Source organism: Helianthus annuus, chromosome 10 (genome assembly GCF_002127325.2).
Source record: "Helianthus annuus cultivar XRQ/B chromosome 10, HanXRQr2.0-SUNRISE, whole genome shotgun sequence".
In the NCBI taxonomy this organism is placed as follows: domain Eukaryota; kingdom Viridiplantae; phylum Streptophyta; class Magnoliopsida; order Asterales; family Asteraceae; genus Helianthus; species Helianthus annuus.
The window spans coordinates 172735349-172807437 of record NC_035442.2 but is presented as its reverse complement, the minus strand read 5'-3'; the positions used below and the strand labels follow the sequence as shown (position 1 = coordinate 172807437).

Below are 72089 nucleotides of genomic sequence, written 5' to 3'. Positions count from 1 at the left end.
ATACAAGGTGTAAACATGTGCAGGTTAGTTACTCAGGGTGCAAAGTGTAAATATCCAGGGACTATTGCGTAACATTGTTTCTTGTTGTGGATAAAAGGAAGAGAGAGAGTATGAGCAGTGTGGCTCTTTACTTCTTCAAGATAGTTCTCCCCAAAAATTCACTCTCACAATATCTATCAAGTCTCAGGCGATTTTAGGGTTACTGGTGGTTCCCTGTTGTTCACACCATAAGTCTATCGGCGATCAGTATCAATATCATCTATGGAGTTCTGTTTGTCTCTCGGCCTGCACATCGATCTCGTGAAGATCAGTCCGTCTAGTTGTTAATCTCATCTGAGAGATTTGTTTGTCTTACTGTATCTTGCTGTGTAAATCAGGTCGTATACTTTCTTGTTTTTTTTTCTGTCTTTGTATTTAGTAGACCAACTGATTAATCAGTTGATCTAAATGTTTGTACATCAGATCTTGCATAAGTAAGATCTAGGGTTTTGGGGGGGTGTTTTTCGGTTTGGGTTAAACAATAAAGTTTTCCGTCACTGTTTTGTCGCTATGGCTGTGTTGATTGTTCTATTTTCGTTCTTGTTTCGGTTCATACCATAGTTTTTTACATGGTATCAGAGCTATAATGCTCCGATTTATGGTTTTTCCGCTGTGAATTTAGTAGATTCGGATTTAGGATTAGAGGTTTCATCTCTAACTGATTCTGGTATTGATAAATGTTCTGGGTGATTAAATCAAGATTGTGTGTGTATTTGTTAAAATCTGGTGGAGTCCTGTTCGGACCTATTAGTTCTTGGTCTCTCTTTATGTTATTCTCAAATGATTCCACAGTTTCTTTCGTTAGGGTTTCTAAACATTTTTTGTTTGATAGTTTTTCACTAATTCTTTTGTTTGCTAAATCTGTTTTTTAATTGTGATTTCTATGTGATGAAGAACCCTTTGTCATATATATTTGGTTAGTGTGGTGTTACATATCTTTGTATTGATGGTCTGGGAGTGTTTTGTGTTGTTCTTTGTAATAGCCCTTGAGTTTGTTCTTTGGGATTTTCCGCTGTGAAATAAGTTTTTTAGACCTGTTTCTTTGATTGTTTTTTTTTTGTATGTTTTCGTTTTTTGATTGTTTCTTGAAGTGTGTGCAGGAACAAGTTGGTGGATCTATTGTCTGTTGTTCTTTCTGGTGTTACATAAATCCTAATTAGGGTTTCGTGGAGGTCAAGAAGAAGGTCTGTTGTCTGCTGTGAGGTCTGTTATCTGCTGGTTCTGAAAACCATGTGTTGTTTGGTTGTGGCTTAATCAGTTCCTGTAGTTCTTGAAAACTACAGTTCTGATCTTCTTTTGAAGCATATTGCACCCTCTGTAAGATCTTTCCAGTCTGCTCTTATTTTTTATTACTTTGTTGTTGGTTAGTTGAAGTCGGGGTAGTGAGGACCGGCACCTTTGATTGTTGTTATAGTTAATTCTTGTATATTCTGTGGTTACTTGTGTGTTGTTTATTTGTGCTCTTGTTGCTTCTAGTGTTTGCTGCTGTTGTTGTCATTTGTTAGATTGTGGCTCCTGAGTAAAGGCATGTCCAGGCACCATAGAGTGATGAACCTGGAATCTTGTCTCTGACTCAGCTTCGCCTTAGAGCTGTTTATTCTTTTTTGTCTGTTGCTTCGGTAATTAGTTATTTGTCTGATAACTTGTGGTCTCCTGATTATATTGTGTTTGTTTGTCTGATTTTTATTGCCTTGTTTTTTAAATGCTATTTTTTTTAAAGATGGTCCATAAAAGCCTTAGTAGAGATCTTATGTTTCTAAACTCTATGTTAAGGTTTTTTTATTGGTGTTTGTGCGATTGTTATTTGTTATGAGAAAATTCTTATGGTTTGACTGCTCAATGTCTCTTGTTGAGAACAATCGAAATGTCTATCTGTCATATGAGTTGTGGTTGTTTTTCAAATGTTTTGTGATTTATGGTAAAGGGGTTAGTTTTGTTCTTTACACTGATCATGTTATTCTGTTGGTGATATGTGTTAGTCTAGTGCTTGTTGGTCTTGGTTGCATTACATAATAAATTTGTCATTGTTCTTATGTTAGTCTGTTGTTGCTAGTTGCAATAGTGTTTGAAGCTGATCGACTTAGTGATTCACTACATGCATGTTCTTGAGTCTCGAGTCCTTTGCTAGGTTATATTTTGAGTAGAGTTCCTTAAAAATGTTTTTGTTTATTTGGTCGTTGTTTTCACTCGTTTGAAAGAAGATATATGTACTAATTGACTATATGGCTCTAAAAGTGTTGATGCTTTGGTATGTTTGGTCAAGATTTTTTTGTTCAAAGGGACAAGTTGATTGAAAAATATAAGTTTCTCTTGTTGTTTTGTATTCTGTTTTTTGTGGTAACAATAAACTTGGATTTGTCTTGTTCGGTGTGTTTTAAAAATCTCCAAATTTGGTTAAACCGGAAAACATTCTTTGAGTTTATGAGATCCGACACACTATGTTTTAATATTGTTCTTGATACTCGTGTGAGTAGTTGGAGGAATTTTTTGTTGTTTGGTTTAGTCGATGTTTGTTTTGTCCATTATTGTGTTTGATCGTTTTACCATGCGTTGTTTTAGTCAAAATTGTTTTTGATTGGACGTTTGTTTCTGACTAATGTGTTTTCTCTTGTGTAAGAGATAGTTTTCCTTGTCTTATAATCAAGTGATTATTCATTTTTGTCTTGAACAATGTATAAATGTCTTGTGGCCATGATCAGTGTATGTCTTATTGTTTGGTTAGTCGAACTATATGGTTTGAGTGTTTCTAACCGCTTGTTCTGTCAAGATTGTTCTTGATGTCTGTGTCTGCCTTGCTATGAGATCCATATGTTGAGGATCTTTGTCTTATATGTTGTTAAATGTCTTTTATTCGCAGTCTTAATGTCTGCTTGTCTATGATCTTGTTTGTATGGTTAGTTTGAGCTGTATGGTTCATGTTTAACCGTTGGTGTTGTCAAGATTATTCTGTATTTCTGACAGCCTTGTATGTTATTTCTTGTGAAGATGTATTCTCTGGTTGAAATTTGTGTAATTTTGTGTTAAATCAGGATTTGTTTGGCTGTGTCTTACTGTCTTGTGTATGTCTCATTATTCTTAGCCTTGTGTGTGAGATATTAAATCATGTGATATTGTATTTCATTATTTGTTTAGGCTGTGTTTTTTGTCTGGTATGATTGGTTATGGTATTCTCATTTCTATCAGACTTGTGTCTTGAATCTTGTGATTCGTTGTTTGTTGTGAAGGTTTAAAGTTTTTTGCTTGGTTCAAATGAGTCTTTATGTTCTTTACAAACTTTCTCTTGATATGTTCTTGTAAAGTTGTAAAAGTTATTGATCATGTCATATAAGTCTTTATTCAAGTTCTTCACATGTATTGTCTTTCAGACTTGGTTCTGAATTCTTAAAGTCGTGTGACCTTATATGTTATCAGATGTGTGTCTGATTTTTTTTTGCAATCATATGATTCTATGTTGTTTAGACTTGTATAGCTCTAGATTTTTCTTAGGGTTTCATTGTCATTCTCTCTGTATGTTCATCTTGTTGATCTCAGTGTTGAGATCTTGTTGTTTCAAAGATCTTGTGATCTCGATGCTGGTATTATTGTATCGTGTTGTTGATCATTCAACAGATTGTGTCAATCAGTTGAATCTGATCATTGTGTGTTACAGATATCAAAGGCATGATGTGCTTTGTGCTTTGTGTTTTTTTTTTTTTTTATCATGATAGGTTTTGTTTGGTTTGGTTTGGTTCTGGAATTAGGTGATTCTTTGTTGGTTTATAAGATAGTTTCTGGTTTTGTTTACTTGGGTTGCTTTTTTTGGGCATATGTGGTTGTGATATTATCTAAGAATCATGTGGTTCTTGTTGTTTTGTTAGTTCTCGTATTTCTGCTCTACTGATTAATCTTGTGTTTTTCATTTGATCAAAATATGAGTGCTCTCCAGTGTGGTTTTTATGTGTTAATTGAGAGTTGTATTCATATGTTCATGTTTAGGACTGTGATTGTAGTGTCTTTAAACAAAGTCTTAAACAGTTGTGTTGGTTCAACATAACTTTGTATTGTTGTCAAAGAGTTGTAATTTTTTGTCTAATTGATATAGGGTGAAATATTGATTAAACCATGGTGACTTGTGTATAATTCTGCGTGTTTTTTCTAGCTTGATTATAGTAGGGAATTGTAATTCCATTCTCTTTTGTCCGTGTCTGTGTTTCTTGAGATTTCAATCTTGTTATCTACTTGCTCTCAGGTTTGTAATAAAGGCAAATTAAATTGATAGTTGGTTTCCTAGAGGAACATAAATCTTGTTGGCTGGTATCAGTTACCTAGTGTTTCTCATGGAAATTACTATATATCTTTGTTCCTTCAATCTAGGGGATAAACATGCTTGCTTCAAGTTGTGTTAAAAAAAGGGAACATCAATTTTTTGAGGACATGTTGTTCTTCGTTTGTTCAGCTCCAAGATTGAGGGGGGATGTTGAGAATGCTAGATTATATCATTATATCAATCTTGGGTTGACAAAATTGTTGTAAGCTGTTAACATTTGAGGGGCTAGAGTGAAAACTATCTGGATGTGGAATGCATATGTAACTGTTAAATGGGTATGGGTATGGTTATGGTTAACATATATAGTATATGAATGATGGGGGAATGTTGAGAATAACAGGTTAATTCATATACTATGTAGTTGTTATTGGGTTGTTAATATTACTAACTGTTGATATACGTCATGACCTTGTTATTATTGTTGGGCTTGTTTTGTTACATATTGTTATAGTAATTACTAACTATTGGGCCATACAAGGTGTAAACATGTGCAGGTTAGTTACTCAGGGTGCAAAGTCTAAATATCCAGGGACTATTGCGTAACATTGTTTCTTGCTGTGGATAAAAGGAAGAGAGAGAGTATGAGCAGTGTGGCTCTTTACTTCTTCAAGATAGTTCTCCCCAAAAATTCACTCTCACAATATCTATCAAGTCTCAAGCGATTTTAGGGTTACTGGTGGTTCCCTGTTGTTCACACCATAAGTGTATCGACGATCAGTATCAATATCATCTATGGAGTTCTGTTTGTCTCTCGGCCTGCACATCGATCTCGTGAAGATCAGTCCGTCTAGTTGTTAATCTCATCTAAGAGATTTGTTTGTCTTACTGTATCTTGCTGTGTAAATCAGGTCGTATACTTTCTTGTTTTTTTTTTCTGGCTTTGTATTTAGTAGATCAACTGATTAATCAGTTGATCTAAATGTTTGTACATCAGATCTTGCATAAGTAAGATCTAGGGTTTTGGGGGTGTTTTTCGGTTTGGGTTAAACAATAAAGTTTTCCGTCACTGTTTTGTCGCTATGGCTATGTTGATTGTTCTATTTTCGTTCTTGTTTCGGTTCATACCATAGTTTTTTACATATAAGCTAATAGATATCATGAAATCTCTCTTATAGACTTGTTTCATCGAACAAATAAATACTTGTAAACTTTTACTAACGAAATTAACGGTAATAATATAGCATCTCAAATCTTCATTCCTCACAAAAACTTATTAATTCTCAAGTTCATAATAATTAAATGTGTTGTCTCACTTTTAACTTTAGTCATGTCACTTAAATCATATAATAAAAACAATGTTTCTATTAATTGTGGGACTTGAATGATCCTAATTTTAGAGTTAGTTATGTATATGATATTGTATATTTGTTATATCTTTTAGTAGTCGTTCGAGAATAATTAGGGGCGGCAATTCTTCACACCGTCTGTCAACTTGATACGAAAAAAAACAGGTTTGGGTCGACTAATACGACCCGCTTAAAAACTGGCCGGGTTCGGTTGACACGTATTAAAAACGGTCGGGTTTGGGTTGGCATGTATAAAAATGAGTTGTCCCACTTAACCCGTTGAACTATTTAGAAAAAAAACTTTTATATTTTTGTTTTGAGAAAAATGCAATTTGCGTCCCTGTGGTATGTCCCAAACATCAACTTGAGCCCCTAAAAACAATTTTTTGCATTCTGAGCCCCTGTGGTATTCATTTCATAACAGTATGAATCCCTGCCGTCAGTCTTCCGTCAGTTTGACCGTTTGCCAGTTGTGAAAAGTCCATAATACCCCCCACCCTTTAATATCTACCCTTATAGCAGACCAGTTTCATTATCATCGTCATAAAACAGCTCTCAACTCCCAATATCATCATAATCAACAGCTCTCCTCTCCCAAGATCATCATCATCATCTTCATCGAAGAGATCAACAGATCATCTTCATCATCTTCATCCAACATCGAACAGATCAGGTTCATCTTCATCCTCATATTGGTCATTCGATGTGTTTATGTGTTTATATTGTGAAAAAACAGAGCGATGATTCTGGGTTTGATTTTGGGTTCCATTCGATGATTTTGGGTTGATTTTGGGTTACATTCGATGATTTGGGTTGATTTTGAAAAAACAGAGGTTTGATTTCATTCGATGTGTTTATGTGTTTATATTGTGAAAAAACAGAGCGTTGATTTTGGGTTCCATTCGATGTTTTTGGGTTTGATTTTGGGTTCCATTCGATGATTTTGGGTTGATTTTGAAAAACAGAGGGTTGATTCTGGGTTCCTCATTTTGAATGTGTTTGAATGTGTTATTTGGGTTCCTCATTTTGAATGTGTTTGAATGTGTTATTTGGGTTCCTCGATGTGTTCCTCATTTTGATTGAATGTGTTCCTCATTTTGATTCGATGATAACAGTTATTTGGGTATGGATTTTTGGGTATGATTTGAATGTGTTATTTGGGGTTAGGGTTTAGGGTTGAATGGATTTTTGGTTTGATTCTTGTGGGTTTAAGGTTGAATGGATTTTTTGGTTTGATTCTTGTTCAAAATGCATCAAAACAGAGTGTTGGTTTGAATGGATTAGGGTTTAGGGTAGCAATGTGTTTTGTTTTGTTGTACAGAATGTGTTTTGGTTTGAATGTGTTTAGAGTTTAGGGTATCAACTGAGTATTAAGAACTGATCGGATTCTTGTGGGTTTGTAAAGATTCTTGTGGGTTTAGGGTTGAATGGATTTTTGGTTTGATTTTTGTTGTACAGAATGTGTTTGGGTTTAGGGTTGAATGGATTTTTGGTTTGATTTTTGTTGTACAGAATGTGTTTTGGTTTGAATGTGTTTTGTTGTACAGAATGGCTGCGGATGTAAAGATACGCAAAACACCAACTACGAAGGCGAGAACACTTGCCAACCTCCTAGAAGATGGCGCGGTGCACATAAGGAAGTGATTGATATAAATGAATACAACCCCAGCGGCAGATACGTAATTAGCGAGCTCTGGAATTTCATATCTACCGCTAGGGTTATATTCATTCATATGGGTTATATTCATTCATATGAATGAATATAACCTCAGCGGTAGATATGAAATTCCAGAGCTCGCTAATTACGTATCTGCCACTGGGGTTATATTCATTCATATGAATGAATATAACCCCAGCGGTAGATATGAAATTCCAGAGCTCGCTGATTACATATCTGCCACTGAGGTTATATTCATTCATATGAATGAATATAACCCCAGTGGCAGATATGTAATCAGCGAGCTCTGGAATTTCATATCTACCACTTGGGTTATATTCATTCATATCTGCTACATTCCGAAGTGCACCCGTCAGTAAAGATCCACAATTGCTTGTGGATCTTTGACGTTTTGTCTCTGTATTGTATGTTTCGGTCTTTTGTTATCGAGTCGGATCTTTGACGTTTTGTCTCTGTATTGTATGTTTCGGTCTTTTGTTATCGAGTCTGTAAGTTACGGTCTTTTGTTATCGAGAATTTTATTATGAATGAATATAACCCAATTGCTTGTGGATCTAACCCAATTATTATGAATGAATATAGGATACATTTAATTATTATATTGCATTTATTTAAAAAGAGTTGATTATTAGATTGCATTTTTAAAAAAATAAAAGAGTTAATTTAATTTGAATTATTAGATTTCTTAAGAAAAAAAGCAAAAAATGAATTTAGGGGCTCAGGTTGATATTTCACTCATACCATAGGGACACAAAGTGTTATTAATATATGTCAAAAGACGGTCTTACCCCTGCCTCAAACAGTCAAACTGACGGCAGGGACTCAAAGTGTTATGAATTTATAAGGTCAGGGGCTCAAACATCCAAAATTTTAATTTAGGGGCTCAGGTTGATGTTTAGGACATACCACAGGGACGCAAATTGCATTTTTCTCTTTTGTTTTTGTTTTTTTTTTTTTCTGATTCTATTTTACATGGTTAGTTATAAAAACACATATTTTTTATTTGTTACACTCATACTCATCATTAAATTTATTATCGATAACCCGCTTAAAACCCAACAACTCGTTTATAAATCGTAAACTTGTATGACTCGTTTAAAAATACGAGTTACACGGGTCAGGTTCGGGTTGACCCGAAGTTAATGTGGGTCGGGTTAGGGTTGAAATCTTTGACCCGAATAAAAATATAGGTCGGGTTCGGGTTGAACATTTCAACTCACCAACCCATCAACCCACCAACCCACAACCGTCAACCCGTCAATCCATCAACCCGACACGATTGACACCCCTAAAAATAATAAACAATGACATTTATAAACACGATTGAAACCCCTAGAAATAATAAAAGGCGTAGCATACTACCATTTATATCTGATAGTTCTTTACCCTTTAATGACAACACTGACATGTGGCATACTACCGTTTAACGACCACCACAACTTTAACGCGTGCCAACATAAATGGCGCGAGCTACGGCCCAAGCTCGAGCGTTTCAAGGCTTACTACGAAGCGGTTCCCGGTGGCGAGTTAAGCCACGAGGACCGGGTGGCGATGGCGAACATAGAGTTTCGAGGCAAGGAAAACAAGGCGTTCGACAAGATCAACCTTTTTGAAATTTTTTTAACGCTCTAGGTTTTTTTGTTTTGTAATTTTTAGAAATTATGTAATTTTTAGGATTATGTAATTTTTAAAATTTTAATGAAGTTGTAGGTTTTTTTATAAATGTTGTGTGATTTTTTATAAATTTTTTGTATTTTTTTTTAAAACATTTATGCCACGCGGTGCACCCAACCCAAGCCCAACCCACGCCCCGCCATACCCCGCGGACACGTAACCTGGCAGTGGGCTGGCTCCCTTTACACGTGTCACCAAATGCCCAACCCAAGCCCCAACCCAAGCCCCAACCCAAGCCCCAACATACCTCACGGTCTAATAGGTGGGTTTCTTATAACTGAGGTTTTATTTTGAATTCTTGAATACTAAATAACTAATTGTTTTAGGTAATTCTTAACTCTTAAATATAATGACGTTTACATAAAAGGTGTACCATACTACCATTTAACATTTTTAAATTGGTCACTAATTAAGTCTTAATTAATTAGTGTACTTTCTAATAAAGCTTCAATGATATTTTTAAGAAAGGTTATTATTTGATTATCAACCCAACAAAGCTTCAATGATATTTCCAAAGAAAGGTTATTTGATTATCAACCTAGATATTAGTTATTACGAATCATTAAGACAAGAAAACAAGAACAAAACAAAACATATAGAATGAAGTAAAGCCGTTATGGGTTAAAGTAAATGTTAAATAGTAGACTTTGTTAAACATTTTGGTGGATCTTTTTTACTGTAACACCATGTGTACGGTTTCACTAAAACTGGTGTGACGTCAAAGCCACGTAGGTGGAGTGGTTCCACTTTTTACACACACTAAATATGTGTAATGGTCTCATTATAATTGCTATATTAAAATAATGCGAGTTGGGGTGTCTTGTTTAGTTAAAAAATTAAGTCTGCCCTAAACCTCCACGGCTCCACCCCATGCCCTATGCTTCGCGTCATGCTAGGGCCCCTCAACGCCCACTCACACCCATGTGTGGCGGTATTTTACGCCCAATTTGGGTGATGTGGTGATGGATGTTGGCCTATTACAAATGGTGTAATTAGTGGCGGACCCAGAAATTTTTCCATAGGGGTGCGGAACATTTTTAAAAATTTTAGGCCCCTAGGTATATAAGTAAAAAAATCGGTTCGTATCAGGTCGGGTCGGGTTATGTAAAACAAACGAACATCAAACTAAATTTATATAATCATCAAAAACATGTCAAACCTTGTTACAAACATAATTAAAACGTCGACGGGTTTTCATTTTTTGAAATCTATCCAAAACATCATCTAAAGCTAATTTCTTAAGCAATTCTTTCTCTATATATAACATAAGTTCATCACTCCATAACATAATGTTTCAATTTTAATTTTAATTTTCAGATATTCAAGCCCTAGAAATCATAACATAAGTTGTAATCACCCTAAAAATATATAAACAACATAATCACCCTAAAAATTATCTAAACAACCATAAACAACGTCAAAACACACAAAATTTCAAACCTATTTAACAACTTTATTACTCTTTTTTCTCCTATAATATCAACCAAAATCATCAAATAACAAAGAAACTTACCCGTGTTCGGATTCCGGTTAGATTTGGTGTCAAACAATGGTGGTATGGTGGCTGATTACGGTGGTCGCCGGCTGCTGGACTGTTGTCGCTAGGTGATGTTGTTCGTTGGCAGTGCAGGGACGCAAGAGAGAGAGAGAGAGAGAGAGAGCGGGAGGGAATTTCTAAAGGTTTTGGGCTTTAATTATTTTATTATGGTTTGAAATATTGTAGGGTTTGGTTAATGGGCTAAGACTTAGTGGGCTAGCTAGTTAGGAATTATAAGTGGGTAAAGGTATGGGTATTTGGGTTTAGTTAGGTATTAAAAGTTATATAATTTAGGTAGTATTTTTTTAAAAAATAAGAGTTTACTAAAAAAATTAAAATATAAATTGATAACACTTTTTACCTAAGGGGTGCGGACGAAAAATTTCAAGTGTGCGGTCGAAAATTTCCATAGGGTGCGGACGAAAAATTTCATGGGGTGCGGACGGGATTTTCGACGGAAGTTAGCACTAAATTTTTTTTTCCCCGGGGGTGCGCCCGCCCACCTTGAAATGTGCTTGGGTCCGCCCTTGGGTGTAATAAGCTTAGACCCTCACTCTACATCTCCATCTATAAGACATATTCTATTGTCCAGGCTCTTTTACTACTTATTTAATTATCAAATCATTGTTATTGCTTCGATCTCATTGCCTTATTTCTGTTTCCCCATTATTTTACTTCGTCTTCATAGCCTTATTACCTTACTATCACATTGTTATTGGCTCACTATGATAGTGTAGTTGTTGCTACTTTATTATTGTTTATCAACTTAATTATCGTCTTATTACTTCAACCCTATTGTAATTGTTATATAGCCATTATAATGAACTTTTTAATTTGGGTGTGTTAGTAGATTTGCCATCGTGTTACTTCTATAGCGGTGTGATTAGTCTGACATTTTCTTATTATCGAGTGATAAATGAATTCAGAAAGCGTTTGGCTAGTGTGAATGGTGATTTGGTGCCCAACGCCCCATGAACAACTTTTTGACACAATTTGGGTTTGCAATGTGTTGTTTTGTGGTAGTCTGACGACTAATTGCTTTGAACATGTATGATCTATTTGTAACCTGGTGGTGTGGTACATGTAGCAACGACAATGGGTTATGGTGTATGCCACCGCTGGGTGTCCCTCACCGACCGATCCCACGGCCAATAAGAGGGAGTTAAATCACATGTCCAGGAGTAAATGATAATGGGTTGATGTAGAATACGTTTTGGTAATCACAATCTCATATTTGATTGTAAAATTGTGTCTTAACACTAGATCACATACCCATTACGTTTGCATGTATTTCCACACATATAGGGTATTTTTAATGAATTAATGTTTTTATAACTTCGTCATACTAGCTGCTATACTAGTATTTAGTTTTAATGCAAGTAACGGTATGGGGCTTTAATCAAACATGTATCACTTAATACCATACCTGTTCAAACTCGGGTAAAAAAAACTTCGATTAATCGTATACCAGGCCACACACTTGAACACATATCGGGTTTCTAGTTTTTTCTTCTGGTACGTTAAGGTTTTTCTACCATCCATAGATAGATAAGTAATATTGAGCTCGAATTTTCGTACCCCATTGTTTCATTCTTCTTAATATTATCGAGTATATTTGTTATTGAATTTGGTTTCTCATTGTTAAAAATATATATTTCTACCATATCAATTATCATACATGCCTTTGATGTATCGGTACAAAGAGTAATTGGAATCTTCATATCGAGTTGTAGTTTGGGCTTGAAATCGGCCTGTTCGAGTCAGCTTGTAGCTCAACAAAGTAACTCATTTAAGAAACACATAATCAACCAAATAAATGAGTCTAAAGTGTCAATATACAAAAGTTTACTAAAGATGAGTAGCTCTCGTAACTTAGGTCTTTTCACGGGTCCTAGCAGTTTGAGAATAGTGTGGCGTGGATCGGTTCTCGTGGTGTTTCCATGAATTTTGATGGTTGCGACAGGGGCGGACCCACATATGGTGGGTCGGGGTGTTTTCTAAAAATTTAGTAGAATCGGTGTGTTAATTTTCTTAAGGACCCCATAAAAATAATTTGTTGGACCCCATAATAAAAAAAAGCAAGACTGATGTAGTGGAAAATCCCTTGTTTTCCAACTAAAAGGTACCAGGTTCAATCTTTAACTCTTTCGATTTTTAATTTTTCTAAGCAACCCCTCATCACATTGAAGGTTTCGTATTTTTCAATACTCCTACGAGATTTAATTCTGCTATTATTGTTTATTCTTATTGGGAACCCACATTATTTATTGGAAAAGTTTACACCTTTACTGTAAAAAAAATATCTTTTTCTAGTTTACACCTTTGTTGGAAAAGTAAGGCAACAGTGCACACATCAAGGTGGTAATTCTAGTTTGAAGATGATGTATCTTTTTCTATAAAAAAAAAGTTTGAAATTTTTGAGAAGAAAGTTAGACGAAAAAAGACTAACATTATCAAGCATCATTTTGTTAGATATGCAAATACAAGAGGTTGGCCAAACATTTTAGTGAGGTAACCATCGAATTACTTAAGTATAGTAGTTTGAGCCTAGATGATAACTTTAGTGCATCTAACGTTCAAAAGGTCTTAAGGTTGACAGAGTTGTATCTGTTTGATTTTCGTGGGGAACAACTTTAAATATTAGTAATGTTTTTTTTCGTTTCCAATGACATCGTGTATTTTTATTGTAGGTATTCTAATGAGTAATGATCATATAGTTTTATTTGATATCTTATTTTATTAATGAGTAATAATGATCACATAGTTTTCTTTGATATCGTAGTTTTTTATGTTTCTTATCCCGCCCCGCCCAAACTAAACGGCGACCGACCCGAAATTGCTTGTGAAAATTCTTAACACAAAAAAGCGGACCCCAGTGGGAAAAAATCCTGAGTCCGCCACTAGTCAATGAAATGGCGGAAATTCGAGTGAGGGTGAATATCGATCTATATGTGAGAAGGGCAATGAACTTTCAATTGTTGATTTGCATGCTAATCGATATACAAAAGATACATACCATCAAACAACACTTAAATTAAGTAATTTTTTATACGAACGAACTTTAAATAATACGTGTCAGCATACACGAGTTAATTGAATAACCCTACAAGAAATAATTACACGGTGCAAGTAACATGGAGATTGATTGTTGGCTCTCCAAGTGTAGTGATATATATTAAAGTTTAACTCCATTTTATTTGGATTAAATTTAATTTAAAAAACTTCTAGATCTTTTTTTTAACGTCAAATTAGGATCACTAACGGATCATTGTAGTATCATCGTGTTATGCCACCATCAGAATCACTCGATCATATTCATCTCCACTAGGCTATAATGCATATACACCAATTCAAAATAAATCTGGGAAAAAACCCCTTTGTAAAAATCGAACTCATAACCTAATGGTCCTAAAACTTTATCACACCCCCAATATACCACTAGGTTATAATGTCATGGGCTTTTAACTTTTAAGTACTATAACCTTACTTTTAATTGGTTTAAAACTTTGTATAAGTTTTAATCTTTTAATGTAACGGCTGTTTATTTTAGGTTTTATCTATATCTTACAGTTTGCTTAATTTTAAGACACTTATTAAAGGCTATTTTGGTATTTAATAGTTGTAGTATTTATAACATAATTTTGGTACTTGTAACATAAGTTTGTTATTATTATTATTTTTTTTTTTGAAACGCTACTTTCATTAAAAAAAACCTAGCAAGACGCTAGGAACCAACAACACAAGAAGAAACAAAGCATTACAACGGACATCTAGTCCACTCCGTCCAAACTAACTCCTTACACGGTGATCTATTCTTAATCCAAAGGAAGCTACACGATTTTATGTCTTCCACCGCTTTGGTAACGTTCAAGATTCCGGAAGAAAAAACACACTCGTTCCTCGTCTTCCATATAATCCAGCAAGTCGTGAGAATGATACCATAAAAGATGTTGCTTTTGATTTTCGGCAGATTGACATTCTTGTATACATTAAGAAGCTCAGGGACCGAAAACGCGTACATGGGGGAGACCTTGCACCAAGAAGAGACTGCGGACCAAATATGAGCAGCAAATGCACACTCATTCAGCAAAGCAAATGATCACATGATTTTTCACCTTCTGAATAAAGAGAACAAATTGCCTACCCAACGTGATCTCGATTCCCACAAGAGGGGGTTTTCCGTTTTCCCATATATATTGGGTTTCCTTCTGAATTAGTGTATACACATTATGCCTAGTGGAGATGGATATGATCAGGTGATTCCGCTGGTGACACGATAATACTCCAGTGGTTTGTCAGTGATCCAATTTTGCCGTTCAAAAAAAAAGTTGTACTCAAGCAAAAAAATTAACCCAAAAAATAAGTATAGCTCATGTTGTTACTAACTATATTAAGTAATTTAGAACCTACAAAAAACCAGAACAATTGATAACCAAACATAAACTAGTACAACGCTGTAATACGCGAGTTCCCTACTTATATATACCTTTTATACTTTTCAGTGTAAATTTCTGTTTTTGTCCCTGAGGTTTGTCCATTTTAACTATTTTAGTCCAAAAAACTAATTTATAACAAAACCATCCCTAAGGTTTGCATTTCTTAACGCTTTTCATCCCTAAGGTTTGCATTTCTTAACGCTTTTCATCCCTAAGGTTTGCATTTCTTAACGCTTTTCATTCCTAAGAATTAAATGAAAAAGCACCCTTAGGGATGAAAAGCGTTAAGAAATGCAAACTTCAGGGCTGGATTTGTTATAAATTAGATTTTTGGACTAAACTAGTTAAAATTGATAAACCTTAGGGACGAAAACAGAAATTTACTCTACTTTTTATATATCGATATTATTGATATTGATTGTTATTATTTTAGTTAAATAGTTAGGGTATGCGGAGTGGATGCGGTAAACCTCGGCAAAGTGAGTTTACCGATTGGTAAACACCGCCGCCAACATAGTTTACCACTCTCAAGTTTACCAATTCGGTGGTTGAATGCCGATGCGGTGAAGTGAGTTTGTGTGTGTGGTGGGGTGGGGTCCATCCATCTCTCAACCAATCACAGTTTTTCCTTTTTTTTTTTCTAAAAAAGTTTACCACTTTATCAAATGTCTAAACCATTGCCAACACTTTTCACCAAAGTTTAAACACTTTTGCCTGATTGACATGGCGCGCTCTGATTGGTCGGTTTTTTAGTTTACCACTCCAAAGTGTTTAACCACTCCCTATACCCTTACTAGAAAGGCGAGAAAAAACATCAGAAAACAATAAATAAACAATGGGGTAAACCGCAAATGTGTGATATATATTTAGCCTGCGGCTTCATTGTCGGTGAACAAGCCATCCAATTGGCAACCAAATATGCCAGCTTGCAATTTTACCTTCTACCTTTTTTTTCTGATTATAAAAACTTAAATAATGTCCTTCACGTTTTTATTATATTCATATCTTACACCAAATTACGCATAGAAGAATGATATTTTGATTTTTATGTTTATTTTAATTTTTGAGTTATTAACATAACTTTGTGATTCAATGAGCTACGTGGCAGGATCAAATCATCAAACGCAAGAATTTGGTCGGTGTCTACTCAAACAAACACCTTAACATGTGTCTCTAATATTTCCTTGTAAAATCTTTCTTCATTCACCTCCTCTTCACACAATTGATATAAAGATGAACATTTGGTACAATATCACTACCATCCCAATACATTATCAAACCAGTATCATACCGATACATTCAACACCCATTTTTAGAAATTCAGTATTGGTATTTTCAATACCACACCAATACTAATACCATATAAAGATTGACATTGTGTAGCAAGTACCAGTACTATACCAATAGATTCGATATAATATTCGATATTCGATACCCATTTTTCCATATGTTACCGTCTTGTACCGATACCGTACTGATCTCCAAGTTGATACTTTTTTCCACCATTTTAGGTTTTTTTTTTAATTTTATTTTGAAAAAAAAGCAAAAAATATTTAATAAAGACTAAAAAATATTTGTGCTTCAAACTCACTCACACATGACTTTTCTTTTCACACAATTTAATCGACACTTTACCCACTTTTTTCTCCAAGATCACCGACGAAACACAGATTTCGTCGTCTATAACTCCTCCTCCATCGTTAATATCTCCCACACAAAACCCTGCAGCAAACAAACAAACAAACAAACAACGCACTATTCTTCATTCAACTCAATAATCATCCATAAAACTCATCACAAGGTAAGTCAAATCCAAACCCCTTCATTTCCCAACACATTCACACAGAAAAAAACACGTATATCTTTCAAATTTCCCGTTTAATTTCATTGTTTATACGCATTCAGTCATCAATTACAATGCAATCGTAATGCTAATTTCTTCAATTGTTGAAATCGTTGCTTAATTTGTTCAATTGTTGAAATATTTCATTGAATTTGACAATTTGTACTGATTCTTGAATTTTGGGAATTAGGGTTTTTCAGATCTGGCGAAAATGAAAGTTTTTGAGAAATTCAAGATCTGGGTTTTGTTGATCTGCTTGATTTCTCAACTGGGTTATGGGTATTATCTCCCTGGTAGTTATCCTCACAAATATGTTGTAGGTGATACATTGTCTGTGAAAGTCAACTCTTTGACTTCAATCGAGACTGAAATCCCCTACAGTTATTACAGTTTACCGTTATGTAAACCCCAAGAGGGTGTTAAAGATAGTGCTGAGAATCTTGGTGAGCTTTTGATGGGAGATAGGATCGAAAACTCGCCGTATAAGTTCAAGATGCACACGAATGAGACCGAGATCTTTCTTTGTCAAACCAAGCCCTTATCGAGCGATGAGTTTAAGCTTTTAACGAGTAGGATCGATGAAATGTATCAGGTTAACGTGATTCTCGATAATTTGCCAGCGATTCGGTACACCAAGAAGGATAATTTCTTGGTGAGATGGACCGGGTATCCACTCGGGGTCAAGATTCAAGATACTTATTATGTGTTTAATCACTTGAAGTTTACGGTTCTTGTTCATAAGTACGAAGAGACAAATGTGGCTAGTGTTATGGGTGCAGGGGATGCTGCTGAGACGATCCCTACTGTTGACAAACCGGGAGCTGATATTCCTGGTTATATCGTTGTCGGGTTTGAGGTCACTCCGTGTAGCTTCCAGCACAATGCCGAGTCGTTAAAGGATTTAAAGATGTACGGGAAGTACCCGTCGAAAATCTCGTGCGAAACCAGCACCGTAACAATGGGTATAAAAGAAAACCAGCCTGTGGCTTTCACTTACGAAGTTGAATTCGTCGAGAGCGATATCAAATGGCCATCAAGATGGGACGCTTATTTGAAAATGGAAGGGGCGAAAGTACACTGGTTTTCGATCCTGAATTCGTTAATGGTTATCACTTTCTTGGCGGGAATCGTGCTCGTGATTTTCTTGAGAACCGTAAGGCGGGATTTGACTCATTACGAAGAGTTAGACAAAGAGGCGCAAGCCCAGATGAACGAAGAGTTATCAGGCTGGAAACTCGTTGTGAGTGACGTTTTTCGTGTTCCCGATCATCCAGCGCTTTTATGCGTTATGGTTGGTGACGGGGTTCAGATTCTTGGAATGGCGGTTGTCACGATCCTGTTTGCTGCACTTGGGTTCATGTCTCCGGCTTCTCGTGGGACCCTGCTCACCGGTATGCTGTTCTTTTACATGATTCTCGGAGTCGCGGCTGGTTACGTTGCTGTACGTATGTGGAGAACGATTTTCATCGGCGATCATAAAGGTTGGGTGTCCGTTTGCTGGAAAGTCGCTTGCTTTTTCCCGGGTATCGCGTTCTTGATCCTTTTCGTGTTAAACTTCCTCTTATGGGGCTCACACAGCACCGGTGCAATCCCGTTTTCGCTATTCGTTATCCTAATTCTGCTATGGTTTTGCATATCCGTCCCGTTGACACTCGTTGGTGGTTATTTCGGTGCAAAGGCCCCGCATATCGAGTACCCGGTTCGAACCAATCAAATACCGCGTGAAATCCCACCTCAAAAGTACCCATCTTGGTTACTCGTTCTTGGTGCGGGTACACTTCCGTTCGGGACACTCTTTATCGAGCTTTTCTTCATAATGTCTAGCATATGGATGGGCCGGGTTTACTACGTTTTCGGGTTTTTATTCATCGTCTTGATCCTTTTGGTAGTCGTTTGCGCTGAGGTGTCACTAGTCTTGACCTACATGCATCTATGCGTCGAGGATTATAAGTGGTGGTGGAAGTCGTTTTTCGCTTCAGGCTCAGTTGCATTATACATTTTCTTGTACTCGATTAACTACCTTGTTTTCGACCTCAAGAGCTTAAGCGGGCCTGTTTCGGCTACGCTTTATTTGGGTTACTCGTTGTTCATGGTTCTAGCCATCATGCTCGCGACTGGGACCGTTGGGTTCCTGTCATCGTTCTGGTTCGTGCACTATTTGTTCTCTTCGGTGAAACTTGATTGATGTTTCGAACCGGAGGTTAGATGAATTTGGAGGGAAATGAGAATAAGTTGGTTTGAGTTTTTGTAATGTTAGTTACAAGTTTGTAATCTTTAAGTTCTTGTTAGTATTGTATGAAATCATGGGCAAATTATATTGGATTTTTAAGTTGGTTTTTTCATTCATACATGTAAGGTTGTGCACTCTTATCTAATAACACAATCTCTCTTATGTTTGATAAACTGTGACATCCGAATTCAAAACCGAAAAAACCGAACCAAATAAAAAATCGGTTATTTGGTTTAGTTTGTCACCGTAACTGAATTCAAAATGGGTTATAAAAGTTATATATATATGTGTTTAATTTAATAGCCCAACCCAAGACCCAAATCCATTAGCCCGAATACATAATTATCAAGTCCAAAACTTATAGCCCAATTCGTCTCCTGACTTCTTACGTATTACGCTGCTAACTCAAAACCCTAGACTATTCGACTATTTGGACTTTTACTTCTACTTTAGACTCGTTTAAAGTTTAAATTCGGTCCTTGTATTTTATTTTATTTTTGATTTTTTTTTGGGTGGGGGGTGTTAAACTTTTGGTATTGGTATGTTTTAATATTGAGTTACTGATGCATTTGTATTTGTGTATAAATAGATACATGTTTCACAAAACAAAGGAAAAATAATTTGGTTAAATTCGGTTTTAACCAAAAACCAAACCGAATTCAAGCCACGAATTCAGTTTGGTTCGGTGTTTGGTTATGACCTCAAAAAATAAAAAATCGAATTAACCAAACCGTATTAACCAAATTAACCGTAAACCGCATCATTGAACACCCCTAGTACATGACATTGACGAAATTTTATACGCTATAGCCTATAGGACACAAAAGTGACATAAAAAACCGACACCGGATAAACATTATCGTGTGGTGATAATCTTTTCGTCTATGGAAGCATTGTTAATAGAGATCATAGCTAGGATTTTTGCCATAAGAGTGATGGAATAGATTCATGACATTTAACATCACTGATATTAGAACCCAACAAGAACTTAAAAACCACTATTTTAATAAATGTTTCAATCGTAAAGTTTTAACGAACCACACTACTCCAGCAGTTTGCAATGCCCGTCGATAGTTGTACCTACTAACCTGCAAAGCATGCAACTACGTGTCAACAATAAAGTTGGCGAATTCACAAATTTTAGTTTAGCAAAAGTAAAGTTCACAAATGTTTTTGGTTTATGTATGACTCGGGTAGCTAACCCTCATCACATGACTAAATTGTGTATCGAATGCTGACGTTTCGTTTGTGCACTCATTAATGTCTATCAACATTAATGCAAGAGTGTCATATGGTGGATGGTCATACATGTCGTATGAGAGAGCGAAAATGATCAAAATGACCCATGTGATAGTCACAAGAGTCGTATGTAAGGCGAAAAACGGTCATATGGGTTGGGTTGTATAAGGGTCAAATCATGTGACTCATTTGATGTCTTAGACAGACAAAGAAATGATTATTGTGATCGCTGACAAATACATACGATCCGTATGACCTTTTTCGCCTTATCATATGACCTATATAACTCGCACGATATAACAGGTGGACTGATGTACATTGTAATTAGAACATCGCAATCTAATTATAATAAGGCTTACCTAGAATAATTACAACAATGCAATCTTATTAGAATATGATTTGCAAAAAATAATTTTATGTGTGTATAACTTAGTAATTATATCTATGATATGTTAGATTTTAATTTTAGGTAGAACACATCTATTTTTTCGTATTGGTGACAAAAAGGTGACCGGGTGAAAGATAGTTGAAACAAACTAGATATTTTTTATATACAACATACATTTATTAGATATTTTTTATATAAACATATACGATATACGGCAAGAAACGATTATTACACGGAACAGAATCTTTATCTCAAACAGAAAAACATCAAATCCCTCCGTAAACCCAATCTCCCTTTCTAACAACCTACATGTGGGTGAGTGAGTGTGTGTGTAACCTACGTATATTTTTATATTGTTTTTTTTTTTTTAATTTTGTAATTAATTAGTGAATTATATTTAATCATACCTATAATCGCACCCCCAATGAATGATCAAGGACAAACGTGTCACCTTTTCATTTATTCATTCACAAAATTGTTTGACAAGACGATATTTATGGATTGTACTACATGAGTTTATCCATTGAAATTAATAATATTTACAAGTTGACATTGCAATAACAAAGTTTTATCTGTTTGATTACAAATGCAAGTTTAATCTATAGGTGTGTTATACATGAAATATTATGTTTGAATAAAAAAAGATAGATGTTACTATACTCGTTATTGAGCCTAGCAAAATGTGTGGGTTGAGCCAAGTGTCAGGTTTGAATGAGTTTGGGTCAAAAAAAAAAAAAAACATTGTTCTAAAAAAGTATCACTTTAGATATGCTTAAATCGGCTTAGATTAGAGTTAGCTCGGGTTGGAATGAGTCGATTAAGGAAAAAAAATAAAATAGTTCATCAGTTATATTTGATTATGTGGAGGCTAGGGAGACGAATTGGCGGTGTTAGTGGAGACCCTAGCCGAGCAGGCAACAATAATCGCGATGGTGGCGGCGATAGTGGTGAACTGGTGATGACCGCAGCGGTGGTGTTGGCGGTGATGGCAGTGTCGGTAGTAGCGTCGGAGAAGGTAACTACAACATTGATGATGGTTACTTCAAACTCTTGGTGGTTGGCAATGATGGTTGGGTTAGTGGTGGTTGCAATGGTGGTCGTGGTGGTGGCGATGGCGATGAGGACGATGATGATGGTAGCAGTGGCAAAGGTGGCGATGACGACGACAACCATTAGGTGGTAGAGACAAGCAATGGTTGTAGATGTTGCTCGCCCATTTTAACCTATTTAGTTGGCAAGTGTTTTATAAGAGTTTAACTTGTAGATTGTATTAGATTGTGATGATATTATTAGGGTTACATAAGAGGTGTGTCTATCTAGGACACCATAATACACATCTGGTCCCTATACTATATCACCTAGACCAATACTCCCCCACAAGCTAAGCTTGGGAGCGACTCTAGCTTCAAAATATAAAAACTAAACTATTAAGAACCAGATGCAACCCAAATCTGTAGTGTGCATCGCGATGTGCTTCCACCTTTTTCCCACTGTTAATTTCTTTTCGTGACTTGTAGCGCTAAGGATTAGGGATGGGCATTTGATAACAACTACCGCTATCGAATTATTTTCGGTACCGAATCGATACCCACTTTTTTGCGTTTTTGGTATCGATATTTTGCCGAATTTTGCCTTCAAATACCGGTATTGTACCAAACATTTTCGGTATGGTACCCACATTTAGCGAACTTCGGTACTAATATTTTCAGTACCGAGCTCATCCCTAGTGAGGCCGGCCGCCCAGCTGATGACGATTTTCAGTGGGTTGTGACTTGTGAGCACTAGCTCTGATACCAAGTTAAACTTGTAGAATTGTATATTTGCGCCATTGTGTCTTTTTTGCGACTCATTGTGTTATATTCCTCGGCATTGTGTTGTATTTTACTCAACATTGTGTTATATTTTGCAATCAATTGTGTCTTTGTACACTTCTTACATTTTGAAGACCTAAATTGTTCATTTTTGTTTTGCATGATATTTTGGTATTGAGAAAATGTAATAAACAAAGAAAATAAACAAGTCAAGTTAGCAATGGGTCTTGATCAAGTGCTAGAAATTAGGCTTGCTTAGATACTAGTTGGGGCCGTTGGGCCAAACACAATGATTCGTTTCTTCTGGTACTTTATTTTATAAAAAACTATAATTCATAATGGAATAATAAGATATTATAAGCAAATGGTTGGTGTGTCAAGAAACATAATTTATGGATTCCTCAAAAGGTATGCGACATATCAAAACCACGACCAAAGATGGTCCAAGATTTAGGGAAGAACATCAACCTTTGAGTCCTATGGCTCGGTTGTTCCATGAACCTGGTTCCAATGTCTATGTCATAACCATAATGGGGTGCAAAACCAAGATCAACATTGATGTCGTCAAACACAATACGGTTCATTCTCTCAACTGGCATCCTCGATTCTCGAGTTTGCAGGTAATTTTAACAACTTTATTGAATATTAGAATGCTTATTAGCGTACACATATTTATTTTTAACTTTATTGAATATTAGAATGCTTATTATCTTACACATAAAATCTTTTTAGTTTTTTAGTTTTTTTTTTCTTTTTTGAATTCTTTCGTTAACAAATATATGGTTTATAGTTATATGACTTCTAAAAATTTTCATGAACGTCGGTATTTAAGGTTTTCGACAAAGAAACAGGGAGCATCCGATGGGTTCCGACAAACATTAACTTCGACGACCATGTAATAGTCCCAAAAATAGATCCGAACATCAAGTTTCCGGACAAGTTTGTGGATGACTACATATCAAACCTCAGCAAATCTCCCATCGACAACTCGAAACCTTTATGGGATTTCCACATTCTTGACATCAAGACGGCTGAAGACGAAGGGACGGGAATTTTTCGTTTCCACCATTCGTTAGGCGACGGTTTGTCTTTAATGACACTTTTTCTTTCTAATACGCGTCAATCATCCGATATTAATGCTTTGCCGACACTTCCTGTTAGCAAAAACTCGGGTTACATCAAGTTTACTAGCTTTTGGTCTCCTCTACAAGTGTTTTGGAACTCCATTGTTGCGGTTATGATGTTTATTTTCACAATGTTGTTTCTTAAAGACACCGAAACACCGTTAAAAGGCAGCATGGGCGTTGAGAATAGACCTCGGCGTTTTGTTCGCAAGACTGTTAGCTTAGCCGACGTTAAGGTTGTGAAGGACGCTATGAATGTGGTGAGTTAATAATATGTAACGTTATTAGTGACGGGTCTAAGATTTATTTTTTGGGGCGGCAAACAAACATTTAAGGGAGGCGATCAAAATTTTTGCCTAACGAATACACTGATTTTTTTAAGGGGGTGACCGCCCCCAACCTTTAGAGTAGGTCCGCCCCTAACATGATCGATCGATGTATTCATGTTGCAGACGTTGAATGATGTTGCACTTGGAGTCACTCAGGCAGGTTTATCTACATACTTAAATCGCAGATACGGTTAGTTTTGATTCATTTAAGACTTTATATTAGGGAAAATCACCTAAGAAAATTAAAAATTGAAAATAACCATTGACTTTTTTTCTACCTTAAAATATCCTTTGACAAATTACCAATCAAAACTCATCACTTGAGTGTAGATCTTTAATTCAAACCTTTATTTTTTTTTTATTTCAGAAGTCTTTAGTAGTTTTAACTTTTATTTTATTTTATTTTTTTGTTTTTATTTTGTTTTTAACTTTTTATCAAAAGTGCTACAAATTACCAATCAAAGCTCACCACTTGAGTAGTAGATCTTTAATTCAAACCTTTATTTTTATTTTTTTTTTATTTCAGAACTCTTTTAGTAGTTTTAACTTCTTTTATTTTTTTTGTTTTTAACTTTTTATCAAAAGTGCTACAAATTGCCAATCAAAACTCATCACTTGAGTGTAGATCTTTAACTCAAACCCATTATTTTTTTATTTCATAAGTGTTTAGTAGTTTTAACTTCTTTTTTTGTTTTTTTTTTTTTGTTTTAACTTTTTTAAATTATCGTTGCAAGGATTTTTTTTTATTTTATTGTCGCAACCTTTTTTAGTTATTTTTTATTCTGAATTGAAAGCGACTAGGTTAAAATAAAATTTAATAAATTTAAGTTTTAATATGTTTAAAAGTTAGACTTTTTACCTTTTTAGAAATATGCACGTGTATTTTGGTTTTTGTTTTTTCTTAAAAGATTAAAAAAGGGAAAAAACTAAGTATTATAAAGAATTCAAATATAAGTTTCTAAATATTTTTTTAAAAATCCAAGGTTTAATAGTTCTAAGTTTTTAATAATAGATTTTCAACATTTTTTTTATTATTTTTGGTCTTTAGAAGTATTAATAAAGAATAAAAATTAAGTTTTTAAAGATTTTTATTTTCTTTATAACCTTTTAAGTTTATGTGATATCTAAAAAAATAATACAAAAAGATACAACTTTTACGGCCAAAGTTCGTGCGGTAACACTCAAGGAGCACACTATTTTCATATGCTTGCGATGAGTAACACACAATGTCGTAATTGGAAGTAGGGATGAGCATTTGATACCGGGTACCGGTACCGGTGCCCACTTTTTTCATTTTTCGGTACCGGTGCGGTACCGATATTTACGGGTAAAACACCGGTTCTTTTAGCTAAAAAACCATATTTGTTATGGTTTCAGGTGAAATCAGGGATGTCGATAGGACAGATCGTCATGATAAAACCAACTTCATTCCAAAAAACATTCGCCTTCGTGCAACATTCTTTTTCAACCTAAGAGCAACCACCAGGATCGACGTGAGTTCATTTCCTTGTGTATATGTGTATATATTCATATTTATAGTGATCACACTAATAGATATATATCATGTAAATATAGATAGGATTATATTGTTAGTTATTCCCTAAATTATGGGATTGTATTTTGTATATATTGAGATGTAAATCAATGAGAACAAGTCAATAGAGCCATAATATTCTTCATGGTATCAAGAGCCTAACCCTAACCCTATTTTTTTTCTCCCCCATCGCCGTCCGCTTCTTTCTTCTTCTCGGCCGGCCATGGCTTCCCCTCCCATCCACCCTGCTGTCACCGTAAACAACATCAAAAACTCTATTCCCTTGATCCTTGATAGTCAAACTGAGCATTATAACACTTGGGCCGAACTATTTGTCCTCCACTGCAAAGCATATGAATGCTTCGACCACCTACAACCTCGTGAGGATACGGCATCCTCCTCCGCAACCAAAGAAACCACTGACAAAGAAAAAGAAAAAGCCCCGGCCACCAAACCGAACTACCTTGAGTCTTGGGAACGGATCGATTCCATTGTTCTCCAATGGATCTACGGTACTATCTCTCAAGATCTCATGCACACCATCATGACCACCAACACTACCGCTTATGACGCATGGTGCCGTCTCAAGAATCTCTTTCTTGACAATCAAGCTGCTCGCACCATCACCATACAAAACAAGTTCTTCAACTCGCGACTCGAAAACTTCTCCAGCATGACCGAGTATTGTCAACATATGAAACTTCTTCACGATCAACTCATCAGTCTCGGCTCCACCATATCCGAGAATCAGCTTGTCCTTCAGATCCTCACCGGGCTTACCGATCAATATGAGAGCATCTCCCTCATTCTGCAACAAACCCAACCGCTCCCGGACTTCTACAACACGCGCTCTCGTCTATGCCAACTTGAAGAACGGAAGACCGCTCAAGCAAAGATATCGGCTCAAACCGCCGGCACGGCTCTCCACACGACCACCGATTCACCCCGCCGCCCCCCATCCGAAACCCGAAACAACACCGGTTCTGATCGCGGTCGTGGCCGAGGCCGTGGCCGAGGCCGCGGACGTGGTCGTTCCTCTAACGGTCGGGGCCGCTACCCAAATTACCACACACCCTACTGGCCGCCACCTCCTTGGGCCGGATACTACCCCCCACCACAGCCAAATACTTCTTGGGCCCAGTGGTCTCCTCCCCCATGCCCCTATCCTTCCAATCCACCTCCTGATCCAGCGGCCCAACATCAATCGGCCCAAGGGATTCTTGGCCCAAAACCGAATACTACTTCCTCGGCCCAAACGTATGCTGCTGGATATTCTCCCACTGATATAGCACAAGCACTTTACAACTTGGCTCTCCATAACAACGACTCTTCATGGACCATGGACACCGGCGCGTCAGGTACAATGTCTCCTCAATCTGATAAGTTTCCGTCTCTTTTTAATTCTGGCATTATTCGCAACATTATTGTTGGCAACGGCACAACCATTCCGGTACTCGGACAAGGCAACATCACCCTCCCCCCACCTTTCCCACCCTTTAAATTAAATAACGTTTTATACGCTCCTAATCTCGTTAAAAACCTTATTTCTGTACGTCGTTTCACTACTGATAACCATTTATCTGTTGAATTTGACCCTTATGGTTTTACTGTGAAGGACCTCAAGACCAAGAAACCTATCCTACGGTGCAATAGCTCGGGGGACCTTTACACTCTCAACCCGTCCAACATCACCAACCTCACCACTGCATCCACTTTTGCAGCTACTTCTCAAGACATCTGGCATCAACGGCTCGGTCATCCTGGCCCAGCTATTTTACAAACTTTAAAAACTTCATCTTCAATTTCTTGTGGTTCTTTAAACAATAAAGTGTGTCGTGCTTGTATTTTTGGGAAACATACTAGACTTCCTTTTGTTGCTTCTAATACAAGTACTCGTTTGCCTTTTGATATAATACACAGTGATGTTTGGACCTCTCCCATTATTTCTAATGGGGGACACCGGTACTATGTCTTATTTTTAGACGATTACACCAACTTTTTATGGACCTACCCTATAGCCAATAAATCTGACGTTTATGCTATGTTCACTAAATTCACCACTTTCGTTCACACCCAATTTGGTACCAAAATTAAACAATTTCAATGTGACAACGGACGTTAATATGCCAATAACCAATTTCATACGTTTTGCACCACCCATGGCATGCACTTCCGTTTTTCTTGCCCACATACCTCTTCCCAAAATGGTAAAGCCGAACGCAAAATACGCACTATCAATAATTTAATGCGTACCATGTTGGCCCACTCGTCAACCCCAAACACCTATTGGCATCACGCCCTTGAAACCGCAACATATTTATTAAATATTATTCCTAGCAAAACACTTGACTTTCAAACCCCCACCCAACGCCTATACAAGTGCTTGCCCTCTTACGACCACTTACGTGTGTTTGGGTGTATTTGCTATCCCCTTATACCCCATACGACCATACACAAACTTGCCTACCGTTCCTACCCATGCGTATTCCTTGGCTATCCTTCGAACCATAGAGGGTACAAATGCCTTGACCTCAAGACCCGAACCATAACCATCAACCGCCATGTCCTTTTCGACGAGACCATATTTCCATTTTCCAAACCACATAAACACCCATCTCATTCATACCAATTCCTTGACACCCCTATACACCCTTACCTTCGCCAGTCTACCCACCCAACCGACCCACCTGCTACACCTCCAACCGCTCCCTTGGCCTACACAACAGACCCACCCACCCCTACAGCCCACTCGCAACCGCCCATCCCTACGGCCCAATCTTCCCCTTCTCCTCTTCCGGCCCAACCTCAACCCTTTACTCCTACGGCCCACACCAACCCCTCACATAATACCTCTCCTCCAGCCCAACCTAACCCTTCGGCCCAATCACTAGCCGATACCTCGCCCCCCAACCCACTGCCCTCATCTACCAGCCCATGCCCTAGCCCACTCTCGGACCCAACACCTCCTGTTCCACCTCAACGAACCATCCACACCCGTGCCATGTCGGGTATTTCCAAACCCAAACATATATTCAATCTCTCCTCCACCCACATCGCACCTATACCAAAGAATCCCAATGTTGCCTTATCTACACCGGAATGGTTCAATGCCATGCAGACCGAATTTAATGCTTTAATTAAAAATGGGACTTGGGAACTTGTCCCGAGACATCCTGACATGCATATTATTCGTAGCATGTGGCTTTTTCGTCATAAATACAGGTCCGATGGCACATTAGATCGATACAAGGCACGGCTTGTGTGTGACGGTCGAAATCAGGAAGTGGGGGTTGATTGCGGGGAAACTTTTAGTCCGGTTGTTAAACCGGCCACCATTCGGACAGTATTAACGTTGGCACTGTCACAGTCTTGGCCCATTCATCAACTCGATGTTACCAACGCATTTCTTCATGGAAATCTTACGGAGACTGTATATATGTATCAACCTATGGGTTTTCGCCATCGCGACTATCCAGACCACGTGTGTCGTCTCAAAAAGTCTCTTTACGGGCTCAAACAGGCACCCAGGGCATGGTACCAAAGGTTTACGGATTTTGTCACTTCCATGGGCTTCGTGCAAAGTCGTTGTGACAATTCTCTTTTCACATATCATTACGGGGGTGACATTGCGTATTTACTGATCTATGTCGATGATATTATACTCACCACTTCTACCGACTCGCTACGGGTGAAACTAATGGGCAGCCTCGCGGCTGAATTCGCCATGAAAGATCTTGGACCTCTTAGCTACTTCTTGGGTATTACGGTCTCTCGAACCGGTCAGTCTATGTTTCTTTCTCAAAAATCTTATGCCTTGGATATTGTTCATCGTGCGGGTATGTCTTCATGCAATCCGGTCAGTACACCGGTCGATACGAAACCTAAGCTTGCCGCCACATCTAGTACCCCATTTGAAGATCCCACGTTATACCGAAGCCTTGCGGGTGCTCTGCAATATCTCACGTTTACTCGGCCCGATATCAGTTATGCGGTTCAGCAAATATGTATTCACATGCATCATCCGAGCCTTGAACATTGGCAGGCATTGAAACGCATTATTCGTTATATTCAAGGCACGGCAGCATATGGGCTCACTTTATCATCGTCTTCGGATATCTCTCTCCGGGCCTATACCGACGCTGATTGGGCCGGGTGTCCCGACACCCGATGCTCCACCTCGGGATATTGCGTTTACATGGGGCAAAATCTTCTATCTTGGTCTTCTAAGCGGCAATCGACCATCTCGCGATCTAGTGCTGAAGCTGAATACCGTGCAGTTGCTAATGTCGTAGCTGAGATTTGCTGGCTCCGCAATCTTCTTCTAGAATTGCGTCGACCTCTCTCCAAGGCCACCTTAGTCTATTGTGACAATATCAGTGCAATCTATCTGTCGAGTAATCCCGTTCAGCATCAACGCACGAAACATATTGAGCTTGACATCCATTTTGTGCGTGAGCAGGTTCAACGTGGCACGATACGGATTCTTCACACCCCATCTCGACTTCAGATTGCAGACATCTTCACCAAAGGATTACCTCGGGTTCTCTTCGACGACTTCCGCTCCAGTCTCAACATTCGCCCACCTCTTGCTTCGACTGCGGGGGTGTAATAGATATATATCATGTAAATATAGATAGGATTATATTGTTAGTTATTCCCTAAATTATGGGATTGTATTTTGTATATATTGAGATGTAAATCAATGAGAACAAGTCAATAGAGCCATAATATTCTTCACACACTAACTAGATTTATTGTTGTTTATCTATGGTGCATGGCTAGACTCTCATTGAAACAATGAAAACCGGGAATATGGGCCACTGGGGCAACCAAATAGGGTATGTGCTACTCCCTTTCGCGATTGGACTTAAAAGCAACCCGTTAGACTATGTGAAAGAAGCCAAGGCGGTCATTGATCGAAAAAAATCCTCTTTGGAACCTTTGTACACTTATTTTGTTGTTTACTTGGTCCTCAAGTTGTTTGGGATTAAGGTGAGTATGTAAAATCACAAGTAGTGTCTTGTTTCATCATGCAAGTCATAAATGAAAACCAACAAATTGCTAATCTTGTATGGTAAATGTGCAGGCTGTAGGAAAATTAAACCACAATGTGTTCTTTAATACAACCTTGTGGTTCAGCAATGTGCCTGGACCAGAACAAGAAATCACATTTTATGGTCATGATCTCACTTACATTGCTCCTAGTTGCTATGGACAACCTAACGTAAGTATACCTATAACCACGTGCATACAAAGGGTATTTTTATATAAAAGTGTGAGAAGTCTATGCAGACATTGTGCTTTAAGTTTTAGGCATGACGTTTTGGATTCTTTTGACATAGTATAATATAGAAAGACACCAAACGTAGTAATTTAAACACAATTATATGTATTCCAGTCATTAAATTTAAAACACGTTGATTAACTTTATTCGCATGGTCTTTAAGATTTCATGTCTAGAATACATTTCATTGTGTTTTATATGGTTGCGTTTGGTGTTTTTCTATATTATACAATGCCAAAAGAATCTAAAACATGATGCCTAAAATTTAAAACACAGTGCCAGTGCCTGCATAGACTTCTCACACTTTGTAGGAAAAAATGTCCTTTGTAGACAAACTCTTCTCCCTCTCTATATACACACACATATATATGCACATATATGCATGTGCAAATGCATATATGTATGCATGCATACATGTGTGAAGATGTCTAATTGCATAAGAAAAATGTAAACAAGTAAATTTAACCTAGTTTTTTTCTCCTTCCTACAAGTATATGAAATATACAAATTTCCTCTAACTAGTTATTCTAAAGGACTTGATTGGTTTTTTTTAAGATTCCTCTATAATCATTATGATATTTCTCGTGTTTTTTATTACCACCATAGTAAAGACTTTCTAAGAGGTCAAACATCCTGTAAAATTCTCTTTTCTAATCATGTTTAGCTATGCAATTCCTCTTTAATCTATAGCAAAAGCATATAAGAAGCATTATTTGATGTTAAATATTCCTTGTTAACCATTTTTTTTTTTTCTGGACAATTGATGTGTGATTTGCCTAAAGTGTCGCAACCCCCCCCCCCCCCCCTTATGAATTCGTCGTCCTCGAAGTAATCAGTAACAAAGTCATGGGCTCTTGATAGACCAAGAGGGTAATAACTAATAACTGTTAATACGAAGGGTTGGAAATTGCAAATGGTTTTAGAGTCACTTGTGTCTTGTTTAAGAAGATAGCGTGGATATACACCTCATGAAGGTTGATGAATCCTAACTTAAAGGGTGGTGGATGGTTGTGACACATTAAACAAATCTCATCGTTGATTAATTAGAGAGTTATTTGGTCATAAGCAAAGTCAACCATCAAACATAAACAATGTGTTTTGGGTGTTATTGGTTGCATTGATAGTCGAAAGACAAGGGGTACATTTTTGTGAAAATAATATTAAAAGAGGGGATGGTTAATTATGCATCATGTGGTTGCATTGATAGCCGAAAGACAAGGGAGTACATGCACTAATTAGCGTTTGTCTCAATTGCTGAGTGTTATGTGCCTTATGTTCAAAGCTTGATGCAAAACTACTATCGAGTCGGGGGTCTCACTGGAAGCAGTCTCTCTATTCCTACGGGGTAGAGGTAAGACTGTCTACATCTTACCGACCCTACCTTATTTTTGCTATTGGTGGAATATACTGAGTATGATGATGATGATGATCTTCGATTTAAATTGTATAGACTATAGAATTTTATGATTAACATAATTAACAAAAATATTGTTGCAGGCACTAATGATCCATATATTGACTTACATGGATAAAATGATGTTTGTGATATCGGCAGACGAAGAAACCATACCAGACCCTCATAGATTGTGTGATGATCTTGAGGAATCCCTTCACCTAATCAAGACAACCGCTTTATTAAGAGAGAACATAAAAAACAAGTAATAAGTAAAAATATTAGAAATGATAATTATTATATACATGTATTACTTGCTAAATCTATGTATCTTGTGTGTTCATCTTAAAAATAAAACACAAATTTTATAATTTGTTGTTTTTAGTTAGAGTAATTTCAATGGTTGTAAAAATCGTGACTAGACACCGATTAATCACAATTAATTACTGAGTAATTCTAATTAATTCCGATTAATCGCTAGTCACTACCTTACCAGCCGAATAACGACTAGCGATTTCTACAACCATAGACTAATTGTGTTTTAAGACTTTGTACACTTTGTAGGAAAAATAGACTTTGTAGCCGAACCCCACCCTTGTGTTAAATACCATTATATTATAATTTATAGAGTTAATTTCTTGGTTGGTCCCCGTGCCCTGCATATATTGCACAATTGATTCTTGACGTTTCTGATCCTAATAGTTGTAAATTTATTGCCTAATGTTTCTTCTGGTATGCATTTTATAAAGGGGAGGGCGTTGCAAGTTGATGTGTTAGAGAATGTGGGATGGGTCCATTTGAATTTATTAATAATTTAATTAATTTTATATATATGTTTTTTTTAATAATAAAGGGTAATTTGGTTATTTTACATATATTTAACAACGCTAATAAACGGTCGATCGTTAGAGATAGAGAACCATCATGAACATTTGCGTAACTATTAACCCGTAATAATCAATAGTGCAATCAATATGTACAAAGCACAAACACCAAACAAGCAATTAAATCCCCTTGGCTCTACAATCTTAGCATATAATTCACTAATTCCCGTAACATTTTAATCTAATAATTTAAAGAAAATTGTTTTTTTACTAGTGTGATATTATCCAACTCTATACGATATTGCATGTGTTCGTAAATGAACCTGAGCACATAATAACACTCTTTTGAAAAAAAGAAAAATTCAATCACTAAACTATAATTTTGGTAAACTATTTTATATTATTAAAGGACTCACAAATTTTGAGTTAGAATTGCATTTTATGACATCAAATCACACTTTTGTATGCATACTAGTTTTTGCCCCTCCCGCGTTGCGGGGCAGTAACCCGAATATTTTTCTCTCATAACATTATGTCTGTACAGAGGGCAAAATCGTAAATTATATTTTGAACTGGAGGCGAAATCATAATTTTAAACTGAGAGCAAAATCATAATTTTAAGCTAGGGGGAAAAATATAATTTTATTTTGAACTGTGGGTAAAAACGTAATTTTGAGGTGAGGGCAGAATCGTAATTTTGAGCTAGAGGAAAAAGCAACATTTTATTTTAAACTGGGTGCAAAAACGTAATTTTAAACGGAGGGCGAAATCGTAAATTGAAACTGGGAACAAAATTAAAAGTGAGTTTTTAACCGATGACAAAAGCGTAATTTTGAGCTAGGGGCAAAATTATAATTTTATTTTGAGCTGGGGCAAAAACGTAATTTTAAACAAAGGACGAAAGCGTAATTTTAATCTGGAAATAAAATTAAATGAAAAATAAGTTGGTCCAAAATAGAAGTGACAGGCAAGCTGTCTGACACTATTAATTTTAAACAAAGGACGAAAGCGTAATTTTAATCTAAAAATAAAATTAAATTAAAAATAAGTTGGTTTAATAGGGAAGTGCCAGACAAGCTGTCTGCCTGACACTATTCCTTAACTTGGAAATGTATATGTTGGAAATTATGTTCTTGATTATATTTTATAACCTTATCGGGGTTAACATATAACATCTAACTAACATACTGATTTTTCTTAATCACCCAACTTTTAAACTAATTTTATAGATTACTCAAATATTCCTTTAGTTATTATACTGATTCTATAAACATATCGATGCTACAAACTTTTCACTAACTTTTTTACCTCCCTAACTTTTAATGTGAATTTCACAAAATAGAAAACCTAACCTCAACTTTCATCAATTGGCTGATAGCACTCTCAATTTTCGATTTGTACTACACCACTCCTAACTTTCAACTTATTGGCCGATAACACTCCCAAGCTAACCTAACACTGACCCAATTTGCTGACATCAGCTGTCAAATCATCAAAAAAACCAAGTTAGATGCCCCATCATCAAAAAAAAACCAAGTTAGATGCCACATCATAAAAAAAAGCCACGTCAGATGACACCTCAGCTGCTATGTCATCAAAAATTCCAATGCCACGTCAACACACAAGTGCCACATTAGCAAAAAAACGAACTGGGTTAGGTTCAGTTAGTTTGAGAGTGTTATCGACCAATAATTTGAAAAGTAGAGAATGATGTGGTACAAATCGAAAGTTGTGAGTACTATCGACCAATTGATGAAAGTTGAGTTATTTAAATCCAATATCCCTATAAAACCAACAAACACTCTTTTTTTTCTTTATTCTACTTGTAACTTTATATTCGTAGTTTATCATTATCATGTTTTAGGGGGTGTTTGGCCTAGCTTTTTTAACAAAGCTTATAGCTTTTTTTTACAAAATAAGCTTAATTTGATGTTTGGTTTAGCTTTTTAAGCTTATGCTTATTAGCTTATATAAGCTAATTTGAATAAGCTTATTTGATGATGGTTTTTTAGCTTATTTGAAGAAACCTTCTTTATGTAAGGGCAAATGATATAAATAAGCTATAAGCTAATCCAAACACATTAAAAAGAGCTTATCAAATGATAGAAAATAAGCTATAAGCTAGTTTAAAATATAAGCATAAGCCAAAAAATAAAAAACTAGGCCAAACACCCCCTTATTATTCTGGATTTAACATAAAAAAAACAATATATATAGCCTATGGGAGATGGATATGATCGGATGATTCTGCTGATAACACGATAATACTCCAGTTGTCCGTCAGTGTTCCAAATTTGCCGTCAAAGAAAAAAACATAAAAAAACAAAATAAATATATTTATCTGAAATATAAATATAATATAATATAAAATAATAATAAATAATAATAATTAAGTGGCCAAAAATATATCATTCTCAACATATTCTAGGATCTGTGGTGACAGTTTCTCTGTTAACTTCCTCCAGCTGCTTCTGTTGATCATCATTCATCTTCATCATGTTGAATTACGCTGCAACCTCTTCCTTCAATTGCCATAACAATCGATTCACACCACCTCCTTTCTCTTCTAATTACACTCTCCACCCCCCATCTCACTCACTATCATCATCATCATCATCGTCTTCATCACCTTCCCTTTCTTCTCAATTCCATCAAAATTCCCCTTTGATTCATGTTTATAAGCATACCCATTTCAATCCTTCTCCAAGAACCAAGGTTAGTGAATAGTTTTCGTATATGTTTGTTGAAAGGTTAATGCTTTTTGTTGTTCGGTATGGAGATCTTTAATGGGAGTGTAATCCGATGATGAATCATTGTTTTTGGAAGTTTATTTGATGAAATTGTCGGTTTGTTATGTTTTTGATCTCTTGTTGTTTGTAATTTTGCATGCAATCTTGGTGAATTTGAATACGCATACCACATGTTTGTGAAAATGCCTGTGAGAGTTTGCTTTCACATTTAGTTAGAAAAAAAGGGAATGAAATCCCCAATTTATAAACAGGAGACACCCTTTGACATGCAAGGTCAAACCAACATGTTTTTACTAGAAGTATATGACTAAAAGTTCAGTGAATATATCATAACATTTTTCTAAAATTAATTTTACAATGCATGCCTGTGAACAGCTAAGTAGTTAATGCGGTAAACTATCAGATATTGGTCAAGGACCGATATTTAAGATATCGGTTATCGCGGTGAGATATCGGTGGGATATCGGTGATTTTAATATCATGCGAAACTTATATATATATATATATATAAATAAAAAGATTGTTTATTAGGAGTTCTGCGAGTTCTGTAAATATTTATGGTTCTGAAATGATCCTGGCCATATATATATATATATATATATATATATATATAAAAGATTGTTTATTAGGAGTTCTGCGAGTTCTGTAAATATTTATGGTTCTGAAATGATCCTGGCCCTATATATATATATAGCAATTTAACACTAACAATTCGATATACTCTCCTACCATTAACAAATTAACCTTTTTCAACTAGCTAAACACTAACAATTGTAGCATGTAGGAATTGACTAAGACGTAAAATACTAACATTTAACAATAACAACTAACAATTAAGACTTAAAATACTAATAGCAGCAATAAGAAGAAAGACAAATGGTAGAACCAAGAAAAAAGGTACTGATATCGGGAAAATCGGTGATACGTCGGTCCAATATCGGTCAAATATTGGTCAATATCGCCGATATTATCGGTGCCGATATTTTGCAACGATATCTCGGCAGGGGACCGATAACCGATATATCACTGATATATCGGGATATTAATGGTGTAAAATACTAAAATGTAATTGTTAACAATAGGGTCTGAAGGTAAGGTGCTCTCAAAACGAGCCCTTAAAAGTTATGATATCAGGGGCACCTGCATCAGGCAAAGGGACGCAGTGTGAGATGATTGTTCAAAAGGTTAGTTAAATTTTTAAAATTCTTTTATGTTTGTTTATACCTTGAATGTTCATATTGTTGGATGATTAGTTATTACTGTTACTTTTCTGTCCTTTAGTTCGGACTGGTGCACATATCAACCGGAGATCTACTTAGAAGTGAAGTGGCTGCCGGTTCTGAGATCGGAAATCAAGCAAAAGAGTACATGAATTCAGGACGCCTTGTTCCCGATGAAGTTGTCACCACCGTATGATATAATATTTGTAGTGACTTAAATTGCATTTTCCGCTTCTAAGAATAAAAACTGTAATTACCAACATTTTAAATTTACAGATGGTAATTGGACGACTTTCACGAGACGATGCAAAAGAAAAAGGATGGCTTTTAGATGGGTTTCCGCGCAGTTTTGCCCAAGCGCAATCACTGGAGAAAATGAAGATAAGACCAGATATCTTCGTTGCTCTAGATGTATGTGTACATAATTCTAATAAGAGTTAAATGCCATTTTAGTCCCTGTGGTTTGGGCCATTTTGCCAGTTTAGTCCAAAGGTTTCATTTTTAACCTGTGGGTCCAAAAAGGTTTCACAGTTGCCATTTTAGTCCACTTGGTTAACTTCATCCATTTTTTCTGTTAACGAGAAGGCCAATTTGGTCATTTTGTATGTAATTCTGTTAACTAAAAGGGCAATTCAGCCATATAAAATGACCGAATTGGCCTTCTCGTTAACAGAAAAAATAGATGATGTTAACCCAGTGGACTAAAATGGCAACTGTGAAACCTTTTTGGACCCACAGGTTAAAAATGAAACCTTTGGACTAAACTGGCAAAATGGCCCAAACCACAGGGGCTAAAATGGCATTTAACTCTTCTAATAAAATGGCCATTTAATATGAATATATTTCAGATTTAATGTTAACAATACGCAGTTTATTCACAGGTTCCCGATGAAATTCTAATAGACAGATGTGTCGGTAGAAGGCTGGACCCTGAAACAGGGAAGATTTACCATATAAAAAACTTCCCTCCAGAAACTGAGGAAGTCAAAGCAAGACTCATAACCCGGGCCGATGACACAGAAGAAAAGGCATATATTCATTATCTGTATAGGGATGACAAGATAGACGGGTTGGGTAACGGTTTAAAGCGGGATCGGATTAAAAAGGGTCACTGTCTGTATGAGTAAAGTGGGCCGGTGTGAGTTGACCAGCAAACATTTTTTGTTCATTTCTGAAAAAGTTATTTACATGTAATGTAAATAATTGTTACAAACACAACCTAAATTTTTGAATAAACATTTAGAAGGTTGGGTATACTAAAGATAGACTTTTGGTGACTTTTAACACATTTTACCCGTTCCCCTATTAGCTAAAATTTCCAAGTTGACATGTTTGAGATAAAACACACCCCACTCATATGTAAACTATGCAGTTAATGCGGTAAAATATCCGATATTGGTCAAGGACCGATATTTGAGATATAGGTTATCTCGGTGAGATATCGGTAATTTTAATATCATGCAAAAATTTTATATATAGCAATTTATAACTAACAATTCAGTGATATAACGGTTATATTGGTCAAATGGGTAGGGATCCTGTACATTAATCCAGAAGTGTGAGAAGTGTATAATGTATTATAACACTATATATAACACTATATAACACCATATAAACACTGTATAACACTATGTAACACCATATAAGATCATATAACACTATGTAACACTATATGACACTATATAACAATATATAACACTATACATCTAACATAGACATGCTATCAGACAAACTATAGTGTTATATTTGTTATATATAGTGTTATATGGTGTTACATATTGTTATACGGTGTTTATATGGTGTTATATATAGTGTTATAATACACTTCTCACACTTCTGGAATAATGTACATGATCCTCTATCTTGGTCAAATATCGGTGATATATTGGTCAAATATAGGTTATATTGGTCAAATATCGGTCAATATCACCAATAATATCGGTACCAATATTCTGACCGATTTTTTACACTGATATTTTACATGGAGACCGATAACCGATATATCACCGATATTAACTGCATAGTATGTAAATGGGTCGAAATTGTCATTTGTGTTATTTACAGTTGATTTAAATGATAACGTCTCTCTTCTCTTTTAGGTTAAATCGCGTCTACAAATTTATAAGCAGAATGTGGAAGCAATATTATCCACATATTCGGACCTTTTAAAGAAGGTTTTTTTTTTTTTTTTTTAATCCGCACCGATCTGTCTCTTCTGAATTAACTAGTGCTATATTATAATTTTTGTATGTGTTTTCTTACAGATTGATGGTAACCGTCCTAAAGATGTAGTTTTTGGTGAAATAAACTCTATGCTATTGCAAATCCAGAAAGAAAAAGAGACAAAGAAATCAGGCAAGTTCACACGGACTTTGACGTTTGAAATGAATATATCATTAGTTTACGGCTTTACGCTAATGCATCGTATGTTTTGAACTTTTTGTTAAATTTATAATTTGCTTTTTATAACCAGAAAACGCTATTAAACTTAACAGCCAGTTCAACAAGTCACCTGCAACCAAGGTATGTGGTTATGCTATCTTATCCTTTTATAGTTTTATGTCTATTAGTTTTATTTATACTTTTTTATTAATTTAATCTCTTTTACAGGAAAACTGGAGAGGGATTCCCACCAACTTAAATAACATTCCTCATTCGAGAGAAATTAGGGAATATTTTTACGATGATGTGCTTCAAGCAACTCAAAGAGCTATCAATGATGGAAAAACTCGAGTAAAAGTGGAGATCAATATTCCTGAGCTGAACCCTGAGCAGGTGAGAAATGATTAATAGTATCGGTAGGGCTGTAAACGAACCGAACCGAACGTTCAGCGAACAGTTCGTGAATCGTTCGGCGGGAAGTTCGTTTATGTTCGTTCGATTAGCTTAACAAACGAACACGAACAAAAGATTTCGTTCGGTTAGCTTAACGAACGAACACGAACACAGGTCTCGTTCGTTCGACTGCGTTCGTGAACGTTCGGTAATATGTTCGTTACGTTCGTGCGTGTTCGTTTGATTATATGAAAAAAATAATAAATAATAAACCTTTTATCCAAACATATTGAAAACTTGAAACCCTGTTTTTTTTTCCAAGTTAGCTAAAATTTGGACATTCTAAAACATTTTTGGGGTTAATTATGCTAAGTTAGTTAAACTTGATTCATCTCTTTTGGTGGTGTAGTAGACTTCTTGTGTTTTGATTTATCATTTGATGGTTGTATTTAACTACTTATATTCAATGTTTAAGGATAACAATATTTTTACTTTTTTATTTTCAAGTTAAATGTTCGTTTGCGTTCATTTCTATTTGCTTGTGTTCATTTGTGTTCGAGACCAGTGTTCACGAACTGTTTGTGAACAACTGAATTTCCTTAACGAACGAACACGAACATAAACTTATGTTCGGTATGCGTTCGTGAACAGTTCGCGAACATGTTAATTTCCTTAACGAACGAACACGAACATAGCCTTGTTCGTGTTCGTTCGGTTCGTTTACAGCCCTAATGATTATCATTTTTCAATTACTTATCTTCTTGGATTAAAAAAAAATTATGTGCTTAACTATTTATAAACAGGATGTGTATCGGATAGGTACTTTAATGGAACTTGTTCGTGTTCTTGCTCTTTCATTTGCTGATGATGGAAAGCGTGTCAAGGTATGTTTATTCTCCACTTGTAATTATTACTAAACTTTATATATAATAATAACTAGTTTTTTTACCCGCCACGTGTTGCGGCGGCGCCATACGCCGCATGATAAGTTATAGACTACAATCAACCCGACTCGTTTCCGAACTAAATTTACGTTGAAACGTAGAGTAATCCGTATTCATACCGTTGAGTGAAAATGTATTATATTTGACCCGACTTGTTTCCAAACAAAATTTACATTAAAACGTAGACCAACTCAAAACGTACATAAAATAAACATTTGCGTTGGCGTCGTACGCGGCGTGATAAAGTATATAGACTACAGTCGAGTCGACTCGACTCATTCCCGAACTATATTTACGTCGAAACGTATAGTAACTCAAATTTATACCGTCAAATGAAAACGTATTATGTTTCACCCGATTTGTTTCCAAACAAAATTTACGTCAAAGCGTAGTCCAACTCAAAATGTACATAAAAATAAAACATTATATAATTGACCCGACTAGTTTCCAAACAAAAGTTACGTTAAAACATAGACGAACTCGAATTTATACCGATACATACAAAAAAATAAAATGTAAGAAATCAGTTTTAGAGTAAACTCGAAACTTTAGAAACTTGAAGACAGGGCCGGCCCAAGCCCAAGTATTTTAAGGCTTGGGCTTTAGGCCTCCAAATTAATAGGGCCTTCAACTTAAAAAAATATATATGATATTTGCGTTGGGCTAAACTTATCTTTACACATACAAAAAATATATAAAAATACAAAAAATAATAAGTTAACTTCGCCAACAATAAACCTTTTAGTTTAATTTTCCGGTCCCAAGCCCGGGTAAAAGAGGGTTTTTTCTCAAATAGTGTTTTTTTTTTTTGGAAAAAGGCCTTGAGTTTTTGAATTTGCTTTAGGCTACCAAAATGGTTGAGCCGACCCTGCTTGAAGAGGTCAAAGTGACATTTACAAAGTTAGAGGGGTTAGTTTTGACATTGTCACAAAGTTTAAGGGTAGAAAGGGTCGGTGGCAAAAGCCACCAACCTTTCATTTAAGGTATTATTAAAATAAAAAGAGTAAACTGCCAAAATGGTCCCTGAGGTTTGGTCACTTTTGCCACTTTAGTCCAAAACTCAAACCTTTTGAATCTAGGTCCCTGTGGTTTCAATTTTGTTGCCATTTTCATCCAAAAGCAAAATCTGGTCAGATTTTTCAGTTAACATCCAGTTTTTTTTTTTTTTTTTTTTTGTCTTTTTCCTCCCTTTTACTGAAGGGCAAAATGGTCAGATTTTTTTTTTAATTTGTTATAATAAAACGTTAAAAATACCATTTTGCCCTTCATTAAAAGGGAGGAAAAAGAGTTAACTGAAAAATCTGACCAAATTTTGATTTTGGATGAAAATGGCAACAAAATTGAAACCACAGGGACCCAGATTCAAAAGGTTTGAGTTTTGGACTAAAGTGGCAAAAGTGACTAAACCTCAGGGACCATTTTGGCAGTTTACTTGAATAAAAATTAAAATAACAACAATGCAGGTTTCTGTTCAAGGATCAATGGGAGAAGGAGCACTTGCAGGAATGCCGTTGCAGCTTGCAGGGACCCGAAAGATTTTGGAGTTTATGGATTGGGGTAATGATGGTGCAATGGGGAACTTTATAAACATTGGTTCAATAGGTACTGATTTTAAAAATTAGTTAATTGTGAATTTTTAAAGGTTTATCGTGCGTGCAGAAGGGCTGTTCATGAGCCAAGCCGAGCCAAGCCAGGCCAAGCTCAGGCTCGGCTCGATTATAAACCGAGCTGGCTCGGCTCAGCTCGGATTTGAAACCGAGCTGAAAATCTAAGCTCGGGCTTGGCTTGGTTTTAAACCGAGCTAGCTCGGCTCGGCTTGGTTTGGCTCGATTTTATAAAAAAAAAACTAATATATACCTCTTAAAATTTAATAGCCTAAAATATTATTCAATAATTTAAAAGAATATATTCAAAATAAGTTCAACCTAATACAATTCAAACCAAAATCAAGTTTAACAACGCAAAATAAGTTTTAATTTCAATAAAATACAATATTAGTTCATTAGTATGGTAATCAATCTTCAAATATGCCATAAATATCAAATTACAAACCTATATACATGTAAATAATAATCAGTTTTTTTGTAATATATTATAATGTATATAAAATTAAAACTTATTATAAGTAAAATAATTCGAGCTAAACCGAGCCGAGCTACAAAGCGAGCCGAACCGAGCCAGCTCGGCTCGTTACGAGCTGAGCCGAGCTAGGCTCACTTTCTAACCGAGCCGAGCCGGCTCGGCTCACTTTTAAACCGAGCCAAATCGAGCGAGCTTTTTCCGAGCTAAATCCGAGCGAGGTTCGAGCGAACTCCGAGCCGCGAGCTTTTTGAACAGCCCTAGCAGAAAGTAGTTAAATTGTTAATGCGGAATCATACTTCCCCTGGTGTCCTGTAGGTGGCAAGGAGGTTGATGAAGTAGATGACATTTTCATTTTAGTGGCTCCTCAAAATGCTATGGGAAATTGCATCATCGATGTAAATAATCAACGTGCCAAATATGATTACAATAATTGTATTTTTTTTTTTAAATTTATCTAGATGTTTGAATAAAATGATTTAGAACTTTTTATGCTATAAAAAATAATGCACGCAATATCAACCCATTTGACCCGTTTTCTTTTTAAGATATTTTCTTGTAATTTTATCTTGCCTACATCGGTTGAAATTGGCTCCAAAGTACACGGATAGTCCCTGTGATTTTCCAAAATTTTTGATTTAGACCCTAATTTTCCAAAAGTACACGAATGGTCCCTGTGGTTTCTACTTTGTAACGCATTTAGTCCCCAGCCAAGAAATCTAAAGGTTTCAGGAGGTCCAAGTTAGGGACTAAATGCGTTATAAAGTGCAAACCAGAGGGACCATCCATGTACTTTTGGCAAAAGTTGGGGACTAAATGTGTTACAAAGTGCAAACCACCGGGACCATCCGTGTGCTTTTGGAAAGCTAGGGACCAAATCCAAAATTTTAGACAACCACAGGGACTATCCGTGTACTTTACTCGTGTAAAACCTAAAGATTGACATTTCGTCATGTGCGGTAATGCAGGATCTAAGAGCGATGACTAATGCTGCTGGCAGTCGTCCAGTCATTCTCATTAATCCTAGGCTCAAGGTTGGTCCACAATTTCAATTACTATTTCTTTTATTATATATCATAACAGCTCGGTAATCTCTTTTGAATTAAATAAATCTAAATGTAAATTATTTTTTAAAGGTACTAATTTTCCTCTTCAATTTCTATGATTAGGATTTACCGGCTTCAAGTGGTATTATGCAGGTAAGTTCCAAGAGCCTATGTGGCACATTAGTATGATAGAGGGTGTAAACGATATGGGCCAAGCCCGAGCCTTCCACTGCTCGAGCTCGGCTTGTCATGTTTTTATGAAGCTCGACCTCAAGCTTGGCTCGATTCGAGTTTATTTATTTGAGCTCAAGCTTGGCTCGTGAGTAAAACCCAAAGCTCGAGCTCGGCTCGAGCTATTTTGATAACAAACTCAAACGAGCTAAAAGCTCGGCTCGAACTCACTTCGATATCGCTTAAACGAGCCAAAGCTCGGCTCGCCAATGTTATTAGTTTAAATCATATGGGCCTAAGTTGAAACCAACTTGGGCTTTTAAGGGCTGGGTTATAATCATCATTATCATAATAATATATAAAAAAGAGTAAACTGCCATTTTGGTCCCTGTGGTTTGGTCAATTTTGCCACTTTAGTCCAAAACTCAAACTTTTTGCATCTAGGTCCCTGTGGTTTCAGTTTTATTGCCATTTTGGTCCAAAAATGACAAAATTGCAGGATTTTATAAGACAAGTATGACCTGATTTCATTTTTGGACCAAAATGGCAATAAAACTGAAACCACAGGGACCCAGATGCAAAAGGTTTGAGTTTTGGACTAAAGTGGCAAAAGTAACCAAACCTCAGGGACCAAAATGGCTTGTTTAGGCTCGCGAGCGTAAACGAGCTTTATATTTCAGGCTCGAGCTCGGGCTCGATAATTAAAAGAGCTGTATTTCAGGCTTGAGCTCGGGCTCGTTAAGGCTAGGCTCATTCCAACTTTTAACCGAGCCGATCCCGAGTAGCTCTCGAGCCTCTGGGCTTGTTTACACCCCTATTAGTATCTAGTCCAATCATTACGTGAATTTATAAGTTGACTTACCACCTTGATAGACTATGGGTCGAGAACAAAGACTAGAGTATGCTGCATCTTTTGAAATGTGCTACCAGTTCCGGCTTCTTTATTACGCAGGAACACAATATCCGATTATGGGTGCTTTAAGGTGAATGTACATTTTCTTTTTTAGTCTACTTTTGTGTGAACTTATGTTTTTTTAAGAAGAAAACGCCTAAATTGACCATGATCTTGCGTCGTATATACATACAGGATGGCTTATCCATATAGGTATGAGCTGTTCAAAAGGGTAAACGATGCAAACGGGAAGGAGAAATACGTCATTTTGTCAACGTTTCCTAGTAGACCAACTGGTGATGAAATTAATGATGCGTTTGAAGGACGAACAAGGTACAATTTGCATACAATTATCGTAAACCGTTTATCATATTCAATATTCATCACATTACTGTTTTCATCCCTGTGGTTTGTCAAAAAACACTATTTCAGTCCATTAGTTTAAAAATTACGATTTCAGTCCCTGTGGTTTCACTTTCGTAACCATTTCAGTCCCTGTACTTAACAGAATAATGGATTGAAATGGTTACGAAAGTGAAACCACAGGGACTGAAATCGCAATTTTTAAACTAATGGACTGAAATAGTGATTTTTGACAAACCACAGGGACGAAAACAGTAATTAACTCTTTAAAATATTATTGCAGAGATAAAGTTAAGAAGTCATCAGGATTCTGGTAAGATTTTCCATTGTACTTCAACAACTTTGACTATTCAAAAAGTCAAAACTTACTTATTTATGGTTTTTAAAGCTGATTGATTAATGGTGATGTCGTTTTCAGGGGTTTCTTGAGTGGCATACTCTCAACATAGAAACATATTGTTTGAAAGAAAATGTCTACTTACTATCAAGAACAAAACAGTTGAATATGAAGCAACATTTTATGCATCTCCTGTAAAATATCTAAATGTACATTTTTTTCTTAGATTTTGATACGTTTTGTAAATTTAACGAGTTAACGTTACCCTGCGCGTTGCAGCGGGATGTATGTTGATAATGAAAGTCTTTACTATGTTGATTATAAATATTGAATTTATATGTCGGATCCGAAATGAGTATAATACTTTATAAAAATTGCTTAATTGATTATCGTAATATACCAAACATTCTATTTAATAAATATTTTTTAACAATAAGCTATGATCCTTTAATAAATAAATCAGTAAATAATTCTAATGATACTAATATTTGTATTAGTTTCATTGGTTATATTGTTTTATTAAATTTTTGGGTTTATTATAATTATGAACAAACTATAAGGTGTAAGTTGTAATTTCTTATACCTAGAGGTTAAATTTGAGAATTTAAGTAAAATGCACACTAATGATTTTGTTCATTACTTTCACAACCGCTACATGCGATGGCGATGTTCAGTTGGTGGTGGTGGCGGCGCTCTCACCCACCCCTTCATCTCTCTCTCTCTCTCTATATATATATATACACACACATCGCACTCTTTATATACACACATATATTTGTATATGATGTTTGAATGTAAACAGTAGACTATTATGCATATACTTTTCAGCTTATTAAACACGATAATTAATAGTGTAAGTGTGATTTGATCATGGGTTGGCAATGCCACAAATCTTGGTCAATGTATTTTTTTTGCAACTATTTCATTAGGCTGGACGGTGTGGTCCGTATTTCATTAGGCTGGACGGTGTGGTCCGTCCTCAGCCCCGTCCTCCCTCGGCGACGTCACGTCCCCATCGTCACCCCCCCCCCCGTCCCGTCCCCATCGTCCGAATTCAGCCGTTTGCGACGGAGCAAACAGGTGGGCCTCCTTTCTTTCTTCTCGACGTCCTCTCCGTCACCCCATCAGCCCCTTCGTGTTCAGGATGATCGGATGAGAGATCTTCCTCCGACTCCGATAAATCGGTCAAGCGGGAGGCTACCCTCGACTTACCTCTCTCTATAAAAACCCCCTCCCCGGAGGGGAGCATAAGCTCCAGGATGAGTATGTCCTGGATTACCGGATTCATTCTCGTCCTGATCCACCATGAATTTTTTTTGGAAAGAAAAATGATAGGAGAGGGCTCGTAGTGATCTTTGAGATCCTGTCACCATACTGTTCAGCCTTAGGGGTTGGCAATTAAGAATAAGCATATCCTTTCTTTCAAATCACTTTTGTGTGTACTTAACAACCCAATTCAACACATGCAACCAAATCTAACCAATAATAATCAAGCGAGCATGCCTTTTCGTTTATGACCCGATGTGATTTTCATGCGAACCGACATATCCCTTATTTTTGAAGTTTGCGATTAGATCAACATGCCGCTGGAACCAATGCGATTGTTCGCATGACAGTTACATGATAAAAATAAATTGAGGGGTCATAACTTTTTGGAAGGTGTATAAAGATTATGTTGGAAATTTAATAAATAATATTATAACTTTGTCCTGGGTTTCGGTTTTGTTTTGGGGGAGTTCTCGGTTTTCTAATGAAGTTTACTTTAAAAAAAATAATATTATATTATGAGTTAATATAATGAATATTTAATAAATAAGCCAAGATAAATGAGAGATCTTGTGCATTAAGTTTGTGTGTTGGAACCATGAACATGTGGGAAATTGAGCTTGTCCCACATAGGTGGAGAGATAAATCTTTTGTGTATTTATAATTAGAACTTTCTACACGAATGTATTCTTGTGTGACAACTCACACCCAGTGGTAGCCAAGAGGGTGCAAAGCACCCGACACGTGCACGGGCCCGGGACGAGGGCGATGGGCGCAATGTGGCGCTTTGATGACGCCCTTTGCACTTTGCACGCTTGGAGACGCCTTTAGTATTCTTTAGATGCGTCTTGGCCTGGTGTTGTCAGCTAGAGACTGTTCTAATTCCACAAGTCAAATGATGAGTTACAGAATTCATTATGCCATTGAATTCTAAAATTTATTTTTATAAGTTTCAGAATTCACCGTGCTTTATGGTTACGAATTCTAACCAGTATATATACAAAGCTTTGTGCTTTGTTTTTGACACACTGAAATTCGTATGGTTCATACCACGCACAGTTTCAAACAATTTCCTTAATCTTGAATCTCTACGCACTCTTGTTTCAGGTATTTTTTTCAGGTGCTAGGCTAATCCCGGCAGTACAATCTGCTTAGGCTGTTGTACCCTGGGAAACAGACGGGTTCACCTGGGTGGCCCGAAATCTGTTTTAAGCGAAGCGTGATCTTCACGTGCCTCAGTCACCGTTGTTTTCTTGTATTCTGTTCTTAGTTTAATTTACATTTCTTGTATTGTAATTTCTTTCAGTTTACTTTTGTTCCACTTTATGTATTGCAATCAGATTGTTTATTAATAAAATTGTTATTTTATTTATTTTGTGAACGGTTGTCCTACAGATTACATGATAAAAAATATATTAAAGTTAACCTTTCAAACATTGTTTGGTTAAATAATCAAATAAAAAAGAAAGTAAAAAAATAGACAGAAAATAACAAAAGGAAAAGAAAAAAAACATGTTTAAAATATTATTTCTTGCATAGTGACTTACTATATTTTTACGAATTTTGTATTGGTGGGAAATGGGAGTTTCTGCGAGAGCATTCACATCTATTTCACCATATTTTTACCCTAAATTATACTAAAAAACACTATATTTTTTTTCTCCTTTTTAATTAAATAATATTTTTTATACCTTTTATCATTACATTTTCTCTCTCCTTCACTCACAACCATTTTCAAAATATATTAAAAAATTATAGGGGGTGAACAGCGTCCCTCCAAATATACATATGAACAGTAACATTTTCTCTCTCATCCACTCACAACCATTTTTTATACTTTTTATATTTTAAAAACATCACACACACAATTTGATTATTTGGATGTGAATGCTCTCAACCATCGCAATCTTTTGAATTTTGTGATCATTTTTTTCAAAACCTTTTTTTTCGCCCACTTTCAATTTTAGAGATGCAACCGTTATTTGGTAGAGGACGTGACTTTTTATTTGGAAGTTCGCATAACATCTGTTTAATATATGGTATGTCACATGTGTTTATATTAATGCAAGGGTATTATTTAAGGGTGTGATGTGAAAAAACACAACCATTAAGTTAGCCTAAAGTACTCTAAATTACTTTTTGTAGGGTTATATAATGAGCTTCTAAATCTTTTTGTATGTTTCATTATGCTCTCTGATATATGTTTCTTCTGTGCTTGGTATATAGAGAATCATTATGGTTTTTTAGTTCTTATGCCAAGGACTAAACTGTAAATTATAAAATAACAGGGGTAGAAATATATATTTTGGAACTTGGTTGTCCTGCTGTGTCTCATTTATATTGGTCAGGGACTAATCATGTGTTATTCATAATTTTGTTAAAAACTTGAATGGAAGGGGAAAAATTGATATCTTAAACATAAAAGATGAGTATTCGGGTATAAATTTGTTACAAAAACATCTATGAGTCTACTATGGGTATGGTGTTAGGTGATATCCGCTCAACCACTCAAACTCGTTACCCGTATCTAAACCAAGTATGAAATATGGTATGCTGAATTTGTCAGAAACTTGAAATTATTAAAGCTATATAAGTGTTAAAAGTGCATTTAAGTATTTGTAATTTCAATTTTGCTTTTAAGGTGAGTTTAAGATCGAATTTCGGTTAATGGTTAACCCAACCTGTAAATGTTAACCACACAAGATCATAATTGGTTACACCCCGCAAATGATACCCGTGAACCTGATAAATAATTTGCAATGGGTATCTGACAGATTTGCTACCAAGTATAAAAAACAATCTGATAGTCGAGTATCATAATATGAACAATTTCATATATCCCCCTCTGAACTTGAAAAATCACTTATTTCTTCGAATCATGTTTAAAACTTTGTGGACAAGTATTCAAGTATTAGATTAGATATAAAAATATCTATGAGTTTGGTATGAGTATGCTATAAGGTAGAGGTGTACAAAAACCGGTTTTAGAACAGTAACCAAACCAAAACCGGTTTTTTTAAACCGGTTCTAGAACCGAACAAGCGGTTTGTGACTGATTACTATTCTGGATCTGAAAAACCAGTTAATAACCGAAACCGGTTTTAAAAACCTTTTTTTTGGCAAAAACTGGTTAAAACCGATCCCAAGCGGTTACACCGGTTACTGTTTTGGGTTTGAAAAACCGGTTAGTAACCGAAACCAATTATAAAAAAACCGACTTCTGTTTTGGATGAAAAAAACCGGTTCGGTTAAAAACCGGACCGGTTAAAAAAAACGATTTGTACACCTCTACTATAAGGTGATACCTCCTCATTTACCCAAACTCATTTATCCGTATCAAAACCGAATATATTAATATACTATATAATCTTAAAAAGTATAACAAATAGTATGTTGAAGTTGTTAGAGATTTGAAATTATTAAAATAACAGAACTATTAGAAACGTTGTTAAGTGTTTGTTATTTCAATCATGTTTTTGAGGTAAATTTAAGATTGGGTTTCGGATAACGGTAATTAAACATGTAACTTTTAACAACATAAGATCATAAATGGGTACACCCAATACCCATAAACCCGATAGATAGCGTGTAATGAATACCCAACAGATACAAGACTAGTGTCGAAAACAACTTAAAAACCGTCTCATACATGAGATGAAGAAAGAAAGGTGAAAAATTGGATATACCGTAAAAGTAAAAGGGGGTCATATGCAAATTCCTCTAAAACAATAATCCTAATATTTGCAAGCCATCAGTCTGCCACTGCTCCTCCGTCGAAACATCAAAACCCTAATTTGATAATCTCCGGTGAACCTCCATTAACGTCGGCATCAGGTCCTTCGAAATCAGAGGTACGTATCCTTTTCTTCTATTACAACTTCATATTCCATTACATTCGCTCAGTTATACGATTCATCACGCTTCAAATATTAACCTAACTCACATAATTCGAGCTTCAACTGATAGAAAAATAGATCCGTTTACTCACATAAGTTTCATTCATTGCTTATCTTCCAATTTCATGTTCAAAATAAGATTCGTTTTAGTTTTTGTATGTCAAATTTGTAACCTATTTTGTCAAATGAAAAAAGGATTTTATTAGGAAGAGGTTTATAATCTGATTTATAGTCACATGATTACGCTCCGGTACGGGAACGTGAAACGGGGTTGCAATTCGCTAGGTCTCTAAAATTCGGTACGAGCGGGGGTAGGCTTATTTCGGATCGCTTCGGTACGATTTACCATGTAATATGGTATGATGTACATGTTGAAGTTAACTATAAATAAGTTGGAGGTTCTTAAAAGCAAGATCTTGCTTTTAAGAACCTCCAACTTATTTATAGTTAACTTCACATAGTTTGTATAAGCAATACCAACATCCTTCAAAGCAAGATCTTGACATACATGAAGAGAAAACTTGAAAACAAACTTGACATAATTTGGCCGGATTCTCTTGAAAGATTCTCTACGGCACAAACCGCTTTGAGTTAGAGAAAATGGACCTCACCATGGTGTACGGAACGTCGAAATTAGTAGAAAAAGTGTACCTTTGGCAGGAAAACGGTCGCCGAAAGGTTCGCCGGAAAACCGCCGGCGGCATGTGCCGTCGTGGTCGGCTGCCACCGCCGCCATGGCTCCACCGTGTGGTGGCTGGATTCTGGTCGACGGATCTTGTGTTCTAGAGAGAGAATGTAGAAAGAAGTTAGAGAGAAATGAGACAGAGAGATAAAATGTTTGTGAATAATGAAGGATGTGGAGGTATATATAGGGATTCATATATCTAAGTTTTGGTTGAGTGAGTTTGAACTTTGAAGCCCATCAGCCAAGCTCATCCTTCTTTAGCCCACCATTGTCTGCACACAACTCCGTTCCAGCTTGTTCTTGCGTCAGAATTCTCGTTTTCTCGCGTAAATTTCAATACAAATTAGTTTATAAATTAAAATAATTATTTTTATGCTCAAAATATTAGTATTTTGCTGATATGACATTAAATGTCGCGCACACGCGCTACGTGTTGAAATCGTGTAAGTTGATCTACTTGCTGATTCGTGTCGTTTCAATGACCCGAAAGTTACTCTAACTTATAAACATACTTTTTCAATAATACATTTGTATTCTAAACATATTTATTACGATTAACACACGAATTCTTGCTATCCAATGCGCAGTGTTGACCGTATACACGTCAAAACACTATGTATCTCTCCTAAATGCTAACTTTTAAATCTTAAAGATACAATTTCTTTCTTAATCATAAAGTTTAAAATAGAGAGTCAAACATTTATCTTGAGTTATATTTTCGGTTGAGTCTTTATTTTCCTGTACACTAATCGGGTTTTTCAATGTTAGTGTGTTCTTAAATAATCATTAGTTGTCATCTTATTTTAAGATGGGGTTTGTTTTTATAAAAAAAATATCTGCATATGCTCTTCTGTCTGTTCCACGCAGACATTGTCATCTGCAAACTGTTTGTTTTTTCAAATATGTTTCATTGAAAAATATTTTCGCGAGCTCTTGTTGGTGCAAACTTGGACCAACCACTTTTAAGATCTTCTAAGGTTTGTAGAGGATTAAACACAACAACCGTCCATCCCCATCACCACCGTCCACTTATAAGACCCCTTTTAATATAATAAGAATTTACTACTAAATACATTTAATTTATGTAAGGTCCGTTTTTCCATAAATAGTAATTTACTTACAAGAGTAATTTAAAGACATCAAAAATACCAACCTTGATACATAGTAAAAATTTTTACAAAAATTCGGCATGACCTGTTCGTAAAACGAACGTGCCCCCTGTTTTTAACATAATAAACTAAACAACATACTACGATCCGTTTGACATTAAACTACTCAAAGCAAGACGACAAGCTTTACAAATGTACGACTACTAACAAAGTTGGACAAAATAACAAGTCATGGACCATAAAGATGAACATAAGCTAGCGGAAGCATTTGGTATAACATGACATGGACACGTGCTCGCTCCATTTCGCCGAGTCGCCTAAGTTGAGGATTTACCTACATTCAACAACAATACTTAAAAGTTAGTCATCACACTTGTTAATTATAATTCCTTCGTTTTAGTTCCATCCGCATATGAGCTTTCATCCTTTTTACACATTCAACTACCCAAATACTTGGGTATGGCATAAACACTCTCAATGAGAGTTAAGCATACACATTCGACCCGTTTAGTTGGGTTATTTGCTTTCAGCATAAATTCTTCTTTCTATCCGTATAACGGATTAAACTTCTAGCATTCGTTATAGCATTCAAAACCACCCATTCGAAACGGACGGTAGCATTATTCTTATTCGACTTGTTCAACTAGAACCGGTCGACTCGCATAGCTTATCATAACCTTCGTTAGCATAACCAAATCCGCAATGGATTTGCTATTTCGCATTCGTTACAACATAACTTCTAAACCCTCTTCGATATAATTCCTTACATCTAAATCAATTTTTAATCCACAACGGAAAATAGTACGAATTCATATTATCATAAATATTATTCATAAATCCACTAGTAGAGTAAACGAAGTTCATAAGAACTTACCGCGATCTTGCGTTTCTTGCGCTATAGAATGACTTGTTCCTCCTTCCTTCTTTGTTCCTATACATCACAACTTTATATACTTAGCTTTCGAAAGTTTCATTATTCTCATATTCTTTGTCGTACAATATGACGTTTATGAACCATATGCATTCACACCATAATCATATTTCATCAACTTAGCAAATTTTCATACAAAATCACAACTTCATTAATTTAGACATTTCATCGAACATATGGCGTGCGTACATTCTAATAAGCATGATGTACAAGTGTTTATAACACATTCATCCTAAATTTATCAAATAGATCAACCAATTTTCTTCAAAATCAACAATCATAACTATACTACATATGATTCATATCAAGTTATTCATCTTAACACTTCTGTAACATGAATTTAACATCAACATTACACAATTCTTCCATAAACTTTACTAGTTTTCACTACCTTGCATAATCTCAAGTGGGTTTTACCCCAACTACTAGTATAATCGAAATAACACTTAATATAACTCCTACTTGTTCATATCATTCAACATCTAGATTCAATTTCATATAAACATCATAAATTGTACATAACCCACTTCATGAAATCTCATAAAACATCAAATTTAAACTTACTAGATGTCAAGAACACTAAGATAATCAAAGTTCCATGCTCATGCATTCGATTAATCCTTGATTTCCCTTTCAATTTTGTAGAATTTGAAGAACTAGGGTTTCTTGGCTCTCTCCCTCTCTCTCTCTGTTCGATCGTACCAAAACCAGGAGGAGCCCTGGTTTCCTTTTTTTTTTTTTTTTTTTATCAAATCTCATTACATAATTTCATTATTAGTCCCTTATCTTTTTGAGTGGTTTCAAATTAGTCTTTTCCCATACTAACTTGATTACTTCCATTAACATAAAGGGTTTTTATTTCATTTTCTTTTATTTCCCCCCTTTTTTTATAGAACTTTCAATATGATAAAAATCTATGTTTATCATTCCTTACTATATTTACCATTTTTGGGGTGTTACAAAAGAAAATACGGATTTACAAAACTTTGATAAGATTAATGTTCATACATGATTAACATCCCTACAAGGTTGAAATGTACAAAATGTGGCATCAAGAGTTACATGTTGATATCAGTATAAACAAAATATGTTAACGCGGAAGCTTCAAAAATATTGTGTTCGATTCTTGACATCTTGCTTGATCGCCATCCGAAGTATCACCAACATCACCTAATATCAAAACCATCTTAAATGTTAGTTTTTATAACATAGAAACAAGTATATCCAAGTTCTAATATCAAACAAATGAAAACAAAAATAAAATTTCGGAACTAGGTCTCTCGTGCCACGCGAGAGACTCCTTCAGATCGTTCGCGTGCCGCGAGCGGCCCCGCGTGTCGTGCCAGATTCAAATCACCCGCCACGTGCCGCGGGGGGACGTTTTCTAGCAGGTCCACTCTGGACCTGCATATTCGCCCAGCACCATTTTTTCCAAAAATCTAACTTTGATTGACCATAACTTTCATTCTATAAGTCTGATTTACGTGATTCTTTTTCCTACGCGTCTGTAATTTAATTACAAACACGTTTATTATCTTTATTTGCCAAAATCTCCAGTAAAGCTTAAAAGTTCCCTTTTTATTTATTCAACCCGTTAAGTTATATGTTATACTTCTCACTCTTTATCAATTATGATTTCTAGACATACTTACCCATTCCCCGGGCTTGTGAACATCAGCGTATCATTACCATTCCATGGTTTTACGCGCTCAGGATCCACAATCATCGAGTGACGTTCAAGTCACTTCTACACCACCAATTTTGACCATTGTTCGACCCGTTTGTTTGTCTAATGGAATCCACCATTTCAATGACAAACCAAACATATTTTACAAATCTTTTGACCCCTTTGGTTATTTAGTGAACCTTGTCACTTCTGCAACATACTACATTATCTCACGACACTAATTCAAATAACTACATTCAAAATCAAAGCATAATGTAACGAAACCAATGTTACGTACCTTCAAGGCTTTCCTTTCAAACGTGTATTGCCACCGGCTTGTCCGCTTGAAGACTCGGTTTCCTTGCCTATAGAGTTCAACCACAAACCATTTAGAACTCTTTTTATAACTCATAACGCATGATTTGCCATATTAACCAAACATGCATTTTTGTCTGATTTTCAACATTTTAGTTTTCTTTTAGGCGTTTTAACAAACACCTTATGGGCATTGTTTTATAAAATCCATTATCAAGCTAATGACTAACTACTTAGCCAAAATTAAACAATTTTTGTAAGTTCATTATATCTAGTATGCCTAATAACATCTGGATTCACTTCAAGTAATTCAACATGACTCGTTTTACAATTAGATTCCTAGTGTTCCTTATCATTCCACATAACCCATTTTACACTTAGATGGGTGACCATGAATTTCACAATTATGAGCATCAATTCAGCAAACTATTGACTAGGGTTTACTCCTAGACATGAATTGATTCCTAATTTCATTCAAACATTGGTCATGCAAGCTTAATTTTCGATTTCATGTTTTCACCAAAATTCAAGACATAACCAAAGTATGAAATTTAACATACCTTGTGATCCCTTCACTTAGGTGATCACTAATATGAGCTTGAATTTCGATTTGGGACTGATTTGGCCTTTTAATTTCTTGGATTTAGACTTGTTAGGGTTTGAACAAGGAGTTCTTTTGGCTCTTGTGGAAGATTTCGACCAGAACACACACTCAAGGTGTATGTTTTGGTGTTTGGAGTTTTATTTAATTAAAACTTGTTTCTAGCTTATCACTTATGGCCCTTCTAATTTACCGAAGTTATGTATAGCGTATTTTAACCAAGTTTCTTTATTATTACTAGTCTTGTAACTAACTATGTTATTTATTCCTAGTTAGTTTGTTTTGTTTATTACCGACATTAAATTTTTAAATATAAAAATTTATATTTTCGGGGTGTTACAATCCACCACCCCCATCCAACACCACCACCCATTATCCACGTCCACCTCCCACTACCACTGCCACTAGGGATAGGATTGTTATCGTACCCGTACCCGTACCAGTACCGGTACCGAAAATACTGATATCGAATTTGAACAAAACTGGGTACCAAATACCCTACCAAATATATAGGTACCATACGGATATGGGTATTTTCAATACAGTGCCCGCTTTGGTACCATTTTGTTTTTATATAGTTTTTAAGCACTTGTACGGGGTACTAAATAGGTAAAATTGACATGAGTACCAATATAGTACGGGTGCCAAATATGTAGAATTGGTATGCGTACCAATATGATACAGGTACCGTATAGGTAAAATCAATACAAGTACTATAAATACCATAACACGAAATAAAACATAATATAAAAAACTTTTAATAACACGAAATAAAACATAATATAAAAAACTTTTAAAGGTTTATATAAAACTGAGTACCGATATATGTACCAAATACCTAAAATTGGTACGGGTACATGTATGGTATGGTACGGGTACGAGTACTGGTATTTGGGAAAAAAGCTCATCCCTAACCGCCACCACCATTGTTCGTACACCACCCACCAGTTTATATGTGTGTGTGTGTGTGTATTAAGGCCCTTTAGCTATCTTTCAATCATCTTGTGAAGTCCCCCTAGGTATTAGCATGTGATTCTTCCAACTCAACAAACTTCTTCACCGCAAGGCGTGTGACATACCAGGATCCAACCACTAATCACATTGAACTAACAATAATACAATAAATAAAAATTCCCATTCAATGTAATTAGAAAATTCTAAACATTTGTTCAAAACATGTTTACGTTCAGCGGAAGCATAATTCGTTGTTTTAGTAACTTAAAACCAAAGTGTGTAAAAACAATCAATACTCCTTGTCTTTACACTAGTCACGACCCATGACCACTCCAGCTCCCCAGGCTGCAAGTCCCACATCAAATATCTATCGACCTGCAAGCATGTAGAAAAAATGTATCAACATAAAGCTGGTGAGTTCACAGTTTTGTAAAACGTTTAGTTGCCAAGTGTTTAGTTTCAAAGCATGTTGATAATAACTCGCTACCGCAAGACGGCTGTTGTTTGCCCTTCCCCAATGCCTATCAACATTGGTCAAGTGGTTAAGGTCATTAGTTCATGCCCGTCCTAACCAGGTACGTCGTGAGGGTGTAAACTAATTACCTTGTTGCCCTCCAAGCAACTAGTTCGGTAGTAAGATGGAACTTAAAGTGATAGTTTTGAGTGTATTATCCAACATCAACAGTTATAACGTATCCCCTCCAGGGATAAAAGTGTGTCAAGTATCCCCTACAGGGATGTAAGTTTGTTTGTTTATCCCCACGAGACACATACTTGTGAAAAGAGCAGTGAACTCACCTTAGATTTGCTCAATAAGTTTATTACTTGTTCGAGATTGGTCAACCACGTCCTATTATGGTCATCAATAACAGTTAGGTTTGTATGCAAGAATATGTATGACAATCAGGTTACATCTAATGTATTCATCGCATAACACATATAGCATGCAAGTTAGGCTAATCACATAGCACATAAAGTATGTGGGCCAGGCTTAGACTTTTCAACAAAAGCCCAATGTGTAAATCAGTAAATAGTGTACGACCCATGTTCTGCTGATGGGCCAATGATCAGCGTATGGCCCAAGTGGATGTTAAAGTGTGACAACCCTCACTAAACCAGGTATCCGTACGACTTAATTAATTATTAATTGTTGCCTAATTACTGTGCTTAACTGAGATTACTGATAAACTGCTACTTGATTGTTGATACTTGTACATATCTGCATCATACTTTGATTTCCGTCACTACATTATTTACTTACTGAACTCTAGTGACAAACATGATGCACAAAAGCACAGTAGCACTTGAACGGATAACCTATTGAACATGCTGATATAGCCAGCATCAGGCAGACACTGCCTCTAAAGGCCTGAATGAGCCAGAAATATTTTACTACACCCATAGTGTGTGTAGGGATACAAGGGTTGTATAACTACGTCTCTAGGAATAAGATATAGAGATTGGATGTGCCTAAAACGTACTCTAAGCACAAAACACAGCACTTTTATCAACACACTAGCTTCTAGCTAACTAATAAAGTGCCAAAACCTGAGGAAATATTCCTGACACTTTGCAGAATAAATTGTGTCGCTAAAAATATTATTTACGACGCTTAAAGGATTACTTAAGCACTTTAACGGATTACTATCCAACCGAACAACCGGACTATACCCGGAACATAAAAATATTGCCAGAAATATTATTAGCCTTTTTCTGAGCCAGTTAGGGTCCCTGATTACCCTAACACCCGCTTTATAACGCATCAAACAACTAACGGGGTTAACCTCTAAAAGTAACCTACTTAACATAACTGAACTCTAACTGAACAATCGAGATCCAACCGGATACCCCCCCCCCTAAAGAGATCGGCCAACAAGGGTAGACAAGAGGGTACACACTTTTGATTATTTTATTAGATTTCGTGGATATCTAGAGAGCTTGTAAACCGATGGACGAAAGAGCTTGATTTTTCTATAAATACCCTCCACCACATGAGAGTTGTCATCCACCACAAATCACCAACACCCAACTCCCTCTTGCTCTCCCTCTCTTCTCGGCCGTAACCCCCCACCCACAACCATCCATCTTTCGATTCTTGTCTTGCCATTCCAAGTACATACAAGGCATTCGGGTCACGTACGAGGAAGCTTGAAGCAAGCGGAAGTTGAAGGACCTCGTTCATTTGCTTTTATCCACTCCTTTTCCGACTAGATTCTTCCCTAGCCCCGAGCTAGAGGTATAATGTTTAAAACTTACTCTCGAGCGTATCTAAAGTGGTTAATATGACTTTTAACGGTTAAAAGTCGGAATCATGTGTTTTGAATCTTTAAAGGCTACTAAAACTCGAATATTGTTGGTTAAAAGCTTATAACACGTGTAAAAGTCGTAGTATTCGAATATGTTGATTATTGAGGCCCGATCTACGATGTGGTGGCTCTTATCATCGTTTAACCCGACTTTGTTAAGATCACGAATCTTGACATACGCTTGTTTCTATTGGTACAAGGGTTAAAAGGTGAAACTCCACCACACGAGAAGCATGAACTTGTGTAAAAGTATTTTGACTTGTAAAATAGTATTTAAAACGAGCCGATCTACGTATGTACAAGTGGTATATTCGTAGAACCAAGTGTCGAGAAAAATCATGTTTTTAAAAGTTGGATGACATGTTAATAAATATGATTTTTACAAACTACAACTGTATAAACACTTGTGAAACGAAAGATCCGACAAAATAACAATTTTTACAAAAGTTGTCGGGAAGTTGTAAAGAGTGATTTGTTCCAAAAAGGGGTTTTTACAAGACTAAACTATTTTATACATAGATCCACTACATATAAGGTGATCTACATTACGACTTTCGGAAAAATTACAAGTTCATGTAATAATGCGATTTTACATACTAGTCTACAAGTTTAATGTATTGAAACTGGTTTGAAGTATCGGAAATTGATTGGTTGATTTAAAGAAGTATTGGAATGATTTTGTAAAAGAAAATGATACGCTTGAAAGCGTGGCCACCTCCAGTTACAGGGGAAACTCTGGCGAAATTTTTCTAAAAATCTAACACTTAGAATTATTTACAAGTGTTAAACCATTTTTGATTATGTTTTCAAAATATATTTCGCCATGACTTTATTTATTAAATAATCGGAGGTGGGATTTTCACAAAAACTAAACGTGATAAATACTTATTCGATAAATATATTTTTCACCACACTGTTTATGATTATTTTGTGAAAATATATAAATATTATTTTTAGAGTAAAAATAATATTTACAAACTTTGTCGAACCCAAAATAATACCAACGCCTACACGACAAACATATAAGTTACAACGGTAATTACTATTACCACTAAATCGCCAAAACGTAACTTACGCCTTATCCGGAAATATTCATAAATGCGGATATTGTCAACGTATTATTTTGGAAAGTATTATACGAAGAGAAAATATATTATTTTTGAGAAAAATAATTATATTTTGGGATGAGAAATAAAATATATTAAGTGAGACTTAATATTAGAAACGCACATGTATTAATTCCCCCATCCTTGGGAAGGAGATTAACTACCTATTATTTACAAGGAACGGTTGTCTAACTGTTTCCCGAAAATTAAACTATAAAGCTAAGGCACGGCCATCCGTCTAATAGAATTAGCACATGTAGGTCGTTGCACAGCTTTCGGACATTTGGAGTGCTTGATTTAGCTACGCACTGACTGTGAGTTCATGTCCCCCTTTTCTCTTAACTGTTTTCAGTTTTCTAAACTGCGGGGGTGAAATACATGTTACAATGATTATGAATATGTTTATACATGGTATGATTAGCGTAAGGAGGTTTGTTACTTAGATCATGTGAGTGGGTAGGCGGAAACTTGAGGCCATTAATCCTCATAGTAGGACCGAGGGACAGGAGCGGTAGATCTATCTGGGTGTAGCGAGCCCAGCCCTAGGTCCAGCTGAACGGACCTCGGGGTGACTTAGTGCCCGACGCATAAATCCGCTAGGTTTGAGTCATCCCTACTTGCACTTCACACATATCAATGGCCTTGCAAACCATTGGTGATCTCTTTTTCCTTATTTGCTACATACCAGGTTTTTGATAAATACAAAGGTTTGTTTACTCACTATCGCATGAACTCGCTCAACATTATTGTTGATTTTTCAACTTACATGTATTTCAGGAAACTAACGATCTGGCGCGGTATGGCTTGTTTTCCGCTGCATTAGGCCCGAGGTCATCCAGGGTTCGAGGCTTGTGACTCTTTCCTGGACAAGTCACAGTCCCTGAACCACGTTTACTTTAAGTTTGCATTTGTAATGTTTAGACAAAGTTATGGTTGTTGGGTGTTAACCTATTAAGACAATGTTTAATATTTTTATTATCAATGGATGATCTTGCATATTTTAATTCATATAGCTTGTTATGATTAAGCTATGGTATTAAGAAGTCACACCAAAATAACCACGCTTCCGCAAAGCCAGGGTGTGACAGCTTGGTATCAGAGCTCTGATCATAGCGAACTAGGATTCCTTCTCGAGTCTAGACTATGATCACTAGGGCTCTCACGAAAACATTTTTACTGCATACCACTTAAGTCCAGATCCAAAACGTTTTTATAAACAAATGTTGAGCGCATTTTATTTATTATTTTTAGGCTCAGTCTGGGAGGCTGAGGCTCGGTCTGGGAGACTGAGGCTCGGTCTGGGAGGCCGAGGCTCGATCTAATGGATCGAGGTAGTTGTCTAGTGGGACTAGGGAGTCAGTCTAGGAGGCTGGGAGAATTGGCTAGTGGGACTAGGAAGTCAGTCTGGGAGGCTGGGAGAATTGGCTAGTGGGACTAGGAAGTCAGTCTGGGAGGCTGGGAAAGTTGGCTAGTGGGACTAGGAAGGACAGTCTGGGAGGCTGGGAGGCTAGTGGGACTAGGAGGATTATGTGATTATTACTTGGTAACTTGTGTGATTACCTGATTTACTGATTTTTGTGCATATTTTGTGTTTATGTTACAGACCCATGGACTCACCAGCCACTGGTGATTCGGATACCACCGGACCTTTACCCGTAGTATCAGACGATATTGTGTCTTCAGAGCACGAGGTGCATACCTCCGACTTCACCAGCACCGATGATGATGACTCCTTGCCCTTCGCTCTACCCGAGGGTGCTTATGAGCCTATTGATGGCGATCCTGCTGAGTATCTTCCCTTGGTAGCGATTCCAGCTCCCATACCCCTTGCTTCTTATCCAGCATACGACTTGCTACCCGACGCCGAGGCTGACGGCGACATTGATCTCTTTGAGGACGAGCCTTACGAGGATGAGATTCCTGATGCAGCCCCTCTTCCCGCTGGCGATCTTTTGATGATCGCTGGTGCTCCAGTTGAGGACTCGCCCGCCCATTCGCCAGTCCCAGACTCCTTTGAGTCTGTGGCATCTGTACCGTCTCACGAGGTGAGCACGCAGCATTTTGTTCATGACTCGGACCCCGATCAAGCATCTTCTGCCGCACCCATTCCGAGCTTTGTGTTTGAGCACGACGATATTGAGGATTCTGATCCCGTTTTTCCTCCAGGATTTGATCCTGATCGCGACATTGAGTATATTCCTATGGACCAGCATATGGAGGACCCTGTTGATCCTGTTGATCCTGCTGATCCAATCGACCCCATTGATCCAGAGTTTGATTTTGACATGGCATTTGATGACCCAGAGCCTGCTGTAGCCCCAGAGCAGGCAGCTGCTCTCGATCCTGTGCATGAGCATGACTTGGTACATGCTGACGTTCCTGTTGAGCCCGTTTTGGCTGACCCACCTGTTGGTGATGCTCCTTTGATAGCTGATGATCTTGTTGTTGATCCACCTTTTGTTGATCCCCCTTTGATTGCTGATATCCCTGTTGACCACCCAGTTGAGCATGTTGCACCCGTAGATCCTGTCATTGCTCCTTTTGATCCTGTACCCATTGAGCCTGAGCACGCTCTATTTGCAGAGCATATGGATCCACCCGATGAGGAGGCACAGCACGGTTGGATACCTGCTGACGAGGATGTTCCACCGTTTCCACCACATCACACTGATGCACATCATACTGATTTTTCATTTCAGATCCCACAGTTTGTACCTCCAGCGGGGCCTGGAGAGGGCTCTTCAGCCCACCCTTTTGGTCACATACCAATGCCTATGCCTTTCGTACCTCAGATGACACCTGTTCCATCTTCTGTTCATGTAGCACCATTCGATCCCACCAGCATGCCACTGCTTTGGTCATCTTCCTCTCCGATGCCACCCACTGATCCATATCATCCATTCCATATGGGACATACCATAGAGGACGTCTTGATGTCCTTTGTCCATCAGCATGATTCCCATACACAGCGACTCCAGGAGCTCGAGAGAGCTCAGTTATCACTAGGTCCATATCATGGTCAGACATCTTCATCTTTTCAGCCTTTTCGATCATTACCCCCGGACTTTGCTGCCCGACTTTCGACTATGGAGCAGCAGATCGCTTCTGTTATTCGCACTCAGCAGGCGATGGAGGAGGATTGGCTTCATTTACGCCGCTTACTCTACACTCACTTTCCCCCTCCTCCACCCCCATCTACATAGAGCTCATCGGTGCCATAGTGGTAGACGATGGTGAGACGACAGCGATTGTGACTGCACAGCCTTTTGGAGACCATCTGATGATTTCTGACTTTTGTTGATACTTATTTGATGTACCTGATGTATGAGATACTGATACGATATAGTTTTGTACAGGGGTGATGTAGCCCCTAATTGATTGATGGTTGTATGACACACACTTACTACACTTTATGGTCTCGATATATGTAGCAATCGCGGTATTCTCACCATATCTGATGCATTTGATTTCTTATTTATATTTTTGCAACATGGGATGTTGGGACATGGGATGTTGTATGTATGATATTTGCAACATGGGATGTTGGGACATGGGATGTTGTATGTATGATATTTGCAACATGGGATGTTGGGACATGGGATGTTGTATGTATGATATTTGCAACATGGGATGTTGGGACATGGGATGTTGTATGTATGATATTTGTGACATGGGATGTTGGGACATGGGATGTTGTGTGTGATATGTTGATAACATGAGATGTTATGTGCTATTATTATTACTATATACGTACGCTTTATTATGGCCTGACCAACGTACACATCTTTAGAAGATGGCGCCAAGACGACAACCTCAGCCAATGCCTACTACTCAGGACGAACTACAGCAAGTCATTGCTGCTGCTATTGCTCAATATGCTGCCTCTCAGGGAGGAATGAGTGGAAGCAACTTCGGTAACACGGGCAACAACAACAATCCACCGCATGGGTGTACTTACAAACAATTCTTGGACTGCAAGCCCATAAACTTCGAGGGCACAGGTGGTGCTGTTGCTTTCGTCCGCTGGGCTGAGAAAACCGAGTCCGTACTTCGCATGAGCAAATGCGCGCTAGATCAACAAGTCACTTACATCTCAGGGCTATTTGTGGATGGAGCCCTATCCTGGTGGAATCTACAGGTCCAGACCCTTGGCGAAGCCGCAGCGTACGCACTGACCTGGACTGAGTTGAAAGAACTTATGCGCAAAAACTACTGTTCTCGCGCTGAAATCCAGAGGTTAGAGACCGAATTCTGGCACCTGAAGATGGAAGGTCCCAAGATAGCTGAGTATGTTCAGAGGTTCCACGATTTGTCGCATGTGGTACCCTACATGGTTACACCGGAGTTCAAAAGGATTGAACGCTTCATTTGGGGATTGGCTCCTCAAATAATCAGCATGGTGACTTCTTCCAAACCCGCAACTATCACTGAAGCCATTGATCTGAGTGTAGCTCTCACCGAAGAGGCAATTCGGTTGAACAAGTTTGATGAAGTCGAGCCGAAGAAGAAAGAGACTCATGTGGAGTCGTCAGGTGGAAACAAGCGAAAGTTTTCGAATTTCAAGCAGGGCACCGGGATGGTGGTTAAGAAAGGGGAATCAAATGCGCCAGCTCAAGATACAGCTGGTAGTAAAAAGAAAGGGAAGGGATACATGGGTGCACAACCCAAGTGCAACTCATGCCAACGACATCACTCTGGTCGTTGCAGCCTAAGAGTTTGTGAATCATGTGGGAAGACTGGTCATGCGAAGGATTTTTGGGCTAGTGCTGGCCGGGGAGGCCAGGGAGGATCTGGGAATAGGAATAACCGTGGTGGTAATGGGAACCGCCCACAAGGTAACCAGGGAGGTGATGGAAACCGTGCCAATAATGCTAACCAAGCAGGCGCCATGAATCGGAACCAGGGAAACCATCAAGCTGGAAACAATGGTGGAAACGGGCAGAGGCCCGGATGTTTCAATTGTGGAGATCAAGGGCATTACAAGAGGAAATGCCCAGAATTAAACCAGGCACGTGGAAGAGTTTTTAACATGGAGGCCAGGGAAGCGCGCCAGGATCCCAATGTAGTCACTGGTACGTTCCCTGTAAACCAACGCTATGCATCCGTTTTGTTTGATACTGGTGCCGATTATAGCTTCGTATCGCTAGAATTTAGAAACATGCTTGGTTTAGCCGCTAGTAAGTTAGATATTCCATACTCGATCGAATTAGCGAATGGAAAGTTAGTAGAAGCTAACGAGGTGATTCGAGGTTGCGTAATCGAACTGGGAGAGCGTGAGTTTGCTCTAGATCTACTACCAGTCCAGTTGGGAAGCTTCGACGTGGTAGTAGGAATGGATTGGTTATCGAGTAACAAGGCAGAGATAGTTTGTCACGAGAAGATCATTCGTATCCCGACCGATGATGGTGAGACCATTGTTGTTCATGGGGAGAAGCGTGAGACGCCGTTAAGGATGATTAGCTGCCTGAAAGCGAGGAAGTGTTTGCAGAAAGGATGTGTTGCTTTTCTGGCACACATTGTAGATAAGAAGGCTGCTGAGCCGAAGATCGAAGACATCCCTGTCGTGAGGGAATACCCAGAAGTCTTTACAGAAGACTTGCCTGGCTTGCCACCTCAAAGGCAAGTGGAGTTTCGCATCGACTTAGTTCCAGGCGCCGTGCCTGTGGCTAAGGCACCCTATAGACTTGCTCCGTCTGAGATGCAAGAACTGTCGACGCAACTTCAAGAGTTGTTAGACAAGGGTTTTATCCGACCAAGCTTCTCGCCTTGGGGAGCACCAGTTTTGTTTGTGAAGAAGAAGGACGGTAGTTTTCGGATGTGCATTGACTACAGAGAGTTGAACAAGCTGACGATCAAGAATAGGTATCCCCTGCCAAGAATCGATGATCTGTTCGACCAACTTCAAGGTTCGAGCTTCTATTCAAAGATTGATCTTCGATCTGGATACCATCAGCTACGGATACAGGAGGAGAGTATCCCGAAGACAGCCTTCAGAACTCGATATGGACACTACGAGTTTCTCGTTATGCCGTTTGGTTTGACAAACGCACCTGCAGTGTTCATGGATTTGATGAACCGAGTTTGTAAGCCATACTTGGATAAGTTCGTGATTGTATTCATCGACGACATTTTGATTTATTCAAAGACGAAGGTTGAGCACGAGCAACATCTTAGAGCCATTCTGGAGCTGCTAAAGAATGAACAGTTGTATGCCAAGTTCTCTAAGTGTGAGTTTTGGCTAAGAGAAGTGCAATTCCTTGGGCACGTGGTAAATGGAGATGGAATCCACGTGGATCCAACCAAGATTGAGGCGATCAAAGATTGGGAAACGCCAAAGACGCCAACCGAGATTCGGCAATTCTTGGGTTTGGCTGGCTATTATCGAAGGTTCATCGAGAACTTTTCAAAGATCGCTCAACCGTTGACACTCCTCACGCAAAAAGATAAGAAGTTTGATTGGGGAATCAAACAGGATGAAGCGTTTCAGATATTGAAGGATAAGCTTTGCAACGCGCCAATCTTAGCTCTACCAGAAGGCACTGATGATTTCGTGGTATACTGCGACGCATCGCGTCAAGGACTGGGTTGTGTGTTGATGCAACGTCAGAAGGTTATCGCCTACGCATCACGCCAACTGAAGGTGCATGAAAAGAACTATACCACACATGATTTGGAGCTAGGCGCAGTGGTTTTTGCCTTAAAGATCTGGAGACACTACCTTTACGGTACAAAGTGTACGATTTTCACAGATCACAAGAGCCTCCAACATATATTCAACCAGAAGGAGTTGAACATGAGGCAAAGGCGATGGGTCGAGTTGTTGAACGATTACGACTGCGAGATCAAGTATCATCCAGGGAAGGCGAATGTGGTCGCTGATGCCCTAAGTCGTAAAGAGAGAATCAAGCCCATAAGGGTTAGGGCTATGGAAATGATAATTCAAACCGACCTTTCCTCGCGCGTTCGTGCAGCACAGAAGGAAGCTCTCAAGGAGGGAAACCTTGAGGAAGAATATCTCCGTGGGATGGAGAAGATATTGGTGCCAAACAGGGAAGGAACGTTGTGTTTTGAGAAGAGGATTTGGGTTCCTCTGTTTGGTGGTTTAAGAGAGGTTATCTTTGATGAAGCTCACAAGTCGCGGTACTCTATCCACCCTGGAGCGGATAAGATGTACCAGGATCTTAAAGATTATTACTGGTGGCCTAGGATGAAGGGCGATGTTGCTATTTACGTGAGCAAATGTTTAACTTGCGCCAAAGTTAAGGCGGAATACCAGAAGCCTTCGGGACTTCTGCAGCAACCAAAAATTCCCCAGTGGAAGTGGGAAGAAATCTCCATGGATTTTATTACGAAGTTGCCAAGAACGCCAAAAGGCCATGACACTATCTGGGTGATAGTGGATCGCTTAACAAAGTCAGCACACTTCTTGCCTATCCGCGAGAAGGATCATACAAGCAAATTGGCTGAAATCTATATGAGAGAGATTGTTACACGCCATGGAGTACCTCTTTCGATTATTTCAGATAGAGACGGGAGGTTCGTATCGAGGATATGGCAATCCTTCCAGGAAGCTTTTGGCTCAAAGCTGAATATGAGCACAACTTTTCACCCGCAGACCGACGGCCAAAGTGAGCGGACGATTCAGACGTTGGAGGACATGCTGAGAGCATGTGTGATGGATTTAGGCGGTAGCTGGGATAAGCATTTACCCCTGGTTGAATTTTCATACAACAACAGCTACCACACCAGTATTGGTGCCGCGCCATTCGAAGCTTTATATGGACGCAAGTGCAGATCGCCGCTCTGTTGGTCTGACGCAGGTGATAGACAACTGGTAGGTCTCGATGTAGTTCAGGAAACTACAGATAAGATCGCGCAAATCCGAGATCGCATTAGTGCGGCTCGTGACCGTCAGAAGACCTACGCAGATCTGAAAAGGAAACCTCAGGAGTTTGAGGTTGGGGATATGGTTTTGTTAAAGGTATCACCCTGGAAGGGTGTGGCACGCTTTGGGAAGTGTGGGAAGTTGAATCCGCGCTACATTGGTCCTTTCAAGGTTTTGGAAAGAATTGGGACTGTAGCATACAAGTTGGATCTACCTGCCGAATTGAATAATGTTCACGATACATTTCATGTATCCAATCTGAAGAGAAGTCCAACTCAAGTTAACGTTGCCATTCCTACCGACGAAATTCATATTGATGACACACTCCACTTCGTTGAAGAACCTGTCGAGGTCACGGATTGGAAAGTGAACAAGACCCGCCGGAGCAGTGTCAAGCTCGTCAAAGTTCGCTGGAATGCTAGACATGGTCCTGAGTTCACCTGGGAGCGTGAAGACCGAATGAAGGAAAAATACCCCCACTTATTTCCTGAGAACCCTGCTTCTACAAGCAGAATTTAAAATTTCGGGACGAAATTTATTTAACGGGGGGAGAATGTGACAACCCTCACTAAACCAGGTATCCGTACGACTTAATTAATTATTAATTGTTGCCTAATTACTGTGCTTAACTGAGATTACTGATAAACTGCTACTTGATTGTTGATACTTGTACATATCTGCATCATACTTTGATTTCCGTCACTACATTATTTACTTACTGAACTCTAGTGACAAACATGATGCACAAAAGCACAGTAGCACTTGAACGGATAACCTATTGAACATGCTGATATAGCCAGCATCAGGCAGACACTGCCTCTAAAGGCCTGAATGAGCCAGAAATATTTTACTACACCCATAGTGTGTGTAGGGATACAAGGGTTGTATAACTACGTCTCTAGGAATAAGATATAGAGATTGGATGTGCCTAAAACGTACTCTAAGCACAAAACACAGCACTTTTATCAACACACTAGCTTCTAGCTAACTAATAAAGTGCCAAAACCTGAGGAAATATTCCTGACACTTTGCAGAATAAATTGTGTCGCTAAAAATATTATTTACGAAGCTTAAAGGATTACTTAAGCACTTTAACGGATTACTATCCAACCGAACAACCGGACTATACCCGGAACATAAAAATATTGCCAGAAATATTATTAGCCTTTTTCTGAGCCAGTTAGGGTCCCTGATTACCCTAACACCCGCTTTATAACGCATCAAACAACTAACGGGGTTAACCTCTAAAAGTAACCTACTTAACATAACTGCACTCTAACTGAACAATCGAGATCCAACCGGATACCCCCCCCCCTAAAGAGATCGGCCAACAAGGGTAGACAAGAGGGTACACACTTTTGATTATTTTATTAGATTTCATGGATATCTAGAGAGCTTGTAAACCGATGGACGAAAGAGCTTGATTTTTCTATAAATACCCTCCACCACATGAGAGTTGTCATCCACCACAAATCACCAACACCCAACTCCCACTTGCTCTCCCTCTCTTCTCGGCCGTAACCCCCCACCCACAACCATTCATCTTTCGATTCTTGTCTTGCCATTCCAAGTACATACAAGGCATTCGGGTCACGTACGAGGAAGCTTGAAGCAAGCGGAAGTTGAAGGACCTCGTTCATTTGCTTTTATCCACGCCTTTTCCGACTAGATTCTTCCCTAGCCCCGAGCTAGAGGTATAATGTTTAAAACTTACTCTCGAGCGTATTTAAAGTGGTTAATATGACTTTTAACGGTTAAAAGTCGGAATCATGTGTTTTGAATCTTTAAAGGCTACTAAAACTCGAATATTGTTGGTTAAAAGCTTATAACGCGTGTAAAAGTCGTAGTATTCGAATATGTTGATTATTGAGGCCCGATCTACGATGTGGTGGCTCTTATCATCGTTTAACCCGACTTTGTTAAGATCACGAATCTTGACATACGCTTGTTTCTATTGGTACAAGGGTTAAAAGGTGAAACTCCACCACACGAGAAGCATGAACTTGTGTAAAAGTATTTTGACTTGTAAAATAGTATTTAAAACGAGCCGATCTACGTATGTACAAGTGGTATATTCGTAGAACCAAGTGTCGAGAAAAATCATGTTTTTAAAAGTTGGATGACATGTTAATAAATATGATTTTTACAAACTACAAGTGTATAAACACTTGTGAAACGAAAGATCCGACAAAATAACAATTTTTACAAAAGTTGTCGGGAAGTTGTAAAGAGTGATTTGTTCCAAAAAGGGGTTTTTACAAGACTAAACTATTTTATACATAGATCCACTACATATAAGGTGATCTACATTACGACTTTCGGAAAAATTACAAGTTCATGTAATAATGCGATTTTACATACTAGTCTACAAGTTTAATGTATTGAAACTGGTTTGAAGTATCGGAAATTGATTGGTTGATTTAAAGAAGTATTGGAATGATTTTGTAAAAGAAAATGATACGCTTGAAAGCGTGGCCACCTCCAGTTACAGGGGAAACTCTGGCGAAATTTTTCTAAAAATCTAACACTTAGAATTATTTACAAGTGTTAAACCATTTTTGATTATGTTTTCAAAATATATTTCGCCATGACTTTATTTATTAAATAATCGGAGGTGGGATTTTCACAAAAACTAAACGTGATAAATACTTATTCGATAAATATATTTTTCACCACACTGTTTATGATTATTTTGTGAAAATATATAAATATTATTTTTAGAGTAAAAATAATATTTACAAACTTTGTCGAACCCAAAATAATACCAACGCCTACACGACAAACATATAAGTTACAACGGTAATTACTATTACCACTAAATCGCCAAAACGTAACTTACGCCTTATCCGGAAATATTCATAAATGCGGATATTGTCAACGTATTATTTTGGAAAGTATTATACGAAGAGAAAATATATTATTTTTGAGAAAAATAATTATATTTTGGGATGAGAAATAAAATATATTAAGTGAGACTTAATATTAGAAACGCACATGTATTAATTCCCCCATCCTTGGGAAGGAGATTAACTACCTATTATTTACAAGGAACGGTTGTCTAACTGTTTCCCGAAAATTAAACTATAAAGCTAAGGCACGGCCATCCGTCTAATAGAATTAGCACATGTAGGTCGTTGCACAGCTTTCGGACATTTGGAGTGCTTGATTTAGCTACGCACTGACTGTGAGTTCATGTCCCCCTTTTCTCTTAACTGTTTTCAGTTTTCTAAACTGCGGGGGTGAAATACATGTTACAATGATTATGAATATGTTTATACATGGTATGATTAGCGTAAGGAGGTTTGTTACTTAGATCATGTGAGTGGGTAGGCGGAAACTTGAGGCCATTAATCCTCATAGTAGGACCGAGGGACAGGAGCGGTAGATCTATCTGGGTGTAGCGAGCCCAGCCCCAGGTCCAGCTGAACGGACCTCGGGGTGACTTAGTGCCCGACGCATAAATCCGCTAGGTTTGAGTCATCCCTACTTGCACTTCACACATATCAATGGCCTTGCAAACCATTGGTGATCTCTTTTTCCTTATTTGCTACATACCAGGTTTTTGATAAATACAAAGGTTTGTTTACTCACTATCGCATGAACTCGCTCAACATTATTGTTGATTTTTCAACTTACATGTATTTCAGGAAACTAACGATCTGGCGCGGTATGGCTTGTTTTCCGCTGCATTAGGCCCGAGGTCATCCAGGGTTCGAGGCTTGTGACTCTTTCCTGGACAAGTCACAGTCCCTGAACCACGTTTACTTTAAGTTTGCATTTGTAATGTTTAGACAAAGTTATGGTTGTTGGGTGTTAACCCATTAAGACAATGTTTAA

General features: G+C 37.2%; 3 protein-coding genes and 2 long non-coding RNA genes across 7 annotated transcripts; 3 read left to right on the top strand and 2 right to left on the bottom strand.

Moving 5' to 3' along the window:
• The first annotated feature begins 16538 nt into the window (after positions 1–16538).
• Positions 16539–19147, top strand: LOC110886644 (transmembrane 9 superfamily member 11). Of its 2 annotated transcripts, none has more exons than XM_022134467.2 (2): positions 16539–16757; positions 16990–19147. In XM_022134467.2, exons 1-2 carry the CDS (start codon positions 16554–16556, stop codon positions 18982–18984), a joined length of 2199 nt encoding a protein of 732 aa, XP_021990159.2. In that variant the 5' UTR covers positions 16539–16553; the 3' UTR covers positions 18985–19147. The 2 variants fall into 2 exon arrangements, with proteins under 2 accessions (XP_021990159.2, XP_021990160.1); XM_022134468.2 differs by having other exon boundaries at positions 16571–16757; positions 17000–19147.
• A 3689-nt stretch (positions 19148–22836) lies between these two features.
• LOC110886645 (O-acyltransferase WSD1) lies at positions 22837–32599 on the top strand. The gene is made up of 7 exons (XM_022134469.2): positions 22837–23087; positions 23300–23851; positions 24044–24110; positions 25298–25413; positions 30237–30446; positions 30541–30678; positions 32236–32599. The coding sequence occupies exons 1-7, from the start codon at positions 22860–22862 to the stop codon at positions 32398–32400; spliced, it is 1476 nt and encodes a 491-aa protein (XP_021990161.1). The 5' UTR covers positions 22837–22859; the 3' UTR covers positions 32401–32599.
• Positions 32600–35367: 2768 nt separating this feature from the next.
• LOC110883352 (adenylate kinase 5, chloroplastic) lies at positions 35368–45871 on the top strand. Of its 2 annotated transcripts, XM_035978801.1 has the most exons (18): positions 35368–35670; positions 36788–36889; positions 36987–37115; positions 37202–37336; positions 37807–37953; positions 39025–39099; positions 39190–39280; positions 39399–39448; positions 39536–39700; positions 40504–40584; positions 42108–42246; positions 43042–43121; positions 43692–43757; positions 43893–43922; positions 44814–44923; positions 45028–45165; positions 45479–45508; positions 45614–45871. In XM_035978801.1, exons 1-18 carry the CDS (start codon positions 35452–35454, stop codon positions 45642–45644), a joined length of 1818 nt encoding a protein of 605 aa, XP_035834694.1. In that variant the 5' UTR covers positions 35368–35451; the 3' UTR covers positions 45645–45871. The 2 variants fall into 2 exon arrangements, with proteins under 2 accessions (XP_035834694.1, XP_035834695.1); XM_035978802.1 differs by lacking the exon at positions 45614–45871 and having other exon boundaries at positions 35371–35670; positions 45479–45512.
• Positions 45872–52508: 6637 nt separating this feature from the next.
• On the bottom strand, positions 52509–54143 carry LOC118483232. Its single transcript, XR_004869961.1, has 3 exons — positions 53984–54143; positions 53363–53419; positions 52509–52822 (listed from the first exon to the last, which is right to left on the bottom strand). It is a non-coding gene; the product is annotated as an uncharacterized LOC118483232 (long non-coding RNA).
• Positions 54144–54394: 251 nt separating this feature from the next.
• Positions 54395–56072, bottom strand: LOC118483231. Its single transcript, XR_004869960.1, has 3 exons — positions 55961–56072; positions 55384–55450; positions 54395–54589 (listed from the first exon to the last, which is right to left on the bottom strand). It is a non-coding gene; the product is annotated as an uncharacterized LOC118483231 (long non-coding RNA).
• Positions 56073–72089: the final 16017 nt, after the last annotated feature.

What these genes read in the sequence shown, in the direction of transcription:
- LOC110886645 (XM_022134469.2), top strand. Translation starts at nt 22,860, where the DNA reads ATGGATTCCTCAAAAGGTATGCGACATATCAAAACCACGACCAAAGAT. An exon ending in CTCGATTCTCGAGTTTGCAG is followed by an intron (nt 23,088 to 23,299) that starts GTAATTTTAACA and finishes TCGGTATTTAAG; the next exon opens with GTTTTCGACAAAGAAACAGG. An exon ending in GTTGCTATGGACAACCTAAC is followed by an intron (nt 30,679 to 32,235) that starts GTAAGTATACCT and finishes ATATTGTTGCAG; the next exon opens with GCACTAATGATCCATATATT.
- LOC110886644 (XM_022134467.2), top strand. Translation starts at nt 16,554, where the DNA reads ATGACTTTTCTTTTCACACAATTTAATCGACACTTTACCCACTTTTTT. An exon ending in TCCATAAAACTCATCACAAG is followed by an intron (nt 16,758 to 16,989) that starts GTAAGTCAAATC and finishes TTTGGGAATTAG; the next exon opens with GGTTTTTCAGATCTGGCGAA.
- LOC110883352 (XM_035978801.1), top strand. Translation starts at nt 35,452, where the DNA reads ATGTTGAATTACGCTGCAACCTCTTCCTTCAATTGCCATAACAATCGA. An exon ending in ATCCTTCTCCAAGAACCAAG is followed by an intron (nt 35,671 to 36,787) that starts GTTAGTGAATAG and finishes TGTTAACAATAG; the next exon opens with GGTCTGAAGGTAAGGTGCTC. An exon ending in ATTCGGACCTTTTAAAGAAG is followed by an intron (nt 39,100 to 39,189) that starts GTTTTTTTTTTT and finishes GTTTTCTTACAG; the next exon opens with ATTGATGGTAACCGTCCTAA.